The sequence below is a fragment of the Pteronotus mesoamericanus genome, unplaced genomic scaffold, assembly GCF_021234165.1.
Source record: "Pteronotus mesoamericanus isolate MK-2021 breed Mesoamerican mustached bat unplaced genomic scaffold, CSHL_Meso_final contig_98, whole genome shotgun sequence".
Lineage (NCBI taxonomy): Eukaryota > Metazoa > Chordata > Mammalia > Chiroptera > Mormoopidae > Pteronotus > Pteronotus mesoamericanus.
The window spans coordinates 6670700-6733135 of record NW_026555295.1 but is presented as its reverse complement, the minus strand read 5'-3'; the positions used below and the strand labels follow the sequence as shown (position 1 = coordinate 6733135).

Here is a 62436-nt window from a genome sequence, read left to right as displayed (position 1 = left end):
GCTATCCAGGTGCTGGAGCTCAGAGAGGGCGAGTCTGAGTGGGTGAGTCCACATGTGGGTTCTTTGAGGTTCTAGCAACTTCTTCCACTGACTCAGTCCTGGCTGGTTTTTGCAGCCAAAAGTTGTGGGGACTTATCTTCCTGGCACTGGAACTCTGGGCTGGAGGCCTGGTATGCGGTTGGAACTCCTTGCTTCCAAGATGTCCCTCCTGAATTTTTATTCACATGTGGGTGAGGGACCAGCCCGTTCCATGTTTGCACCCGTCAGGATGGATGTGGTTTCTTTAATTCTGTAGTTGTCAGACTTCCATTCAACTCGATTTCTCAAAGTTCTGAGTGATGGTTGTCCTATATTTTAGTTGTAATTTCGAGTTGGTCGTGTAAAGAGGCAAGCCACGTGTGCCTACGCTGCCATCTTGACTGGAAGCCATCCTCTTCATACCAGAGCCACACTGGCCTTTTTGCTATTATAGAAATATTACACACTTCTACTTTAGGATCCTTAGAATTATTGCTCCCTTTGGCTAAATGCTTTGCTCCTAAGTAGCCACACCCTTCAGCTCCTTCAGATCTTTATTCAAATATCATCTTTCTAGTGGGACTTTCCCTTGCCCTATTTAATATTGCAAACATCCTCTACACATGTGCACACACTTTGCATCTCTCTTTTCCTGCCTTCTTTGTCCTTTCAATAGTGCTATCATGCTTTGTCTATGTTTCTTATTTATTTCTATTTTCCCCTATAGAATACAAATCCCATGAAGAACGTTTTTTTTTTCTTTTGGCTACAACATTCAATGTTTAAAACAGGGCTTTGTGCACAGTGGATATTCAAATATTTGTCATAAGAATGTGTGGATAAAATTTGAGGGCATGGCCTTAAAGTATACTTATATAAGAGTAATTACAAAAGTGGGAGTGGGAATTAGAATAATACAGTTGCTTTGCAGTATTTTGGTGATTCAATTTGCCATAAGGGTAATTTTTAGAACATAAACACAAAAGAATGGATCACAGATTTTTTAGCCAGTGGTCTCTAAAGTAGGGTAGCACATATCAAGATGATCCATTGGGATCCATTGGGATGATCCAAGATGAGGGGCCAAAGTGTTGGAATTTTATTTTTCATATACATTTAAAGAAATAAAGGATGAATTTCCATGTGCCCTTCCTTACTCAGATTGTTTCAGAAGGCCATGCTTCACATATGGTTCTTATGGTATCCTGAGGGAGAGTGCAGTAGAAATATTCATGTTAGATGTAATTTTATAATATTTTGGGTTGGCCAAAAAGTTTTTTTTTCCCCTCTGTAAAATGGCTCTAGTAGTGCTTAGTTGTCTTTAACTTCATTCAAAATAATTTTGTTAGGTTGTATCGTTAACAGCTGTCATATCAGCATACATTTTTTAAAAACATCAAAGTTGGTGAATTTCTGTGTAGTCATTTTAGTATTGAAGATGGAATAAAATGCAACATTTTTGGCATATTATGCTTTATTATTTCAAGAAACATAAAAACAGAACTAGAATGCAAAAATGGATGTGTGCAGTGTATGGAGAAGATGCTGTGACTAATAGAATTGTCAAAAGTTGTTTGCAAAGTTCTGTGCTGGCGATTTGTTTAAGTTGACAGCAATCAAATTGAGACATTGACAACAGTCGATGTCATACCACACAGGAGAAAGCTGACATACTCAAAATATCCCAATTAATAAAGTTATTGGTGAAAATGAAAAACACGTCTTTTATTTTATGGCAAAAACTAAACGGACTTTTTGGCCAACCCAATATTTACGTTATTATTTACTTCTATCCGGTTTTACATGTAGTAGGTTTTCATATGATGGAAATAAGCAATTTTGGCTGTAAGAAGATAACCTGACATTTAGATGAAGGGAAATTTAATCCCCTGTAAAAATTAAGGAACATTTAGAAATTAAGATATTTAGATATTAGATATTTATAAAAGACTTAAGCCATGAAGAATGTCTTCCTTGAGATCTCGAGGAGAGTGCATTTAGGAGAACTGAATACAGCTTTTTCCTCTTTGGCCAGAATACTGACATTCCCCTATATAACTGAAAGTAAAAGTGTTCCATTTGGCATTGGCAAAATAATGGAACAAATATTCAAAATACTTGACAGAAAGATACTTGACTACTGATTAAAATTACCTGAGTTTTCAAAACATGAATCTGATAGAAAATAAACTAAATTTTCCCAGCTGGTAGGAGGAAATTCAGGCACTTTGGGAAGAACACGAACCTTTTATGGTCACGGAGGCATTACTTAAAGAATCTAGTAAGCAACTTGCAAAGAGCCAACTCTCTAGCAGGACTTAACTTGGCAAAGGACCTCAATTATTCAACCATTAATAAGTAAGACATGCTTTCCCAAGAGAATCAGAGATTTCAAATAGTACCGTAAATGAAAACTCATCTATTTCAAGTGAATACTTCTGAAGTGTGCACATTTGTCCACAAGTTATCACTTCCGATTTCCCACTCTCAGTTATGCAAAAATGAATGCACAGAGACAAAATCGAATATCTATTTTGAAAATATTTACTTAGTTTGAATAAATTAATTGCAAATAAAAATTAGCTACAATATATAGACTGAATAGAAATGACTAGAACAAATACAACACAGGACTTGATTTCCTTGCATTAGTCACAAAGCATGTGACAATCTAGAAAACTTCAATATCAATTATATTTCTTTGAAAAGGGGTAACAGCAGTTACTGATACATCACAACTAGTAAACTTATAATACAAATTTCCTGACATGCATTTCCTGAGTGAACCCAAATGATCATTTTTTAAAAACAAGAAGCTTTTGACAAGTTGAAAAATAAAATAGTTCATGGCTTCTAAGCAACAGGTTTTTTGTTTTTCTTTTTAACCAAAAGAAAATCCAGAACAGCGCTGTAATAGGATAAATTAAAGCTATGCTACCACATACATAATTTTGCTAGTCAATTAAGTATTATACAATTTTTCAAACTAAAGGAAAACAAATCAAAAGATTAAAATAATTCTGTCTAATCTGAAAGTGTATTGATTTCTACAAGTGCCACAGAGGATTTGATGTAGTGCAACTGTCTATACTTTCCTTGTGGTGCATTAAAAAAAGGAAAGGAGCAGGAAGAGAAGGGGAGAAGAAACTTTTTTTGCTTCTGAAAGCAAAAAGAATTTATTGGAATTAGAGAATAAACAGACCATGCAAGTACGTCCCTCCACTCCGCTGTCAATAGTGCGCATCTGCCAATCACACATTTCCTTGAGCCATATCGGCAACTCTCCTTAGTATCCAAGCCCAAAGTTAACGCTGGTCTGTTAGGTTAAAAAAAGGGGGCATACAATTGTCTTTCAACCCCTTGTATCTCTCTAGATTTCTTAATGTCTGGATAAGGCCAAAAACAGAATAATTAATTAATTAAGCATTTGTTTTCCTAAAAGCAAATCAAGTCACTCTCCTTTCTTGTTAATTTACGCTTTTTCTCATGAGAATGATTTTTTTCCCCTAGAAACAGTGAACAGATGAACCACAGTTCATATCTAAAAAATAAACGTGCCAAATGTTGCTGATACTAAAAACAGATTAGTTATCACGGGAGAAAAATAGATAATCTAGATTAAATTGCATATTCAAAGGAGCATATAAAACATTTCTTAGCATTAAATTTTTGTTATAGTACTACACTTGAGAGAAACATTAAGGAAAAAATGTTTCCTGATTACTTTCAATGTGGTTAAAAACAAACACCTCTTACATAATGGCAATTAAAATGAATTTGGTTTTACAAAGTATTCTAATTTACCAAATTCCATACGCAGATAGGGCTGGGGAAAGAGGCTCTTTTGCCCTTCTTCCTAACTTTGCAAATCCTTCAGCTATGCTCGCTAACCTACCATTCACACCAAGAGTGTGACACCATCGTTACCATGCTACTCTATCAAGAACACTCTAAGATACTTTCTATAATAAAGATAAATAGAAAAAAAGTTAATATACATGTTGCTGTATTTTACAATATTTGCAACAAACTGTAAACTAACATAGTTTGAACCAACAGTACCCTCAGTTATACAAAACAATTTCTCAACACTGAGGATGGGTGATTCAAAAACACTAAAATGAAGGCATAAAATTAGACTGTGTCTTTTTTTTTCTCCTCAAAATAGATTTTAAAAACTCAGAATTCAGAAGTCTGGTACTTTGAGAAGTTCCTTTGCTTGAGTTTCCCAGATTTTTGCTCAAAAATTATTCTTTATTATAAATGTTTAAAAAAATTCATCATCTTAATGCAAATGATCAGATCAGAGAAACCAGGACGTGGACAACAGGTTGAAAAAACCCAACTCGCTTAGCTTATAAATTTATAATTCAGTCCTAGAGGACAACTGTCTGTTAGTCTAGAGGTCCTTGGAAAATAAGTCTGATGTAGCCTTGTTCACCAGCCAACTGATGTGCACAAAAGGGACAGGCTGCATGAAAAGTATGAGTGCCATGAGGAAGCGGGATCTGGGACCAATAGGCAGTTGTCTTTTCTGAACATACATGCCCACATGGGCTAAATGCATGGGTTGGAGGGCCGGCGTCCACATAAAATCCAGCTTCACATCCAAGCCACAGAGGGACATAGGGACCAACAGACCTACACATAGGACATTCACGATCTTTTCCATCACGTTCTTCTTTGTTTCCCCAGTTATGATAGCCGTGGACATGGCCGCAGTTTAGATAAACCCATGGTTGTTTCTCATCAACAACATCTTTCCTCTTCATACTAGGAAATGCTAGTGTGTTGAACCCTACAGGGCATTGAGGTCGTGCTGCATTGATTTCCTGTCTTAAAGCTTCTAAATGCTTCACTGTAGGAGTGTGAGAAAGGCCTTCTGCAGTACGCCACAGCAGTGTTGCGCCACAGAGATCAATTAATGAGCCGTCTTGTAACTGATTGGTTTCAATTTCCACCTAGAAGAAACAAGAGTCAAAAAACACATTCACCACTGTCTTGGATTTTCTATATAGGGGTACTGGTCTCACATATTCCTTACAAGAACCAACATTTCCTGTAACTGTTACTAAACATTTAAGAAACCTGAATGAGAGTCATAAAAAAAATGTTTGAAAATCAAGGATAAAATATGAAGCAGTAATATTATTTTCAGCCTTAAAGATAATTAATGATTAAAACAAAAGGGACACACTGCATAAAAAGTATGAATATTACAAGGTAGCAATATCTGGGACCGACAGGGAATTTGTCTTTTCTGAACACATACATATGCTCACATAAGCTTATTTTTCCAAGGCTAATCAGTAGGTCTAATATTTCTAATATATATCATGGTCAAAGATAATACAGATAAAAGTAGAAAATACAGTGCTATTTAATTTAGGAAAGCTTAGGTTTCAAAATACTTTAATATAATATGAAAAAAATAAAATTTTAGAACGTCCAAATTGAAACATTAAAATTATTATCATATAGTACAATATTTAGTAGCCAGTGTTTGATAATTAGACTTAGTGCTATGTGTCAAGAAGAGATTTAAGAATTTTGGGGAATACATAATATGTTCAGTCCAACTCACCCAGTGTGTTTACTGTAGCTAAATAAGAAATCACATCTCAGTACTTACCATTTTTCCTCTCTGCTGAGCTGATCTGGTTTCGCGCAGACTGAATACATTTCCACACACTGATATTTCTCTCCATATTCCAGGCTTGGAGTCTTCCGTGAACCCATTACGTGGATGCATAACTAGAACACCATTAGTGGTTAAGCCATCCATCTGCCCATCTGATGTCTTCCATTTGGCAGCCTTCTCCTGGGTGGAGTAAGAAGAGTGAGCTTCCATTTATTTGAAATTTGGAAATAGAAGTAATTATTAAAGTAACTCATCATTTGGGAAAAAGCTTTTTACCCCAAGAAAGATGTTTTTTGATGAGTCAAATCCTGCAGCATATATCCGTGCTGTAAATGGGGGATTCCGTTCACAGATGATTCTACAGGCAAATCTTGATATAGTGCTTTGTACCGACTGCGTATCAGAATGACTTTGACTTCCAGGAACTGTGTCAGTTACTACAAAATCAATGGGGCTTTCAGTCGACCGACCAATCTAAGGGAAAAAGAAATGTCTATAAACCTATTCAAAGGAACACAGTGGAAAATCCATTCAAGAAAAGCACAATAAGGTGAAATCATTAAGCCCCTGAAATTTCTAAAGCTCAGACTTATCATACTTAACTCTGGGGGCATCTATACCCTTGAAAACTAATCTGTCAAACTTGCTCTGATATAATAATCACTTAGAGCGTAGAATTAAGTGGGAACTTACAATCCAGAATATATGAAACCCTCAGGGAATAGAGTTTAGGATGGGTGAGATTTCTAGATGGCTACAGATGAAAATATGTCTACCATGTATTACTCTACCTTCTTTAACAGAATATAGTTAACATATAAGTAAATCTTTCATGATGATTCCAGGATATTAAATGAATACCACTTATATTTAGCTGAAGTACAGTGATGTCTTCAGGCGTTATAAAGGCATATAAAAACACTGATCCTTATGTTAAGGGCTTACACAGTCTTGCTTTGAGGTCTTATATATACTTCACAGATTTTTTTTTTTTTGTCTCTGTCAAGTTGTCAGCTCTCATTTCTTGCAGTTGGGCACACCTGTCTCTAGCAGCATACCCCTCCTTCTAACCAGCTACTCTTATTCTGCTAGGGGTTGAGAAATCAAATACTGTAACCAAACTTCAAAGAATAGTATTTCAAAAGGTTACTGATAAGAGCTTAAGGGGTTCTCCAGCGAGCACAGAAAAGAAATTTCAGTGCTTGGCCTACCTGACATTTATTTTATATGCCTGGATGTTCTCTTAATTTTTTTCCTTGTTCTTGGCCATATTTCTGAGACAAGTTTCCCAGATAAGAGTTCTGGTGGGTGAAGTGTCAGGGAATTAAAACAACCTCAGAGTATTTGCTAGTAAATAAATTAATTTCATTTTGAAAGATGAAAAGGAAAAAAGGTTAAAAAGGAGAAAAGGAAATCAGTGGAATGGATGACAGAACTGTCAAGTGTCAAGGGGTTTTAAAGTAAACATTTAAAAAGATCAGTTCATTAATGCTTTCGTTATAAAGTAATATTGTAAAATTGAAGACTATGGGTACTGAAAAAAATATTGACTCTACAAAGATGATGATTTTTAAAAGTCATTCTTCACAGAGCTGAGCCTCAGGAATTCCTCGTATCAGCATACCTTTGGATAAAACTCTTTAGCATCCTTGTCCTACCATCAAGTATATAGTCTTTATTTAGTTTGGAGAGTTTTTAAGGGGAAATTGGTTGGTTAACAAATTTAAGATTGAACCTCCTTTTCCTTATTTCAAAGATAAATGATATCCAAAGGAAATGATCCCAGGCCTTTGAAATAGTTCCAAAAATAAAAAAGCTCTTTTAGAGCCAAAAGATGTAGACCATGGACTGGCCTGAGAAGTGATATTCAGAATCAAGATATTCAGAAGCAGCATTTATTTGGGAAGAGATACTGTTCCAAAAGACCTGACATTTGATCTGGGCCTTGGAGAAGATTTGAGATATCAAAGCACTATTGGTAATAACAGGTAAGAAGGATGAAATCTTAAGTATCTATGAAGAGAAAACCTACATGATTGTGCTTGGATGACAAAATATAAATGTGTTAAGATAAACTTTAGTAATTCTACCTCTTTCTAACCACTACTATTAGCTTTAAAAATACAAATCTTACCATGTCATTCTCTCCCACCCTCATTAAAAACTTCAGTGGTTCCTTACAACCTATCTAAACGTATCAGTTTCTTATTTCTGATAATTAGAAACTGATAGTCACAATTTGCCTCCAATCTACCAATCCAGCCTAATTTCCTGTTCTGTTCACACAAAAGTATATTCTAGCTGCAAGTAACGTATTCATCAATCTTCTACCACTTCTCTGTTATTTCTTTCGTCAGAATGCCTTCCTCCTGGTTGGTCTGGTAAAATGCTACCCAACTTGATAAAAAGAAAAAAATGCCCAGATAAAAAGGCACTGCCATAAAGTCCTTTCCTCACCCTTCTTCAACCCAATTAGAAGACTGTACTTCACACACTTAGACTGCCTACATATGTAATCAACTTGAAATGTCTCATTTATTTAGTTCATAGTGTCAAGCAAGGCACTGAATTGGAGTTTGAGTATCTGATGACTTGAATAATAAATGTTCTTGTTCAGTTTAAGCACTTTGCTTACAAAACAAGTCCCTCAAAGACTGCCTAATTTATTGGGGGTAGTTTCTGATATATTTCAGATTTCTGATGTAGAAATGTTTGTATCTTCCATAGGTATAATGTTTGTAGAAAGGATATGATCAGTTTTACTATTACTGGGGAAAACTATTCCTTTATGAAAAAGATAAAACCAAAAAGGTTGCAATTTATTTATTTAAAAATCTTTATAAGATGGTGAAGACACTGTTCCGTAAGTCAGGATGCCAGGTTTAATCACAATTTTGACCCCCAACTAATTCTGTAATCTTTGACTCCCAAGACTTCAATAACTTTATCAATAAAAGGGTGTAAATAAACACAAAGTAATTTCTGAAACTAAAATTCTAGTCTATGAGCAAATAACTAGGCAGTATTTTGATTTTTTTTGAAATCACTGATTTTTATTAATTTCATAGCTGGGAAATTCCATGTGAGAGTGAAAGGAGAGTGAGTCACGTAAAGTTGAGCACGGGCCTGGAGCTGCCTCAGGATCCCGGAGGCTGGACTTACTCAGGGCAAGGAGTGAGGATGGGCTGTAATTCGGAGGTAGGACATGGGAGAGATGGCAGGTTCCGCAGGACAGCACAGGGGTCAGTGGGCATGAGCAGAGGATGCCCTCTAGGTGCTGCCTCAGCCAGGGCTGCAGGCAGAAGAGATTGCTGTGGAAACTGGGTGGTGGTGGGACCTTGCCACTGGGGGCTCTCTTGTGAGAGTTTTTATTAGACTTGCCACAGCGGTTGTAGCATTTTGATTTTTAAAAAGCTAATTAAATACATTCATTTTAACTGGTTGTCAGTAATAATAAAACATGGAAAATCATCCTAAAGCTTGCATTAAGTTCTCATTAAGATCCAAACCTTCATCTTCATTAAGGTTGTTATTTATTTTTAGTGTTTTGGTAAAAGCAACATACATATTCTAATATGAGAGACACTATTCTAAAAGTTCAGTATTCCATTAAAAGGGCTAGAAGGAGTGAGTGACTTCAAAGAAATATTTTGCTAATGGTGATAATTAAAGATACCTCCAGGCCTTTTCACATTCATTTAATCTTGTAAAATAAAGGAAATGGTAAAAAGTCATTGGGACAATAATTGTAAAAACACCATTATTAGGTACTTCAGTTGTTTCCTACCACCCCTCAGAAAATCCCAGGTCTTTAGAAAACCCAATATTATTAAGGGAGAAGATAGGAATTTTGTTTATACATCTTTGAGCGTGGCTCTCCTGTCATCATCTATCAGTTTATATGAACATTCTCTTGGTATAAGAGAATGAGGAAAAAAATCCTTTTATTGACCAAATATGCGCTGAGAAACAAGTCTGACTTCACATATAGGTTAGAAACAGAACTGCCTGTACTTTTTGTTGCCTACAGAGGAAGGTGGGAAAGTGATGGCAAAAAAGAGGTCATACGTGTGGGCAGAATATTTCTTGGTTCCTTTTTTTGGATAACAATAGCTAACAGAGCTACTACTGTACCTATATTATTAATAGCTAAGTGTTTACCACCTGCCTGGCATACCTCTGAGCACTTTACATGTACTAAACCAGTATAAGCCTCCTAGTAGTCACATGAGGAAAGTTTTATTAACCATACTTTAGAGGAGGAAACTGAGGCATACAGTGGCTAAGTAACGTTTAAAGGAGTTCTGATTTCAGAGATCATCTCTTAATTATTCTATACTACCTTCTATATATGTGGTTTAGAAAACAATATATATTTAATAAAATACATGAATATATGATAATCTTCAATCTTAACAGAGCAAAAGTCACTAATGTTTCAACTTTTCTTGTTTTTTACCAAAAAAAAAATTCACATATTATAATACCTGAAACATATCAGTGTTGCTGTCATGAGTATATTCGACCACCACTGTCTGGGCCCGAGATAAGGTATATGATATGCTATGCTGGTCCTTGTTGCTTATTGCCTAAGAAAGAAAAGATTAATAGCAAAAACTAGTTGGCAGGTCAATAAAGTCAGATTTTTAAAAAAGGTAACCAATCTATCACATACACGACATATTTCCCCCCTAAAATTTAGGTTAGAGATTAAGAACTCTTGCATAATCTCAGCTGTGACAGCAGATTCTCAGGTTGAGTGGGGTGTAGAAAAATACTCTGAAGTAGTTACAGAGTAAAAACATATTTTCACCGTATAAAAACAAAATTTGGGGTTGCCTTGTATTTAATTATAAAGTAATGAAAACCAATCTCATTTAGAATCTGAAAACAGTACTTAGTACTGCTCTGGTAAGAAGAAAATACAAAATCTTGCAAGGTAAAAGGAATCTTACTTTTAAAGTAACTCAAAGAGTTATAAAGTTAACCAACAAGCAGAGTTAACTGGTTTTTCTATCCATTCTGTGACTACAGATGACAAATATTTACCATGTGCTGGGCTAGATACAGAAAAATTCATAGAATGATTAAACATTACCAAAGGAAACGGATATAATGCTTACGACTGTACTTCTGACTTATCCCAAACTAAAAACATTGCTAAAAAGAACTTTTCAGTTTTGTTTTCAGGCATTTTCTCTCTCTCTCTCTCTCTGAGTTGAAGATAATACCCGAGGGGGGGAAAACCCAAACAAAGGAAGTGGAAACAGGTTGCGTAAAAGGAAAACATACAAAGACACAAAACAATGATTATACACAGGAAGGCTAAATGAAAAAATAAAAAGTTTCTTAATTAGAGCTTTGGCATTTTAAAATTTTACTTAGTTTCAATTTGTAGCTGATCTGTAATAAAGCAAGCCTTAAAATAATGGCTTTAAGATTAAAAAAGATTGTGAAATTTTCACTATGCAACGAGAATAACAAACATGGGTATTAACTACACAGCTTTATTTAAAGTTCACTAATGTCATTTTTGCTTCTGATCTTTTAAGAGAAATCAGGCTCTACAGATACAATCAAGATTGTTAGCACGTCCCTCCCTACTCCCCTTTCTTCATAGAGGTCTCCATACTCAAGAATGCAGCATAGATCATTCCTATGCATGTTTTCTTTTTACTATGCACTTATGTATTCATAAAAGTATAATTGTTTTACAGGTTTTAAAACCTACAAATTAACTCTGCATTAAGGAACTGACTTTTCAATCAAATAATTGCTCAGTATTTTGGAAGTTAATTCTTCACGGCTAAAGAGATTTAAAAACAAATGTTTTTACATACTTTGAGACTGTAATTCCTCCCCCCTCCCGCCTCTTTTAAAGCTATTAGACCCACTTTTAGATGCAGAGCAAGAACTATGTCAAGTTAAGTTCTCACTGGACTGGAAGGCAGGGTTTAACCATTCATCCCAGATGACTGCCAGACTAAACAGTTTTCTTCATGACCTCATACTACATTCCTCCAAAATTGAAAAAGGAAAGAGTCAATCTTTGATCCCTAAAATTCTTGTTGTCCAAGATGAAAAGAAGCTAACAGTCAAAACATTAGGAGTGTGACAGTAAAAATGCAAAGAACAGAACAGAATATTACAGAGCGAGGGGTTAGAAATATTTTCCCAATGATAATGGCTCTCAACCAGAGGTTGTATCAGCTGTGAAAGGGGCATCTGAAAACATGCAGGTTCATTTTTTGGCTGTCACAATGACTTCAGGGCTTATAAGACATTGTCCTGAATATGTCAGACAATCCTGCACAAATAATAATTGGCACAGCCAAATTGCCAAAGCACTCCTGTGGAGAAATACTAGAAAGAAGCCCCTCTGATTGGATCAATAAGCCATTCATTTCCACCACCTACTTAGCACATCCATTCTCTTCAAAGGAGCAAAAAGAAACACAAAAGAAACTTGCTCTTTTCTGTATTCACTGGCTCTCAAATAATAATAGAGGAAGCCTAGTCAAGGCATGAGGACTCTGGACTCTATTTTAGACATTACATTGAATATAAAAACAAGCCAAAAATGCAACTATCTTTGGGGACTGAAATGATGACTTAAAACAATGCATCATATACCAATTTCTTTGTCTCTCGTTATTTAATTTAACAAAGATATACCTCGGATGGTATAAGATTAAAGTACATCCTGGGGCTGCTTAGTTAAAGATAACGTACTTCCATAAGCCAAGAACTCTTTGCAATTTTTATCGCTCATCACAGTATCAAATTCAGTCTACGTCATACAATTGGAAGTACAGGAATTCACAGGAAATGTGAAGATCTAAAATTCCCCCTAATTGTCTATCAATCTAAGAAAAGTCCAAGTGTCTTGAAATGGTAGCCCAGGTTCTGGAGATTTTTGGTAGGGATAGAAAAAGGGGCTAAAAGCATGAGGCAAGGAGATTGAGAAGTTATATTGTAGATACAGTTGAGTATTTACTTTTTCATAGCTTTGATTCAACTTCATTTTCGAGGTTTACTTTTTTTTAAGACATTATGCTAAAAGCTATGATGATCATAATATCAAAACAAAATATAAAGTTAAAGAGCATCCATAGAATCTTTGAGAAAGGCATTTAGTTAAAAAAATTGCCACGCCCCAACATGTTTCTAGTACCTGAATACAAATCTTGTACACTACATTCCTTGCCAAGCCTAGGCAAGGGCCCTCTAGTAATAGCAGGAACACCCTAATTCTCAGGGCAGACAGCTGCACAATCCTAAATACTAGATAAAGCCCCAGACCACCCCCACCCTTTTTAATAAGAAAACAGAATATTTCCTTCTAATTTCCATCCACTGATCCTGATTCGTCATTAAAAAAAGTCTGATGCCCTCCATATGGCGGCCCTTCAAATATCACATCTCCAAAGTGTCTTTACCCACCCAAACAAAAGGAAACTTCTGGTATTGAATGTGAAGGGATTGCTAGAGAGTATAAACAATATGTACAAGTCTTTCAATTTCTCCAAGGTAATTTACAGAGTTTTTTGTTTGTTTGTTTTTTTACCTTTGCAGCCTGAGGAGTACAAGCAATATGCACAGTGCTGGGCTTCACCCCATTTGCCTTAGGTCTTTTAAATAAAGCAAACCTACTTTTCCTTCTTCCTCTATCGCCGTTTGGGAGAGACCCATTATACCTGATGGGGGGAAAAAAGGTTTAGGTGATCTCTTGTAAGAACCACACAATTCTAACAGATGTGCTACTTTGCCTTATAGGATCAATCTCCAATTAATTATTTCAGCACATTGTAAGTATCTAAAATTCTTTTTTAGCAACTGCTGATCCCCAGCTGCCTGAGTATAAAACAAAATGAGATTCCTTTTGGCCACATTCTGAGTCACAGAGAAGTACCTTTTGGATTATACATACAAAGCTAGAATTTGGATCCTGGTGTTTATCATGCTTTTTTTCATTCTTTATTTTGAGTTATCTATATTTTTCTTCCCTCTTTTACTTAAGATAATCATGAGCTTGATTAGTGGCGTATCTGATGTCTTATGACTCATTCTATTTTTTTCTGAAGGTTAATGTTTGTATGTGCTAATCTAACCTTTAAAAGTACAATATAAATTTTTAAATATAGAATCTCCTTTAATTGTGAACCGCACACTTTAAATAGCTGAACTTTTGAAATGAGGAATTTTAGAGTTGTTTGTTAGGTCTCAATCATGTGAATGTAAACATACACATTCACATTATGTTGGCAAAACCTGTCCAACAGAAATGCCTGCTAAGCCGCAGTTAAACATAATTTTGCTGTTTAGATGTTATGACCATTTCTCCATGGTTTTATATATATATATATCTCCTGAACGTAAAGCAAGAACTGAACTACTAGGAGGAAAGTTCATAACAATACATCAGTAGGTTAGGCACTCTTGGGTTCTACCCCATACATCACCTTACTTAATCCATTCTCATAAATAACTCCGGGAGACTGGCATCACTCTCCACTTCTACAGATTAGGAATTAAGTCATTCCTCAGGGGAATTAAGTTCCTTACAGATTCAGAGGAATTCAGGTATTTTCTAAAGGTCGCACATGTGATACTTGGCAAAGCTAGAATCTGGATTCAGGTGTTGTCATGCCCTTTTTTTTTTTTCCTTTCCATTCTTTATTGTTTCATTATGGCATGAGCAGTAAAGCTTATTAATAACCTCTCCTCATTCACTGTTTCCCCCTCCCATCCTAAAATCCTGGTCAATCTGGAAGGAAATGAAGCAGGGAATAGGGACAGTTTTTAGGCTGGAGGAGAATGTGATTGTAAAATGGCCTACTTCAGTGGCTGACAAGGAAGAGAAGGGAGTTTACTCAAAGAATACCATATATAAAAATTATGCTGACACTTTTAAAAATATAGTCAGCTGAGGCAAATTTTCTAAAACAAAAAATAATAAAGACAAAATACTTATGTGACTCTAGACAATACATTTTCATTTGATCTTTAAGAAGCTTTGTCCTTTCTGGGGGTGAGGCAAAGTTTATCCAGTATTTGAGCACTTACAAGTGACGGCATAAAAATAAGAATTATAAGAGTTTCCTGATTTGGTAATATTACCCTGTAGCTTTAAATCCTTTCTGGAAATACGTAAGATATAAATTCTAAAAAAGAAATACTTTTAACCTAGATGTTAAAGTTACTATATAGTATTCAATATTATGTCATCAGGTGAAGAAACCTTACCCTAAGACAATGAGTTCACCATATTTTACTGGTGCTTTGGATGGATGATTTTCTTGATCAGGAGAAAACATGAGCTTGGCTTTTTTTCTCAAATCTTTGTTCACTGGTCAGGAGCCTTGGGACACCTTTTGCATTATTTCCTAGAGGGGAAAAGTTTTCATTAATAATGTGAACAATGAATTTCAGTTTAAATAAAGATGTTATTTTCTAGCCTATCTTATGCAAATATTATGCATATTATCTCATAATATAAAAAGTATGAAATATTCCCCCCTGTAATGCTTATGTACTTGATACAACTATTTAAATGAATTAAAATGTTAACTTGGGGACTTCCACTTCCAAGAAGATGGAGTAGACATATTTTTCCCTATTATTTCCACTAAGTACAACTAAAAACCTTGGACATTAAATATAAAACATAAGACAACTCTGAAAAGCAGAGAGAAGGCCAACCAGTTAGGAAACTCAGGGCCCAAGGAATGACACACAACGGTAAGTTTTCTTTTGGCTTAATATTACAGATTTGGAGTTGAAGAAAAGAGCAAAAGAAAAAAAGCCCAACAAAAGCCTAGTCTCTCTAGTCAATGGAACAAGAAAGAAGGAGACTTAGTAAGACTGAAAACTTTTGACAATAACTGCCTGACTACAGCCAAACACGACAGAAAACAGTGGCCCTACCTCTATCCACAACAGCAAGAGCTGAGCAGGAAGCCTAGACTTTGACCTCATGAGGCCATAATGAGAAAGCCCAACCTCCCAATCAGGGTAGTGTCAGGGCAAGCCAAGTAAGGAGCCAGGACTTCCACCCTGCTGGTTGATAACATGCTCCCACCTTTACCCAAGCAGTGCCAGGGAAGACTGCACAGGGAGCCTGGACTTCTACCCTTACCCACAGTAGTAACAAGAATCTCCTTCCCTGGGTGGGAGGCAGTCAGTGGAGGCTGAGTAGGGAATTTGAACTTTTATTTTCAGCTGGCAGTAAAAAGGAGGCACCTCCTATTCCCTTGCTAAAGTAGTGTCATGAAAAGTCAGTGGAAACAGAAGGTGTAGTTAGTATCTTCAGTCTCAGAACATAGTATGAACACGTCCAGGTTTCAATAGAAAATCTTTCATGATATAAACATTTAAAACCATGCAAAAAGATAATCAAGATGACAAATGAAAAATAAAGCCTCAACAAAGAAAAGCTCACTGGATGATCTCAACAGCAGAATGGAAGGGACATAGTAAAGAATCAGAACAACAATGACAGAATAAACAAAAAAAAAACCCCAAAACCAAAAACCAGTCTCATGGACCTGTGGGACCACAGCAAAAGAGCTAACATTCGTATCACTAGAACCCAGAAAGACGAGAAAGAGAGTGAAGCTGAAAAAGTACTAAAAGAAATAATGGCTGAAAACTTAACAAATTTGGAAAGAGAAACAAAATTACAGATTCCAGAAGTTGAACAAACCCCACACAGGATAAACCTGAAGAAATCCATACAAAGACACATCATAATTAAACGTCTTAAACCAAAGGCAAAGAAAATATCTTGAGAGAAGCCAGAGAGAAACTACACCTTCCTATGGAGGAAAAGCAATTAGAATGACAGTAGACTTCTCACCAAAAACTATATAAGCCAGAAGAAAGTGTCATTTTTTTTTTCCAGGTGCTGAAACAAAAGAACTGTCAACCCAGAATCCTTACAGCTGGCAAAAATGGTGGGGAAATCAAGACATTCTCAAATTAGGGAAAATTAGGAGAATTTGTCACCAGCAGATCCACTCTAATAAAATGATCAGAAGAAATTCTCTAAGAAAATAAATGATAAAAGAAAAGAACCTTGGAACAGCAGAATGGAAGAATATGGTAAGAAAAAAACATGGTAAATACGATAAGCTTTTCTTTTCTTGAATTTTCTACATTATGTCTGAACGACAAAGCAAAAATTACCTAACACTGTCTGAAGTGGTTTCAATGTATGTAAAGGAAATATTTAAGACAATCATACATTGCACTCCTGGCACTTATCTTAGAGAAATGAAGACTTTTGTCATACAACACCTGTACACAAATGTTTAGAGCAGCTTTATTCATACTATGTGGACTAGTACTCAAGCAATAAAAAGGAACAAACTACTCTTAGATGAAACATGGATGAAACCTCTAGAGAATTATGCTGAGTAAAAAAGCTAATAAACTCCAAAGGTAGCATTCTTGAAATGACAAAATTATAGAAATGAAAAACAGATTACTGATTGCCAGGAGTTAAGGAGGGGGCAGGAGTAGGAGCTAAGTGGGTGTGGCTACAAAGGGCAATAGGAAGGACTCCTGTGTTGAAGGAAATGTTTTGTATTTTTACAATATCAATATCGTGGTTGTGATATTTTACTATGGTTTTATAAGATACTACCATTGGAGTAAACGGGGTAAAGGGTACAGAGAATCTCTGTATTTCTTCCAACTGCATGTGAATCTACAATCATCTGAAAAATAAAAGCTTAGTTAAGCCCTGGCTGGGTGCGTCAGTTGGTTGGAGCAACATCCATACAACAAAAGGTTGCGGGATTCCCGATCCGGGCAATACCTAGGTTACGGGTTTGATTTGTGGTGGAGGTGAGAACTGGAGGCAGCTGATCCATGTCTCTCTTTCACATCAATGTGTCTCTCCCCTGCCCCGCTTCCCCTCTCTAAAATCAGTTAAAAAAACATATCCTCAATGAGGATTAAAAAAAAAAGTTTAATTAAAAAAATATAAACTTGATGCAAGTATAAAAAACAAAAGCCTGACACTTCTGATCAGTGGCTTTTCAGAAAAATCACTATAATAAACAATCCCCACAATACTCTCATATCTATTTCACGGGATAGCAGTTTAACAGGATTAGGTATTTCCTATATCTATTTCTCTCCACAGTCTTCCTATTAGGCTTGTTACAGAGGATCGCAACAAAACTCTTACACTAACCCATAAAAGTGTCCTGGTTTTATAATTCCACCAATAGGTTTCATAGGAAACTCACGAATGAAAAATGCCTACTTGTTTTTTTTTGTACTGTACAGTAAAATGTGGCCTGTATACAGCTGCACTTTCAGGGAGAAAGCAACACAGTATTTGTAGCCCAATGATTAAGAACAAGTAAAGAAGAAGACTTAGCCAGTTTGACCCTATTATCCCTTTTAACTGACACAAATATTTAGATTAGCAATTCAGACAACATACTAACTTTTGTTGTAAGTTAAAAAATGTTTATTATTTTATTAAATGCTTATTAATATATTTTAAAGTAAAACATACTTAAGAATTATTTTAAGAAAAACTCCATTCACTCAAATACACTATCTTCCTAAATACATCTTAATAAGAATTAATTAAACTTAAATTTTAACAACACTGCTTAGTCTAGATTTAGATTTCTATTTAGAGCTACTTTCTATTTTTAGGAAGTGATGGTTTTCCATTTTTAGTTGCAAATAATTTCCTTTAAAAAAGCTTATTTGTTTAAAGTCAATTTGAATAGTATTAAATAGTATTAGTATGTACAGATATGGCAAAATCTGAAAGTAATAAGCGAATGCTCATAGTTGGCTGATTATTAGTATACTGTATGGCTAGCAAGTATTAGCTCATGTTCTAGTTCTAGCTCTCTGTGAACAAAGCAATGTTTCCTCTAAAAATTAAGGAACTAAAGTAGGCTGAAGAGAATTTTGGAGCTGGAAAATATATGAGACTATATAGTCCTAAAATAAGAATTTATAAGTAATGTGCACATAGCACTATAGATTTAGTCCTTACCTCTATAGCAAAAGAAACAATTTTCACCTTACACAAGGAATTAGAGTAGAGATGGCATATTCCCACTATTCTATACTTTCGAGAGCCCTTGCCCAAATTAGCCAAGAAAAAACAATATATTTCTAATTATACTTATTCTGCTTAGGTCTTGATCTTGGGATATTTTTATCTGTGATGCCAAAGTTTCAATCACAGGAACACACTCAAACTTGGACTCTATTTCTCTATCTAATAATTGAAAACCTATAGTAAAACACTTGAGTAGTATTGGTTATAATAACCAATTGGTTAAAACAACCCAATTTAAAGTTTTCTTAAATTTAAAATGACATTTAACCAATTTACATATAACTGGCATTCTTAAACTATGAATAAAATGTGACATAACAGCCTTTTTTCCTTGAACCTTTTGTTGCAGTTCTAATACTTGTTGATAGGTGGCTGTTTTAAAGAAGTTTTTGGAATCTCTGTATTCTGAAGATTGATTAATACTCTGCACAATAGTGTAGAATCTTTAACAAAGCCGAGAAGCTAGACAGTGCTCTAGCACTCACTCTCTTTATATATTGTTTATGTTATAAAATCTGGACAAGATATAGAATTCTTCAAGATCAATTCCTAAAGATATGCACGTGATGACTATGTACATCAATCAAGTTCATTTTAATGCCTCAATTACTGGGCCCAGCTGTTGGCATGCAATTAAGTTAGTTGGTCACTCACCCTCCCCGCCCCCGCCATACTCAGTTCTATCCCAAAGTAATCTAGCACGAGGAACACGAAATAACATTAATTCCACCCGAAACTGGGGAAAACAATGTTAGAGAAAATTTTCCTAATATTTATTATATTAGGATAAGGCTGTTTTCTACATAATATCAGTAACTTTGAACCTGTACTTGATCCTTGAAAATTAAGCATGCTGCTCTATCAGCAGGAATCTCCCCAAGTTAAAAGTATTTTTTAAACAACTATACTCTGGAATAGTGTTACTTTCTGTGTGTGGTGGGAAAACAAGAAAAATTAGCCATAAAATATATATTAGTTTGAAATAGTCTCATCAATCTGACTGATACAATAGCCTGATAATTTGTTCTTCAAAGGCCAGTGAACTACAATTATTTTCATATCAAGTCTTCCTCCAAAGAAGACTTTCTACAATATAAAATATAATAATCTGTTTCACTGAAAGAAGGAAAACTGGGAAGTCAATCTTTGTTCAAACTGTTCCCTCAACATAAACATTTTTTCTTTCTTCTTTTATTTACATTGCACACAGTCTTTTGCTTACTACCTACTGAACATAAAATTCCTGCCCTGGAAAAATAAAAAGCAGCAAAACAAATACTAAACAAGGGACAAAACAGAGCTTATGTAGATGTTTACATTTATCTTCTGAACACTTCTGTTTTGGTGGGTAAGTGAGTAGGCTCAAAGGAATGTTGAGGAAAAAAATATTTTAAAATATGAAAATGTTATGATGCTTATGATAAAACTATAATGTGGATTGCATATATTATCTCTGATGAAACAGATTTCCATCTATACTAGAGTTCCTTTGTGGTTGATTTCAAAAGGATGACTCAAACAGAAAGAACTGTTTTGGTATACTTGTGGTAGAGCCATTTTATGAAATCAAGTTAGCTGATGATTGAACAAAGTTATAGCAGTTTCTTGATAAGAGTGAAAAATTAATTATCTTTTTCCTTCTTTCACAATTAGCAGGATTAATAAGTACCATCTTTCCAAAAAAGGAGAGAAGGGAGAGGAGAAATAACAGTGTCAGAAGTAGGAGTTTGAGGTTATTACTTTTGTCAGTGTCTTTTAGCTTTCTCAATACAGCAGTGAAAGAAGAAAAGTCCATGTTCCTCTTTCCATGATGCAGGGCACTCACTCCCTGGGCAAACTCTCAGCCTCCTCCCTAGGGTAGTCAGATGACCTGCTAGTTAATATGACTTTCCTACCTAACTCACAGGGCTTTCGTGATATCCTACCACCTACAAGGATAACATTTTCATCCTGATAGGAAAGCAATTACCATCCTTCCCAGGGACAGCATTTGTTCCTGTACACTAGGGTTTCTCGACGTTGGCACTACTAACATTTCAACATTGCAAGGAGCTGGCCTGCGATTATAGGAGGGTCAGCAGCAGCGCTGGCCTTTACACCCCCTAGATGCCAGTAACAAATATCTCTAGTTGTGCTAGTCAAAAATGTCTCACCTTCCCACCCTTCACTTTATGAGAACCACTGCTCTAAATCTCATATTGGGGATGACAATTTGTTTTAACAAGGCGAATTTGCCCTATTTTTGGCATAGTACTTGGCACACAGTAAGGTATTTAAAAAAAGTTTTCTTACTAACATCATCATACTGATATCTTAAAGGGATTTCACTAACCCTTGTGTTATTAAAGGCAATGGCTTTAAAAGTAGCTGCAGTTTCAGTATTTTATTAGAACTGAAAGAGTGGCTGGGAGTGAGAATGGGAGAACTAGCAACAGACCTTGATGGTGATTAATTATTAATATTTCTATGTATTTGAATATTGAAACAACCTTTCTCAAGTGGTAGAAGGAAAGTACCTATAAGGACAGTGCTGGGTAGACTGACGTTTAGAGAAATGTTAATCTGTAGAGGTCAGATGAGGAAATGTCTTCTTGACCCAGGAGATCCGTGCTTGGAAAACTGAAAGCAGGCTTTGGAACGCATGGAGGAATTCTTTTAAATCCAAAGGAGTGTCAATCTGAATCAACCCTGGATTAAGGTCTGTAGTGCACTTGAACAGACTGGTAATTAGCAAAGTTCTTTCACATAAGATTATTTTATTTGACCCTCACACAACAGTCCTGTGAATTAGGTAGGAAAGTCTTATTAACTCTATTTTCTAGATAAGGGAACTCAGTGTGTCAATCAGAAAGATCAGTGAATAGTTCAAGGCCATGCAGGTAATATTTGACAGGGTTAGAACTAAACCCCATATATTGATTCAACATATATTAACTCATTTGTCTCTATCACAACTATAGCAAGTAAAATTATTACCCCCATTTTATAAATGGGGAAATGAAGCTCCTAGAAGTTAAGGAGTCTGGGTTTTTTGATATCAATAATCACACCCCAGAAAAGGTTTGGTGGGGCTGATTCCTAAATAAAAATGAGGCCCTATGATGGGACCATTTAGGAGAGACTATAAATAGAACGTATACCTGTGTAAAATAAACCCTAAACAACTTATACTCCAGCATAGACTTGTAACAACTATTCAACTATGACTACTGCTTTTTGAGATTATTTGAAGCTCTGTCACTTCCCCAGTGCTCACTGTATTTGTCAACCCTGTTTCCTGGTAGTGACCAACAAGAAAAAGTCCAGTAAATGAAGGGAACTTTGCATGTTTGTTTAAAAAATGGGGTTGGGAGCCCTGGCTGGTGTGGCTCAGTGGATTGAGCACTGGCCTGTGAACCCAAAGGTTGCCAGTTTGATTCCTGTCAGGGCACCTACCTGGGTTGTGGGGCCAGGTCCGTAGTTGGGGGTGTGTGAGAGGCAAGTGATCCATGTTTCTCTCACATATCTTTGTTTCTCTCACATATCTTTGTTTCTCTTCCTCTTTCTCCCTCCCTTCCCCTCACTCTAAATATAAATAAATTAAATTAAAAATAAATAAATAAATAAATAAATAAATAAATAAATAAAGTTGTGGAGAGAAAGGAACCCAAGGGGGAAAGCAGGATATTACACTAAGTCAAATTCCTGGTACCATCAAGAAGAAAACTGTATCAAGAGTGAGTCTTAACAGCCCAGAAGAGAAGGCTTCATGTATTCCCTGAAAAATGACAGCCAAGAGGAAACTGCAGGGCAGTATTCCTGGTTGGGGAAGGGTTTTAAATATAACCACACCACCCTACCCCAAAATGATCACTAATTCCTGACATTTAGAAAATGTTACTTAAAATGACACAACAAAGGACTAAAACATTTTTATTGTATCTACCCATGCTTGCTTGGCCTGTATTCAATTCTTTTAGATCGCCAAAGTTTCTAGAATATGCATCTCAGAAAACAAGACCAGAAATTCCCCTAGATTTAACCATTAAGGTCCTGAACAAAATGCTGCAGAAAGTACAAAATTTGGTGGGATCAGACAGTTATTTGGAACAAAAAAAAAGTGTTCCAAATAACACTTTTTCCATGAAAAGTGTTCACTGGAAATTCTATCATTTTCTAAAGTCAGCATCCAACACTGGCAGTCAGCTCATGATTTGCTACCCTGTTTTGCTACCCTTCATTCAAAGTGGCTAACACTGGGTTCTGTCTCTGTGGCAAACACTGTTAGGAGCACTTTATAGGTATTATCTGATTTACTCCCCAGAACAAACTTGTGAGATAGAAACTATTATAACCCTCATTTTATAGATAAGAAAACTATATTTTACAATTTAAATTCTAGCCAACATTGTAGAACTGCTGAAAATAAAGGGGTAGGGGACTGACTAGAGAACTACTCTGGGAAATTAAATCAAACAACAAACAAGAAAATCCCCCAACTCTTTTCCTACCATGGATATAGCATTAAAGAGCAAGACTACATAAATGCTATTGCTCTAACATGGGAATAAAGTTCTATAATATTGACTATTTTAATTTTCTCAGTAACTCAATCATTTAAAGCTGAGATTAAAAGCTCCTTAGGTAAAATTTAGACTTGGAAAAAATGAATAAAATAATTTCAAACTACACCAATTTATGAAATAATAATAATAATAATAATAATAATAATAATAAAACACAAACAGAACACTGAATCCAAGGTCGTATTTTTCTATTCCAGGATAATCCATATCAATCTTATGTAGGTTATGGGCCCTTCCAAAAAAAGTACTGTGCAATGATTTTTCTGGACAGTTAAATTACCCCCAGAAATAGAGTAATATGGGTTTTCTTTAGTCCTTATAAAACATTGACCAAATTACATGGATTTTTTTTCTTTAAAGACAACAATAACCTCAAAGTATCTTCCCAAAGATATTTATTAATTATACAAGGGACAACAATAACTTTATGGTTGGAGTAACTTGTCAGATACCATCTTAACCAACTGACCAAGTGTCACAATCTGTAATGAAGGCATTTTTGGTATCATGCATCCTGATTATAATACACTGAGAACACATCAGTTCTGTGGTATGCTGCCAAAAAATGCGTAACCTTGATCTCATAATGAGAAAACATCAGACAGTATTCATTAAAGGTGCCAAAGTCATGAAACACAAGAAAAAACAAAGAAATTCCCAGATTGGAGTAGATTAAGGAGATGCAACAACTACATGGAATATGGCATCATGAATTGGATCCTGGAACAGAAAAAGGACATTAGAGGAAAACTGGTTAAATCTGAATATGGTCTACAGTTTAGTTAATAGTATTGTATCAATGCTAATTTCCTGGTTTTGACAAATATATTCTGGTTATAAAGACTGTTAAACTTTAGAGGAAGCTGAGTATAGAATATATATAAACTTAATTCCTTTTATTTCCCATATTTTCTGTAAGGCTAAATTATTGCAAAATAAAAAATAAAAATAAAAAATAAAAAACACAAAAAATAGCCCTTTGAATTTAATAAAAGGCATTAAAATATGAATTCGAGATTCACAGTTTGCCTCCTTTCAGCCTTCTCACCACCTAAAGGTGGAAGATTTCCAAGCTGTGCTGATCCTGTCAAATCACAGAAAGAGGGCCAGGTCTCATGCCCTCTTTCTGATGTGTAACTGTACCATCCACAGCCCCTTTGGTTAGGAGAGTATTACTACACAAGCGTGTCCACCCACTGGACTGAACAATATCTGAACTAAAGTGAATCATTAACATATTGACCAGAATTTGACAAAACCATGCTTCATGGGTTTTTCTTTCAAAAATAAAAAAGGAAAAGGAAAAATGATGATAAGGGCATTTTTCCTACCAAATGAAATATAGGTAGTTTTATTAGAAAACACTTTGTATATGCAATTATATCATAGCTTCTGAATTAGTGCTATACACTGAAATCTTTAACTACTATATTTGAATTTGAGTTCCGTCTACCTAACTACATGAATTCTGCTCTTAAAAAACTTTATGAGAGGAAATAGATAGGGGAGCTGGGAGGAAGAAAAGTGAGGAAGTAGCAGCCCTGGGTAATTCTGATACTTTCATTTTAAAAATCCAGAAAGTCAAACACTTTCCTGAATTATTCACTAATTATTTCACTGTGATAAGGTTTTCTTCTAGCTAGAAAAGACACTTATGAAGAACTAAGTAAAGCTATGACTGTACCTAGGGTCAACTCTGAGAACGCTGTCCCTTGAGGGCTATATAAAGGGTCCTTCATGAATTATCAAGCCTACAAAACCAGCCTGGTAGGCACATGATTTTATCATCCTCTAAAATGGTGACAGTATTTCCCACACCTCACAAAATTTGTCATGAGGACTGAATGAGAACAACAAAGCTGCACTGAAATTTGGATGCTGGGCCATCTGCTTGGTTCACTCACTAAATACACAAGTCATAGACTTCTGGGGTCTCTTGCAATCATTCAAACTGTGCAAGTTAAGCCAATGATTTTCAAGAAACAAATGTAATGTGAAAAAAAAATCAAGTGTTTGTTAAATACCTAGTATATATTTAGTTAGGTATACAAAGTAGGCCCTAGTAATACTTCATTAATTTATGGTGACGCTGACCCATCACTTAAGATTTAATTATTTTCTCAGAGATTCATCTTTATTTCTCAGTATCTAAACGAATGTTTATAATCTTTGTAGATAACTTAGATGCCACGTAGAAAATTCTAGTTTTTCTACTGCTCTTAATATATAACAGGCCCTAAAATATAATCAAAGACCTCAAAAATCATTACAATTAGTTTCAAGGATGAATGCTGTATAAATGATTCTCAATAGGGGGAAAAAAATGGTGCAGTTAAGTAAGATTTAGTGTATGTAGTTCCTGCTCTTACAGGGATATTAACTCTTTTATAGGTTCATAATTCCATTATAAGCTGTCTTTAAAAGGTATGGGAAAAAAGTATTTGAAAATTCATATTACAATTGAATCTCCAATATTGCTTCTAAGAGTAAAGTTAGCTACCAATAGAGAATCATTATTAAAAGATAACTATTACTAATCTCACCAGTGAACAAAAGTTTCATTTTATGAGAATTCTAGTTTTCTCTCTGGTTCATGAAAAGTTCTGAAAAGTAGCAGCTGATCTTTCTTTGACCAAATAACAATGTTTTCTCCATTACTTTTTACAACAGTAATTTATAGCCCTTGTGTGTGAGAGGCTAAGAACATCTATTTTTTAATAGTGAATATTTCAAATCAGTATGGTATTTCTATTTAACTCTTTCATTAGGAAAACAGTACATACATATAGCTGGGATATTTCTAGAAATTTTCTCTCCACTCTAATTACTGTTGTATTTTCACATTACAAATATCCCAAAAGATAAGTTATGATCACTTTAAATTATGATAGTAATTTGCAACTTCTCTCTTGTCACTGACTTAACTGCCATTTTATACATATAAAAGACAGTGAATATTTCCTCCTCATGAATAGATTAGAAAATGATAAAAGAAAAACATTACTGGGCAAATGTCAGTATTCTAATAAGCAGATTCAATTTTTCATGAATTTCCTATAAAAAGAAAACATTCTCAATTATATCTTTTCTTTTAATAAAAAGAAAATGACTCAGACAATAAAAACACTGCTGGGAACTATCATTGTTCATTTTTTAACAGAAAGAACACCCCCTCCTGTCCCCATAAATTACCAAATCTAAAATTATTAAGTCTCTTCCCACCGTATCAGAGGAAGAACAAAATATTCAGGTAGAAACATTAGGTAAAATCCTTATAAAGCAAGACTCTCAATATTTAAAAATTTCTTTACATTTTTTTCCCTACTTTGTGAAGAAAATGTTTAAATAGTAGAGTGAAGTTATCCCAAATGTCTAGATCTCTTTGAGAGTAACTCAAGAGAAGATTTATGGTAAAAAAACAAAATAACCCAACCCCCCCTCCAAGAAACTAGATTCTGAATACACTGTGAGCAGCTTACCAAAATACAATGGCAGCACCATCACTCTTAAATTTAATAATTCAAAAGAAAACAACAGCCAACATTAAGTTCCAAAGCATGTAAAAAACACACACAAATACTGCAGCTTGGATTGGAAAAATATTACAAATGAAGAGTTTTCAGTTCTGTTGACAGGCGATAAACATCCAGTAATTTTTCTTATGCTTTCCTAAAGACTGACAGGAGGTGAGAGTAACAGTATAAAGCCTCCCTAATAATATGAAACCCTTCAAGCCTGAGATTTATTCAATCTTTTCCCTAAAATGGAAGGAAATGCAATTCATACATAACATACTTCTACAGCTGAATGTGAAAAAATGTGAAACAAATATAAATGATCTGATTAAGATGTAAATCATTCCTCTTACAAACTTATCTTTAACCTGAAGCACTGACAACGTTACACTTAAAATTAAGCCAGAGAACACCTACCTCTTTATTCCATCGCTTATCACAAGCTAGACAAACGACCTTCTCACCAGAGCATAAAATCCAGATAGTATTTAAAGCATCTCCCAATTACACTTGGAATCACACACTGAATAGCTGTCTGCTCAGTGTTCTTTCACTTAAGCATCTCATAATGTGTGTGGGTGAGCCTGTTATGCAAAATAGGTAAACACTATATAATTCTAGATTCTATTGGCTGAAGTGAGAATTCACTTCTCTCTCACTTCCTCCTTAAGGAAGTCTGTGGCCCAAAAGGGAAGAAACGGAAGTAAGCGGGAAGCAGAGAACAATTTTTAACACAGGCTTATTTTCAAGTTATGGAATTAGGTACTTTAAAAGGGATTATTCTATTTCTTAAAAGACTGACTTAATTAACAACATAAATGCTCTATAAATGTCAGAAGTATAGCCACGACACTAACCTACCTTTTCATGATAGTGTAATAGTCTAGCCTATTTTAACAGATTTAGTATAATAATCTGTTAAGAGCCCTGGCTGGGGTGGCCCAGGGGATTGAGCGCCAGCCTGCAAACCAAAGGGTCGTCAGTTCGATTCCCACTCAGGGTATATGTCTGGGTTGTAAGCCAGGTCCCCGAGTAAGGGGCATGTGAGAGACAACTACACACTGATATTTCTCTCCCTCTCTTTTTCCTTCCTTCCCTTCTGTCTAAAAATAAATAAATAAAATCTTTCAAAAAATCTGTTAAGAAATACTCCATTAAAAAACAAACAACAAGAATCAATACAATTCATACATGAAGAAAGAGTGCCCTTTTAGCACTATCAAATGAATCAAACTTTTAGGTTTTGTTATAAAATGCTATGTATTCCAGGCATAAGACTAGGTGAAAATTCAACCATATTTTCAATTGATCATACTTGTTTATTCCCAGCTTTATACTTTAAAATAAATCAGATTCAAATACTTTAGCTCCTCACAAACACAGGGAAATGATAACCGTATCCAGAGGTGAGCTGGGAGTATATCTACAAGCTTCATCAAATAGCTACTTTAGGTTATCCTACTTGTAAACTTCATTTGAGTTCCTGCTTATTACTCCAGATTATCCCATACCTTCTCTCAAGAAATGTATCTTCTTATGGTGAAGGGTTGTATAAGAAACTAGTCAATTCTTCTACAGAGCCAAAGGTTAACTTGCTTAGTGCTTAATTACATTTAAGACTTTTTAAAAAATGTGCTAAATTAAGTCATAAGAGTAAACAAATGCTAGTTCATGCTTGTTCAATAAGCTGCATATGCAAATCATCTATACAAGTGATTTTCAACCTTTTTAGTGTTATGGCACACAAACTAATTACTAAAATTCTGTGGCACACCAAAATACATATTTTTTTCCTGATCTTTAAAAATACCCCACAAAACATGTATAAAAATTTGACTGATTTACCAAAAAAAAAAAAAAATTACCTATCCTTTTTTGCTCCAAAGTGACTTTTTAAAATATCAGATGTCTATACTTACATGAGGATTTCTGGTAACAAGAATTAACCAACAAAAACAATATTATGCGATGTGACCAATATGATGCAACTCTATTAAATGACCTATATATATTTATAGTTCAAGACAGGGCATTCACACTGGATGGCTATTGCTGTGCTGGCTATTGCCATCTTTTTATTTGACAATCTAAGGGAAAAGTGGTCAGTGCCCCTGACTCAATAGTTAGGTATTGCATGTTTTAAAAATTCTTGCGGCACACTGGGTGACAATCACTGACCTATACTATCCACCCATTAAACATACTCAACTTGAATTTAGGGGCTGCTATTCTCTTACATAAAAATACTTTTGGTGGTCCTAAGTCTAATAACACTTTGTCACCTAATGCCTTGGCACAAGATGAACCAGTCTCTACTTCACAGCAGCAAGTTTAATTCTGTTGCTTCCCAGCATTCCCCAACTGTGTTACATTCCCTGAAGCTGTTTTTCGGTAAATCTGCATAATGTTTCTTTTGCTTTTTCTGCTGGCAGCAGGCCCACACAGGCTACTGTGACATAAATCTGCTCGGGTATCCTGCTTTTTGTCCAACACAGATAACACATCCAGTCCAGGAAACATATCCATACACATGATCAGAGCATATTCTAAGATTCTGCTATTTGGTGAGCCTGCCTTGATCATGTAATTCTAGTCTGCTGAAACAGCTCAAGAAGCCGGACATGACAGGGCCAATACTCATACTAAATAGAATGTAGTTGAGACTATGCCACATCAAAACTTGAGGACCTGCCATTCTTTACACCAACATACTGACTCTCTTATTAATTGTGGGAGTGTATTTCTTATTCAATTCCTAGGGCAACCAACGTATCAATAGCTCATATGAACTACCTTAATGATTAAGAGCATTAAGGTTATAAAAATTCCTTATGTATATCAACTTCTGTTTTACAGGAATGTATTTTTCTTAAAGATCTCTAACATATTAAAAATGAAACCTCTTATTTTTTGAGGATGTGAACTATTTTTACAATAGGACAAAGACCCATATTCCAAAGAGAGAGAAGAGTTGGAATTAAATTTTTAAGCTTTTCTTTCCCAATCTGAATTCTGATTTTTTTTTGTAAAGTACTTACTTTCTTTTTGCTGCTCACATATGTTGTAGTTACAACGATGTCTGATAAGTAATACCATGGAGGCCAAATACAAAAACAAAACCTTAATGAGCTTTCTTGCCTAGTGGAAATCAGTTACCAAACTTGAACAAATGAACCTGAATCGAAATAACCTTTCACATATTTTTCTCCCTTATCTGGCTTGGCTCACAGGTGTCTTAAAATTTCCTTGTCTTCATTTACAATGCCTGAACTTCTGGGAATTACCTCAGTTGAGGCCTGGGACCAATGATAAAACTTCCAATATCCTGAAAATGTTTTAAAATCATTCCAGAAAAAAAAAAACTAAAAAAACCACCCCCCACTCAAAAAAAAGTGCACTTACTTCACAATTTCTAGGGCTTTTCAGTTGTTTGTCTTTTTTCTTATGGTCCTATTTTTCTTCTTATTTAGTTGGAGCCTAGGTTTTGATTTCACCCTTGGACACAAGTGACCTCCTAGGGCTTGCTTCTTCTCTAACGATCTGCTGAGTACTGCTAAGGAAGCAATGAAGCACTCATTCCTCACAGGCTCTTTGCTTCTAGCCACACCCACAGCAGGTGTGCAAATTATTCCATCGTTTAGTTGTACCTCACTGGTGACACTCAGGTCATGTTCCTCTAACCCAAAAGGTAAACTCACATAGAAGGCATTTGTTATTCTATAGTAATTCCTTCCTGAATATCTACATGTGTCCAGGTTTTTACTTGCCCAATCCATCTAATTCCAATCCTTTTGAGAAAAAGGTACTGTACACTGCAACCTCAGATTTTTCAATAAGGTATAACTCTTGCTTGTTGGGGCAGGAAGAAGAAAATAATCACTGGTTTTACTGTATCATATCACATTTTTAAAGATGGAAAGAACCTTAAAAAAAACCACCTGTTCAACTTGCTCAATTTTCCTTTCAATTCCCTCATTTTTATGGATGAGGAAAAAAATCTATATACAGAGATGGTAAGTTATTTGATGAAGGGCATAGGGCTAAGTAGGAGAGCTAGTAAATAGACCTTCCTGACTTCTAAATTAGTTTCATTAGTTTTGGAGGCAATACCACAAACACTAAAGAACAGAGCAGTCAGCCAACAGGTAACTCATACCTTGCATTCTGTATTATCACATGAGGTGGCCATATCTTCACCTCTAGCTTCATTCTTTGTTGTATTATAATTTTATACCAGAAAGAGAAAGCTGAAAATTAGATAAATGAAAGAAATAATTGGCATACCATGGATATTTTTTGTTTCTTTTTGCTCACCAGATAGCCATGCCTCCCAGAATTAGCTGTTCACACTCCCAACTGTATGGACTTTGCTAAAGTGGAAGTCTCCTTAAACAAAACAAAGAAATCTAAACACCAAAAGTACTGCCACACTGGGGACCTGAATAAATACTTCCCCAGAGAGGACATATTTAGAGACACTTAACATCATTAATCATCAGAGAAATGCAAATTAAAGCCACAATGACATATCACCTCACAGCTGTCAGAATGGCTAGCATCAATAAATCAACAAACGAGTGTTGGTGAGGATGTGGAACCCTTGTGCACTGTTGGTGGAAATGCAGATTGGTATAGCCAGTATGGAAAACAGTACTGAGGGTCCTCAGAAAATTAAAAATGGAACTGCCTTATGACCCAGTGATTCCACTGCTGTGTATGTATCTGATTGTATCTGAATAAACCCAAAACACTAATTCAAAAGAATATAGAAACCTCTATATTCACTGCCATGTTATCTATAATAGCCAAGATATGGAAGCAACCCAAGTGCCCATCAATAGACGAGTGGATAAAATATTGTGGTAAACACACACACACACACAGACAGACAGACAGACACACTGGAATATCAGTCAGCCATAAAGAAGGAAATCTCACCATTTGTAACAGCATGGATGGACTTAGAAGGTTTTATGCTAAGTCAAGTCAATCAGTCAGAGAAAGCCAAATACCATATGATTTCATTTATATATGGAATCTAAAGAACAAAACAAAAACAAAATTGAAACAAGACTTTATAATAGATACAGAGAACAGACTGATGGTTACCAGAAGGGAAAGGGGATTGGGGAACTGGGTGAAAACGGTGAAGGGATTAAGTACGAACTGGTAGTTACAGAGTGGTCATGGGGATGTAAAGTACAGCACAGGGGAATATAGTCAGTAACATTCTATAATGACTGTGTATGATGCCAGGTAGATTATTGAAAATATTGGGGGGACCATTTTGTAAAGTTTATTAACTGTCTAATCACTATGTTGTACACCTGAAACTAATACAGAATAATACTGAATGTAAGCTATAATGGGAAAACAAAATTTTAAAAAAGAAAAAAAGTACTGCCATAGATAACCCACAGAATGGGAAAAATACTTGCAAATCACCTACCTGATATAGATAAATTTGTATCTAGATACAAATATATAGACTCTCACAATTAAATAATAAAAAAAATCCAATTAAAAATTGGTAAAGGACCTGAACAGACATTTCTCCAAAGAAGAAATACAAATAGCCAATAAGTACATGAAAAAATACTCAACATCATTAGTCATTAGGGAAATGCAAATCAAAAGTACAATGAAATACACTTCACACCCTGTAGGATGGCTATAATCAAAAAGACAGATAATGTCTGTGGACAGACAAAGTATTAGCACAGATGTATAAAAGTTGCAACCTTGAGGTAGGAGGGGTAAAATGGTGCAGTCACTTTGCAAAAACAGTCTGGCAGTTCCTCAAAATATTACACATAAAGTTATCATATGACCCAGGAACTCTATTCCCAGGTAAAATGAAAACATATGTCTACACAAAGACCTGTGCACAAATGTTCATAGTGCACATAATTCATAAAAGCCAAAAAGGGAAAACAATCCAAATGTCCATCAACTGACAAAATGTGGTGTATCCATACAATGGAATATTATTTGGCAATAAAAAAGAATAAAATATTGACGCATGCTACAACATGAATGAACTTTGAAAACATTATGCTAAGTGAAAGAAGTCAGCTCCAAAGGACTATACATTGTACAATTCCATTTATTTAAAATGCCCAAAATAAGCAAATACAGAAAGTAAGATTAGTGGTTGCCTAGGGCTGGGCTGGGGGATAGGGACTGGGGAGATTGGGGAGTGCCAACTAAAGGCTACATGGTTGCTTTCTCAGGTGACAAAAATGTTCTCAAATTGACTGTAATGATGATTGTACAACTCTGTGACTACACTAAAAACCACTGACGTGTACACTTTAAGTGGATGAACTGTGTGGTATATAAATTATATCTCAATAAAACTGTTATAACAAATAAAGCATTAACCACATTAAAAAAATACCTGCCATAAACTCAAGATCACTGCATGTGGGCATGCACCTGGAATTCTAATACTGATTTTTTTAAATAACAAAATATCTGAAAAACCTATGTGGCTTTAGAACTTGCCTAAGTGTAAAAAAATCTAGATATTGTATACTTCTTCTAAAACCAGAGAAACTGGGGAAAAATCATTTGAACATTCTACAAGATATATAACTTTTCACAGAGCTGAAGACTTTCCCAAATCAAGTGTTTTTTGTACCAGAAATCACAAAATTCACAATTAGGGTTGGAATTTTTAATCTCATATTCTGTTTCAATCTAGCTTTAATTGTAGACATAGGTTTCTGCTTTAGCTGGTATCTTATATCATTTACAATAAATGCAACTGAGGGGTATTTTCTCTAACACCAACCAATTACTCAATTCTCTGGCACCAACTGGGTGTCCAACAACTCAATTCAATTCTGAATTCTGACACTGCCTGGCCTAGTTCAGATCCCACAAGTTAAAGGGCTCAGTCCTACAAGACTGCCCTACTTTAGGTTCCAGTCATGTGTCCAGGCCACCCTTACTTCTAGCTGACTGGCTATAAATCAGGAATTCCCTTGTCCTGCTTATGTTCCGTAATTACTAGTACAACTCACACAACTCAGAAAAACACCTTATGTTTTTCTTTCATTATAAAGGGAAATGTTATCTTACCATCCTATTTGGCTACATAGCTAAAACTAGATTAAAAAAACAACTAATACTTTCTAGTTTACGAGATGGCACCTCTCCACAACAGGATTATGCAGAGCCACCTTTCTTCCAATATTCTAGATGAGTACTTTCCATTAAATATCTATTAATGATTTCTTCTACTAACAATAGCAATTGTGGGCTTTCCTTGTAGTAGAATTAATTTAGGTATCGGAGCAATTTTCAAACTGTGGGCTGTAGTCTCCCTACTTTTAATTTTGTGCATCTAGGGCCACTAATAATGCAATTACTAATCCAACAAATATTACTGAGCATTTACTACAATGTCAGAGGCTATGGGAGTATTCAAACTAATGCAAAAGGTATTTTTTTAACATCACCTACACCACCAGTCCGCTTACTTACAGTTATGAGAAAAAGGTGTAAATTACAACCCAACCCAAATCAGCATAGAACAGATACCATATTAAAGCAAAAGACCATAAGTGCCGTAAGACTCCAAAAAAAACCTAAAAGTGTTACTACTTTAGTGGAAGAAGATCTAGGAAAAGCTTCACAGGAGGAGGGGTATCTGAGTTAGGCCCTGAGTGACAAATTAGATTTGGTAAGTGGAGAAAAGGCATTGCAGATGTTAGAAACAACATACGCCAAAAGGAAAAGAAATAAAAAAAAAAAGGCAAGGGGGAAAAAACCATATTGTGTGCTTAGGAAAGGGGGAAGTTAGCAGGTTCCCTGGAGTGAAGAGTTTGTTTAGATCAAGAAACAAAAAATCTGTGGAAATCAAGGACCATGTCTCTAACCTCAGTGTCTATCAGCAAGCACCAAATAAATGTTAAATAACTGAATGAGATACTGCTGAAAGCAAAAGAAGCACCTGATATATAGTATGCCTTAAGAGCCAGGGTAAAGACATTGAACCTCACTCTGGGGTCAAAAGTCTATACCCAAGGTTTCAGAAAGGGGAAGAAAACAAACATGCATTATCTACTATGCATCAGGTACTAAGAACTTTAGATTTGTTCAACTTAATCTTTACAACTGTTTTATGACAGATGAGGAAATCAGGATAAAGAAATTTGTTAAGGGCATTTAAACATTAAGTGGCAAGAGCTGAGATTTAAGCATGTGACTTTTCTACCGTTAATAGCAAAGGACAACCAAACCTGGGCCAGACTGTGTCTAGCAACAATGTCCAGGTTAAATATAATGTATCAAATTAACATTTTTAGTTTCTTTATTACTGCATTATGATAAAATTGGTTTTTGCCAAATTTGAGTGGAAAGTTGGGATAGTCTGATTGAAAATATAGGTTGTGGTAGACACATAAAATTCACTTTAGGGATTTTTAGGAAGTCATCTCAAAGAGTTATCATTCCCAAAGATTAAAAATGACATAAGAGAAGTTAATGTGAAGATGGAGAGGGAAATTTTGGGTGGGCCAAAAAGTTTGTTTCCCGTAAGATGGCTCTAGTAGTGTTTAGTTTAACTTTATTCAAAACAATTTTGTTAGATTGTATTGTGACAGCTGTCAAATCAGTGTGCATTAAAAAGAAAATCAAAATTGGTGAATTTTTGTGCATTTTAATGTTGAAGATGGAAGAAAACAAACATTTTTGGCATATTATTCTTTATTATTTCAAGAAAGGTATAAACTCTGCTGAGATGCAAAAAAAGACCTGTGCAGTGTATGGAAGAAGTGCTGTGACTGATCGAAAGTGTCAAAAGTGGTTTGCAAAGTTTCATGGTGGAGATTTCTCAGTGAATGATGCTCCATGGTTGGGCAGACCAGTTGAGGTTGACAGCAATCAAATCAAGACATTGAGAACAATCAATGAGAGATATACCATGTGGGAGATGGCCAACATACTCAAAATATACAAACCAATTCAGTTACTGGTGAAAATGAAAAATGTCTTTTATTTTACAGAAAAAAACCATAAGGACTTTTTTTGGCCAGCCCAATACATGCCAAATGCATTAGATCAATGGATGATGTAAGCCACAGAAATCCACAAAAGATACAAGAAGCACAGCATGGCTCCTTTTTCTAGTTACTTATTCTTCTCACATGACTTCGTAATTCTTGTACTGTTTATATATGAAAATCTATATTGATGAATACAAATGGCTAGTGTGGGCTTCCTCAGCCTTTGTGTATGTTGTTCAGATTTCTCTCAGAGGGAAGGCGCTTTCCCTAAGGAAGGTAGGAAGACCTGTCAGGTGATCAGTCAGAGATGGGTTTGTTTCTTTCCTTTTCCTCAGGTTGAATGGATCAAGAGCATACCAGTAATGTGGCTCTCTCCTGAGTGAGCTGAGTGGCATACAGGTTCCTAGAAGGCAAGTATGTAAAAGAAATAATAAACTGTATATAAAGCTGGAGCATGCCTATTACACTACTTAACACTAGCCAGGCGAAAACTGACCAAAAGGAATCTCCATTTGATGTTGAATATGGTTTGCATATTTTTAGGTATTTAGAACCAGGACAAATTTGACTAAAGATGAATTTACCCTTAGGGATGAGGAGCTAGGTGGGGAGGACGGGAAGAAAACTAAAGAAACTATTATGGTTTTTAATATTTGCATACCAAAACATAAAACCTTGCTTAAAATTCAGTAAGTATGACAATTATCTTTCCCCTTTATATCTTGACAATAGAGAAAATTAAAAATTTGTAGGGCGACTGTGCTTTAGTAAATTATGACATCACAGAAATGCTTCCTAAACAATGTTCAATCAGTCAGGTTTTTAACATGGATGAATCTGACTTGACTTGGAAGTAGATGCCTTCTAGAACTTTGCTGAGTTAAAAATCTTCATTTAATGCTGTTTTAACTATTTTTCTCAAACTGTCTTTTCAGGGAGCCCTTGATGGCAACAACTGCCATTTGCTAACCTTGTTGTCAGGATTACTGTACCTGCTAGGAGGAACTAACCTGGAAAATCTAGATGGGTGCCTCAGTTAATACTTGAAAATCAGAATTTAGCTTCCTCTAACTACGTTTGTTAGGACTGACTACTAGACGGGAATAGATCTTTTCTTCAAACTGGTTTTCCACATTAATTTATCTTTTTTTCCCAATCAATCACCTTAGATAAAAACAAGTTCTTCCCATTCATATAATTTGGAATCTATATTCTATCATGTAAAGACCTGAAAAGAAGGAATGCTGTTAAATTGAGTTGCCTTTTAAGTAATTTTAGCACAGACTAAGATTGGGTAGATAAAAAATAACCAGTTTTCTTCACACTCAAAACTGAGAACCTATTTATATCAAAATTGAGATACAAAGGTGTGGGAGTGTAGACACAAAGGTAAGGGGCAGGGGGTGTAGTTTTAAAGCCCAGAAAAATAATACCACCTTATCTTGAAATTCCTAAAATTGATGTGAGTTCAATAAACATTTGTGGAGTGCCTAGTATAGATCAGGTACTTACGCTAGGAGTTATAGATATAAACATTAAATGAGAAATATTAACAGAGGTGTTACAATTTAAAAAAACCCATTTTTCTGAGATTTCCTCTTGTAATGAATGATAAAATAGTCTTTTAAACAAGTAAAGTTATACATGATATACTTCTATGCTTTTAAAACTAAGCGATTAGATTTGCAAATGTTTGTTTCCAAAGTATTAAGTTCATTTTTATTGCCACAAACTCTTTTTTTCTCCTGTCCCACTTAAGAAAAAAAAAAAATGAACAGGATCTCAAATTTTTTTTAAATTTTACATTTTAACAAAAGTTCCAGACTGAGTTGAACTAATGTGACATTCCTAGTGAGATCTTTTTTAGTTCTTCATTTGCTTTTATGTTACCTTTAATTATTTGTCTTACTGTCTCCTGCCTTTACTGGAGTTTTATTGTAGAGTGTACAAGAGTATGTTTAAACTTTTATAGATATTGTTGAATTTCATATAGCTTAAAATTGTCAGCAAGGATCATTAATATTAACAATTGTCAAAGCACTGGGCTTCATTTAAGCTAACATGATTATTTTTCATAATAGAAATAAATGAGATTCTAATTAACATATTGCTCTTTCTCTTTGAGGCCCTGACTTAGATATAAAATTGCTGATATTTGAATCTACATGTTTGGTGGGGTTTTTGTTATTGTTTTTGTTGTTTGTGTACCTCTGACCATAGAGTCTATCACTGTTTACTGAGCCAAGTATCTACAAGGACAAATAGCAAAGCTTCCTATTCATTCATATTCACGATTGAATTAACTAAATCAATCAGGTTATTCACACATTTATTGAATGTTTGCCAAAAGCTCTTTTTTTGGGTATCAATAAAAAGCAATCTTATAATAAAGGTTTATTTTGTTTTCTAGATATATAAAAATTTTTTAAAAAGCCAGGGTTCTCAAATTCACTGTTACTTTGCAACTCTTGCTTCACTTTCCTTCAACATTGTGTAGGTGGAGGAAAGAAACCAAGACATTCAGAACAAAATGTGAAGTCAAGGGAAATTTTTAGACAGCAATAAATTGTGAAAATGACTTAAACTTACTGTCAGAACAATCTTTTATAGAGAAAGATAAATGTAAGCACTTTAATATGCCCTTGACATTCAATTAAAAAAATACTAGGCTCAGAATACCATATATTCAGATCTTATTTGTTCAAACTAATTTGAATTTTTTTCATATAAACAATACTTCAATAAACTGCAATTAAAATAGGTTCTGTCTAGTTGCTATTCTTAATACCTTTATGGTAATTATGCAAATATTCTTCAGTAAATATTTAGACTATAAATTTTTCAAGACCACTCATTTAAAGTCACACTGTATTTTGGAAGGTCCACTTCAAGTGAACCATCTTATATTTGTAAAATGCACTAATTTCTATATCAAAACCAAGCAAATAAATACATTGTTGATTCTAAAAGATGTAGAATTCGGTCAACAACTGCTAATATTGCTGACCCATACAAAGTCACAGGAATTTCTTTAATGACTCTAATGTTAATCTAGCGCCTTCTAAGGTAATGTATATACTATTCAGTTTTTATTCAAATCACTGATTATCTCCCTGGAGGTTAGAAACATTGTAGTTTTTATTAGAAACAATTCTCGACTCTTAATTATACTACTAAGGATTATTGTGGTGGCTGAAATAGAAAGCTCTCCATCTGACATACCCTAATAAGCTCTATTACTTTTAAGTTTTCTAAACTATATGTCTTCTGGATCTACCATAATTCATATCCTTTCCAACTTCCCCCCCAATTTAAAATTACATGGTTATCCCTGTCTATGTCACATATATCACACATTTTTTTTTGACAAAAATGAGCCTGAATATGTAATAAATGCTCAGTAAACAGTAATTGTTTTAATATTGTTACTATTTACCTGTAAAATAGTTTTCCAATGTTTCAAAATCCATTTTATGCCTTTTCAAACCACAGTCTTTCTTATCCCTTAACTTCTTAGCCTTATAGTTATGCAAGACCTTGTGCTATCTCCTATTAAAGCTGAAAACTCAAGGGAAAACTTTATCTTGTTCATTTTGCAGCACTTAATAATAAAGGAAACGATGATGTTAACTATATGTTTAATATAGATCTTACAAAGTCTTCACTTTAATTTGGTGGCTAAAGCATAAATATTTCTATGGTATCAAGAAATTAAAGAGGGCCCTGGCTGGTGTGACTCAGTGGATTGAGCGCTGGCCTGCAAACCAAAATGTCACCAGTTCGATTCCCAGTCTGGGCACATGCCTGGGTTGTGGGCCAGGTCCCCAGTGAGGGGCTTGTGAGAGGCAACCCATCGATGTTTCTCTATCTCTTTCTCCCTCCCTTCTCCTCTCTCTAAAAGTAAATAAATAAAATCTTTAAAATAAAGAAATTTAAGAGAAAAATATCAAAATATCCTAAAGACTACATAATATTAAAGTCTTTTAGGGACAGACACACTCATTCATATATAAAAATATAACATAGAAACAGAAGGAACTATCTAAATGATTATATTAATTTAAAATGTTAAGTATCATTTTCTACTTCATTTCCTATTTTTGGTGTTAGGAAGAGTAACCCCACAAAATGTATCTTATTTTTCTTTTCAGTAAAAATTAAGCTTTTTTTTTCAGAAATCAATATATAAAGCTTTTGTTAATGTCCCTTATCACCCCTTACTCCCACTCCATCTCTCCCAAGACCCTGGGTATCTAGAATAGAAGCTTAGATTTCATGGTTCTTTATATATAAATCCCTTGGTCCCAAAGCCCAGTTTACTTAAAGCATTAAACAAAGTGTTAACCTAGGAAAACATATTAACCCACAAAAACACTGCCTTGTATCACAGAACTATCAACAAATTTAATTACTACAGCTAACAAGAAAAGTAATATTATGGTATTTGTTAAAGTAGCACCAAATTTTATATTGATATATTCTCAAAGCTTTAAAACAGTTATTTGGAAGTGAATTCATAAAAATTCCAAATTAGCACTAAACACTAAAAACAGCAACAACAACCAACTGGTCCTTTCTAGGTAAGTGCTAACCCCTTAAAATGGAAAAGGAAAACACTATCAAGTGTTAAGGACATCTACTTTCTGCTGCCCAGGAAACATTCACCCTTCCTGTGGTAAAATGGTATCTTCATTCCCTTTTTGGAAATAGTTTATATGTATCTGGTGGAGTTGATTATGCCCTCAAACCTGTTGGCTCAGTCACCTATGAGGGGAGTGGGCCAATCTAAGCTAATGAGATGCAGTGAGACTTTTGCTGGGGCTTCTAGGTAAATTAGGGCCACTCTTTCCAGATGCACATGACACTATAAAGATTGAGGGACTGAAAAGACTGAAGTTATCTTTTGCTCCTACAGGGCTGGAGACTAAAGCCAACACAGAGGAAGCAGTGCTATTGAAATGTATAGAAATCGAGCCTTGGTGACATTGTTTGAGCCTTTGGTGGGAGCCATTCTTGAAGCCACACCCAACCCGGACCTGTTTACATAAACCAACAGATCTTTTCCCCATTTAAGCCAGTTTGAGTGGAGTTTTATTGTCACGTACAGTCTGAACCGATACACTACTTTAAGTGTATTTGTTTTCACATGAGTAAATACACTAGGGTCACAGAATTTAGTTCCAAAAACAAGGTAAAAACAGACTCATCCTGTATAGATGATTCTGGTTTTTCAAAGTCTACTCTTTAAGAACTCCTTCCTGCTAAATTCAAAGGGTACAAGGCTTTATATCTTCTGCCTTTATGTTGTCAGTAGGATTTTTTTTTTTTTTTTGGCCACAAATGAATAAGAATAAAAAAATCAACAATGAAAAAAAGAAGTAACACTGTGGGTGGGGTAGGGTAAATCATCTATTGAAGCTGTAAATAGTAACCAGATACGCTTTTTTTTTTTTAAAGGCCTAAATGAGAGTCAGAGACTAAAGCTTATGAAATTAAGCAGATTCAACTACACATAGACTCAAAGACACCAAAATACTAAAATCAAAGTTCCTATTCAAAAAAACAGCTAACAAAATTAAAATTCAAAGGAAAACTCCTTGGGAAATTGAAACAACTTAGACTTTTAAAAATGGACAAATCACTATATAATCTCTAAAGAGGTAATTGTTAAACATATCAAAAATTATTTATTTTAGGCACTCTATGTGAATATGACATGCTACTGAGCCCCCAAGCCATTTTTAGAAAAAGACTTAACAGAGTACATAAATACAACTAAAGATATTTAAGAGTAATATAAAGGTAGGCAGTGCTTCCATTTTCTTGGGATTTTGGTGACTTAACTGTTAACAAGAAAGAGAGAAAAACAAACAATGCACATAGAATAAAATGGAATTAAGATGTATATCCTTGTGCTTCTCAGATCAAACTGAAGTGAGCTTTCACGTACATATTTTAGATCTTCTACATTTTAAACACCAGGTATAAGCGCTGGAATAAATTACAATACTCTTACGATCACAATGAGACCATTAATATGGAGTCTGTGTGCAAGAGGATGAGATCATTTATTAGTTGAAATAAAGCAAAATAGAGTGGTTAGGGGAGTTCTGGAGTCAGACTGTCTATGTCTGCCTCCTAGCACTGTCACTTGATAGCTGTGAGACTTGAACCAACTTCACTAAGGTTCCTTACTTGTAAACCTAAGATAGTAAGTAATAATATTAACATGTACGCAGTGCTTATCATTGATGGTGCCAGGCATTTTACAAAGATATTTACAATTAATTCTTCAACTCTTAATAATGTTCTTATGAAATATATATTATCATTTGTTTTATAGATGAAGAAACTGAGGCCCAGATCATTAAATTACCTGAGGTCACACATCTAATAAATTATAGGGCTGACATCTGGGATAGGAATCTGAAAAGTCTTCATTAAGACTCTATACTTATAATCATTACAGGCTATTACTTTTCACTAATATAATATTACCTCCCTCACGGGTTGTTATGAAAATTAAACAAAGTACCTAGCACATTAACAGTAGCTCAATAAAGTTTTATTGTTATAGTACTTCTCATAGTCAATTTCTACTTACTTGAATATTTACATTATCAATTATTTGGAAATGATTTCTTTAGTATGAAAACGATTTCCTCCTAAACAGAATTCTGGGGGAAGGGGGACAATGCTTGAAATAATTTTTATGAAGGGTAGAAATCACTCTTCAAAAACTTCTGTAGTCTGTAGTCTGGTACTTTTGAGGCTCCCATGAGTCTGACCTTGAACATGAGAATTTGAGGTACCTTTGAAATATCCATGGGAAGAGTTAGAAATATTTATACAGGATGAGGCAAAAGTAGTTTTACAGTTGTGAGTACATGAAACACAGAGTTCATCCTTATATTATCACTTACTAATTATCGTATTATTTTCCATACAAACAACTGTAAACCTACTTTTGCCCCACTCTGTATATATAGGAAATATAAACCTGAACATCTTCAACTTACAGATGAAATTACCTTAGGAAAAGCATACAGAGAAGAGAAGAGAGCCTTAAGACTAAGCCTCAAGGAATTAAAAAAATTAGTTATCTGAAAAGCAAAGCAGCAACTCCTAAAATAAAAAAGTAACAGCATTAAGGTGTTGGCATATGATGTATGATATTCTGGAAGTGAAGAAGAATTTTTCAGAAAGTAGAAAACAATGTGGTCCACAATGTCAAATGCTGCTGAGAGGTCAGATGAGAAGAATACTGAAAAAGTGCCATTGTATTTTGCAATACGGAGATAATCAGTGATCTCCACAGCTATTTCAAAGAAATAATTGGATTTTATTATTTTATTTTAAGCATACTTACGTATCTTTTTATCAAGAAAACCAAGCAAGCATTTGCTATATGGAGATAATTATATTGGCTCTCCCTACTACCTCCAGCTCCCATAATGCCTATCCACCAAGGGTATTATTGGTGAGGTATTCCATAATGAAATTATGGTCTAATGGCATTTTCCTGATTGCAAGTTGAGCACTGTATTGGCATGGAAGACAATGGAAAACAATATTCGGTTCCTGTCCTCAGGAGACTTATGTAAGAAATTTAATGCCAATGTAATATGATAAAAGTAGTGTCTGGACCATATGAAAGCAAAGAACACTCATCCCAGTTCAGGGGGTAGAGCCAGGTAAGATTTTTTATGGACAAACAATATCCACTCATTCATTTTCTGAGCAGCTCCTATGTACTCTATATGCTATATCCAGCACACACAAAACCAATTGGGAACACAAAACCAATAAGCTTTGATATATGTACCCACGTGGCTCATGGTTTAGTGAAATGTATCCAGATACATTAAAAGACAAATTTTATTATTGTACAATATGATACGTACTGTGACAAAGGTATTAACCAAATGACAGTAAAAAGGCCTGAGACCCTAACCTAAGCCTGGAGAAGTTGGTCAAGACTCTATAGAAGAAAAATATTCATGATAGGCTTTGAAGGATGAAGAGACATTTATTCTGGAGTAACATATGCAAATGCTCAAAACTGTTGAGAACAGTAAAAATTTCATTATGGTTTAAGCACAGTAATGAAGGGAAGCTGAGGAAGAAACTAGAAAGAATCAAGAAAGGAAGAAAGGCTCAAGAAAGGAAGATAGGATCAAAAATACAATTATTCAAGGATCTTATTAGCCAAGAGAGAATGTGGAACAGATCTTACATGAAATGGGAAACCAAAGAGGGGATCGTCATAACTACCTTTATTTTTTTCATATTCTCAAACTTGACAGACTAAACTTATGATTCTACCCCCTGCTCCAACCTTCCTACCCCTCATCTTTCTGCTTTAGTAAATGGCACCACTATTAACCCATTAATTGCTATACTATAAACCTGGAAGTTCTTAATACCACCTTCTCATCCCCCATATCCTGTCCATCACTATGTCCTAGCATTTCACGTCTAAAACATACTCAACTCCCCCACCTCAGGGTCTTTGCTCATGCTGTACCCTCAGCCTGGAACAACATTAACTTGCTCTTTGCTTAGCTGTCTCCTTCTCATCCTTGAGACTGTAGCTTAAGTAAGAAGTGCTTTCTCTGACCACCCCATATAATCCTGTTACTCTCTCTCATAGCACCTTGTTCTGATGTACTTGTTTTTAGTATCTATCTCCATCCACAGTTAGTGATTTTCATTAGGAAGGAACTGTCTCCTTTTGTTCTCTCATTGTATACTCAATGCCTACACAGTGTCTTCTACATAGCAGGCATTCAAGAAATACTGATTTAAAAAAAAAAAGATTTTTAGGAAAATAACTTTGAAAGCCGTATGGAGGATGTGTAAGGAGGAGGGGAACAAGGAAGAGAACAACGTGAGAAACGTGAGAAGGCTAATATGAGAGCAAGATCAGATAAAAACAGCCCAGGTGAAAGATTGTGAAGAGCTTATCTTACCTAAGATGGTAAAAGTAAGGACAGAGAAAAGCAGTACAGTCATACCTTGGTACTCCTCGGCTTCAGAACTCGTCAAACCCCATACTCATGGCATTTTGACGAGAAAAAAAATGTTTCAGCACTCGGCGCTTGCTCAGAACTTGTCCCACTTGCTAGAACTTGTATGAGTCACAACACAGCCCCGCAATAGAAAATGCTTCATCGTTTGGCACTTGTCACAAGTTCCAGAATGAATTAACAATGAGTACCAAGGTACCACTGAACTTGAAAAACCAAGGAAAAACCAATAGGTTCCTGACTTGGGCATGCAGAGTGAAACATTAACTTCCTTCTGGATTGAAGGAGGCAGAACAGACAAGGAAAGAAAAATAAAGTTTTTTTGAACATGGTAAGTTTGAAGAATTTTAGTTACTATGTCTAGCATGCAGTTGGAATTTTAAAGGTGAAACATAGGAGGGAGATCCTGGGCTGTGGACAGATGTTTCCCTCTCTTCTTTCTCCTCTACCAAATCAAATCAGGGTGCCATTAAGAATAATAAAAATAACTTCCAATTTTTGTGCTCCTACTTTATGCTTGACACGGTGCTAAGGGCTTTCTATATTATGTCTTTTTCCTTTCAAGAACCCTACTAGGAAGCTATTCAAAGCTTTGAGAGATTAAGTAAACTGAGTCAACTGCCCCAGGGAACTGAGCTGCCAATCAGTGGGAAAGGGATCCGAATCCAGTTTCTTCAAACCAAAGACTCTTTCTGTTATGCTACCCTACTTCTAACCTGAATGACCACCCATGAAGTTGGTTCAGGAAAGGGAAAAACCACAAAACTACAGGAGCTATCAGACTGAGAGAATACAGAATGAGTCTAGGAAAAGACGCTACAAGAAGAACAAGTTCAATGAAACTTGGAAAGGAGTTGGAGAAAAAGACGTGGAGTTATGATTTAAATACTTTCTAAGCCAGAAGAAGACTAATACTGTAATGTATTTTTATAAAGTAAAGTGCAGTTCATGGCACATAGCAGTAGCACATCTGGAAGCTTGTTAAAAATGTAGAATCTCAAGGCCCACCCAGACTTACTGAATCAGAATATGCATCTTAATATGACCCCCAGGTTCACACAATACATTAATGTTGAGAAGCACTGGTCTGATACCATTTCATAGATGAAGACACTAACCAGGTTAAAAATAGAACTCAAATCTCTTGTCTGTCAGTCTAGTATTTGTTCTGCTTCATTATGTGCCCTCCAAACAGGTACATCATCACTTTCAACTTCACTAACCTGAGATTTTTCCCTAGAAACATTCAGGAATTGAAATAAATTTAAATCAAGTTTTCCCTGACCATTTTGACTTGTTTTCACTTCATCTGAAATTTTAAGGGTCCCTATGAATTTTCTCCAATCATTTGGTTTTAGCATCACAACATTTCTTAGACCATTCAGGCTAATATAACAGAATACCATATATTGGATGGCTAATAAACAACAGAAATTTATTTCTCACAGTTCTGGAGACTGGGAATTCCAAGATCAAGGCACTTGTAGACTCCTGTCAGGTGAGGGGCTGCTTCCTGGCTCATTGATAGCTATCTTCTTGCTGTGTCCCCACAAGACAAAAGGATCAAAGGATCTCTCTGGGGTCTTTTATAAACTCACTAAGCTGTGCCCTCATGACCTCACCACCTCCCAAAAGCTCTATACCTCCAAATACCATCATATTGGGGATCAGGACTCAACATATGAATTTGAGGAGGACACAAACATTTAGTCTATAATAATACATGAAATATAAATATGCTATCTCTGACTACAAAGCATTCTTCAATTCAGAGTATGTTTCAACCCTTAATGACCAATTGGAAGAGACAGTAAAGACTCAGAAACGAGAGACACTTGCTATTAGGCAAATCATTTAAAGTCATGAAATCACAGAGCTGCAAGAGACTTTATAAGGCTGAAATGACAGATAAATTTCATCTAAAATGCTGACCATATACCATGCTCCTGACCATGCTGTACCAAAAAAGAGTCTGAAGCTGGTTTGGGATTAGCTATAAGCTATATCTCCCATGAGTTGGTCCCAAAGCGGGCTATCAAGAAGTTGCTGATCTTGTAAAGATAAAAACTAAGGGGCAGAGAGGTTAAGTGAAATATATGAGGCACATATTAAATAAACAGATCAGAACTCTAGGTCTCTTGACTTCCGGAATAGTGGGTTTTATCCTTAATCACACACACTGCTTGTCTCAGGTATATGAGGGCTATCCAGAAAAAGTCCAGCCATTGTTAATATAACAAGAATTGTTTGTGCAACATCTATGTAACCTGGCAGCCAAGGAGAGTGGACTGGAATATACAGGTGTGAAAAATGACGTCACTGTACTAGTAAGTGGGGGCAGTAGACGCCACTGAATGAGCATGTGTACTGTGTGGCCGCTGCATTCAAAATGAGCAAGTAGAGCAACTAATCTGCACCAGGTTTTGCATTAAGCTTGAACATTCCTCCGCAGAAACTATTGGGATGATTTAGAAGGCCACAGCTATGGGCAACTGGTGATAAGCAACTTCATCACAACAACATGTCCACTCATGCATCGTCTCATGCAGAGTTTTTTGGTGAAACAGCAAATCACCCAGGTGACTGAGCCCCTCTACAGCCCAGATTTGGTGTCCTGTGGCTTCTGGCTTTTCCCAAAGCTAAAATCGCCTTGAAAAGGGAAGAGATTTCAGACTATCGCTGAGATTCAGGAAAATACAACAGGGCAGCTGCTGACGACTGGGAGAACTGTGTGAGGTCCCAAGCCGCCTACTTTGAAGGGGACTGAGGCATGGTTGCCCTTTGTACAATGTTTCTTGTTATCCTGTATCTTCTTCAATAAATGTCTGTATTTTTAATAGTACATGGCTGGCTAGCTTCTGGACAGACTTCATATTTGTTCAATAAAAAAACAGAATTGTTTTCATGTAATAGGTAATAAAAAAACCAAACCAATTAAAATTTTACTGGGAATAAAAAAGTCCTCAGAATTTACAAGTCTTGTAATAAAGACTTATATATACTTGTAAATACATTTAAAAAATGTAAATAATGCCCACAACCTATAGGTTGTATCTTTGTGATCAATGATCTCTGACTCAAATTGCTTTCTGACAATTTTACTTCATGTGAGTGTTTCCATGTGACAATTCTTCTTTAGGGTTTAGCCATGATGACTCAGGGCACCTAGATGCTATGAGGGAGCTTTCAATTTAAGAAGTGGGAGAAGAATGAGGGAGCATATGAATCATTAACAGCCTACTCTGTTCTAAAACCCAGCAAATCCTTTTTGGAAGCCATTTTAAAGAACTTTAGGAGGCAAATTCTGGCTAAAACCTTAAAAGACTAGTCTGTAAGAGCTGAACTAGATGCATATAAATTGGCATGCCATTTCTAAAAGAGACACAACAAAGAAGCTTTAGCAAATTGTGATTTCTTTTGTTGTTGTTGAATAACTGTCAAGGATGAATTGAAAAAAAGTCTGGTATGGCTCAAGTCCCAAACCTCTTCTATGTTAAACAGTTTTAAGAACATCTCACAATTCATTGATTATTTGGTGAACTGATATAACTAGTTCAAAGAATGAATCATCCCATTTTAAATGAAAATTACAGTTAAGCAGTAAGTAAATTTTAAAAGCTTTCAATTACATGAAGTCTGTGTATAGGACTGTGGTTTCTAATTAGAAGCAGCCAGTACTTTAAAAAAGACACATATTTAACACATTTCCTCACAAATGATAAAGTTAGCTGGTTTTGTAATTTGGATTTTTGTAATGTGGTAATTTAACTAATTTTAGTCCTTTGAAAAATTTAAAGTACGGTAGTGAGAATCATTTCGAAGAAAAAAATCGATTGTGTTAACTATAGTTTAAAATGAAAGCAAATCAGCTTTTAGTGCTTCCAATACATGCAGTCCATTAAATCCGACATAAACCCCAAGGAATATGGAGTACTGTGGATAGCATCTGCCGAGAACCAGGAATACAACACTAAGGTTTTGAAAAACCAACAAAGCACTTCCAACTGTTTTCACTTATTGTTAAAAAATAAAATTAAACCTAATTGTGCTTTCTAAAAACTAAGCCATCTATGTTGAACACTACAATGAGCACCTACCAACTAGCACAAAATCAGGAACTTGTAATTCATTCCATGGAAGGAAGGTGAAGTTATAAACTTCACCACATTACTATTCTTTTTGTCCTTTCCTCTGGACTGTTGGAAAGAAGGTCAACAGAAGTCCAGGCACAGTTTTTCCCCAAGGCCATTTATAATTAAGCTAACATTGCAGTGATGATGAAGACCCTATTTATTTGACACTTTTGGAAAAGACAACATACATCAAGAGCTGAAAATAGCTTTTGAAATTCCACTATGCTGTAAATTCCACTATCAAATTTTGCCATTTTAGGTAAAGGTTCTGGATAGATGCAGGATTAACTCGTGAGGATTTCAAATCAATAAATTTATTGCTGTTCCCGACACTATTCTGTTCAAAAAGTACTGCATCCTATAGTTCACACAGTTCTGTCTTAGTGTCTGGCTGGAAACTTATCTGCACGACTATTTTGAGTACTTAAGGTTCACACCATCTCTCTACCAGAGCTCACACCAATAACAAGGGCAAGGAAAGATAAAAAGAAGCTACATAGGCTCTGGCTTGGGTAGCTAAGTTGGTTAGAGCGTTGCTCCCATTTGTCAATGTTGGGTAACATACGAGAATCAACCAATGAATGCATAAATACGTAAAAAACCAAATCGATGTCTGTCTCTCATTCCCCCCCCCCCAAAAATATTTTTTTTTAAAGAAGAAGCTACGTAGGTAAGGAACAAATAGGGAAAGTCCCCTTTACATGTGACTTCTTTAGGGCCCTTAATTCATTCCAACTAATTTATAAGTATACAAAATGGCAGACAAATGTAGAAAACAATGTGGATGAGCAGTGGGCACTACTAAGCTGGCAAAGGAAAATAAACAAAGCTAGCGGCAGAGTGATGAAGGGATGAACATGAGAGAGGTGAAGTGAGAGAGGCAGGGATGTTCAATACAAGTATCTTGAAATGCATAAGCTGAAAACAATAACATGAAACCTGATGCTGCAAAAAATCTATGGAGCTTAAGTAATAAAGTGAATTTTTAAATAATTTTTAATTATGTTAATCATCATCATCAATTCCAAAATTAAGTACAGGAATTATAGTGGTCATAATGTTTAAGTCAACATGAAATACAAGATGCCCTTTTTGCAAAGCAACTTTTTTTCTTAATGGAAGCTGTATTATTATTACAATTTACAGATTTGCATCATAGCTCATGAGATCATGGACACTTTTAGATCCAAGTTACACGAATTATCCGTAGTCTTGTTTACTATTTTGTGAGAGGCAATTTTTTTCCTTCCTTCTGTTGCTCCTCTTTTCCTTCTCTCCCCTCCTCCCCTACCCTAAATTATTTATTCCACAAAAATGGAAATGAAACCAGATTCATAATCCTACCACCAAATCAACAGACTGAAAGCTGTTTCTAAAATGACCCACACTTCACTCTGGTCACCATCATAGAATTTCAAAGTCCTTCAGGAAAAACTGTTACCATTTTTATTTTACAGATGAATACTTTCCAGAGTTTAATGGAAGGCCCAGGAATTAAACATGGGCTCTGTGTTCCATGCTAATAGTTTAGTGTTTAAAGCACTTTAAATGATCCAGCCTAATAGTGCAATTCAATATGTGGAGTGTATGAAACAAGGGTCTGGATATCTATCTATCTATCTATCTATCTATCTATCTATCAATCATCTATCTATAAAAGTTTGGGCAAAAGTAGGTTTACAGTTGTGAGTACAAGAAACAGAATTTATTCTTATATTATTATTTTTCATATGAATAACTATAAATCCACTAATGCCTACTGCCATATATGTACACAAAAGGGACAACAACTCTGAGTGAATTAAAGAACTTGATTCCTAACAATTTCCTGAAAAATGTTTAAAGTAGGAAGCTTTGTTAAAGCACTCCTTACAAAGTTTACACACCTAATATTCTTAGTGGTCACTTCATGAAATTTATTATATAATAAAAGTTCACAAATTCAGCTTCATTCCATTAAATTCTACAAAATCATTGGTTAAAAATACAAAAGAAAACATTGTGTCCTCCCATTATGCATAATTAAGTAGAAAAAGAATGGCTTTCTTCTTTCAATATTATCAGTACAGTAAAACTCAAGTTTAGTTTCTCAGGTTAGAAAATTTATTTTTATAAGAAATAATTCCTATAAAAACATTCAAAACTAGTAATGTCTATATGTATATGGTTGCATGAGAAGATTTTAAAAATCCATATTTATGATGGTTTCGGGGGTGGGGTGGGGTGGTACTTTCAAACATTTGGAGCGTGAGGCTCAATCTTTCCATAATTTTAATAATAATGACTTTAAAAAAGTTCTTTATGGAGAATCAGCATGTTCTTAAAACAATTACTAACTTGAGAATCGAAGCACAAATACAAGGTATGAGAGCCTGGTTCATTTAGCTAAAGGTATGCAAGTCCTTCAGTTCCCCAGTGTATTGTCAGCAACAAGAAAGTTACACAGTTTCACTACACTATAAATGCCATCTTTTCAGTTTTGAATGCATGACACAAATGAAACTTATCTGCATGACTATTTTGAGTACTTCAGTATTAGGAAATATGCACGGTCTTCTTGTACGTAAGTGTACGTGTTTTAATATACCAGAATTTACTTAAATATCCAAACAAGTATAATCTCTTCCATATTAGTCAGTCAATCTAATAGTCCCTTCCATATCAGTCAATAAGGTTATATCCTTATTCCAAATTATGCTACAACTGTCACAAACATTATGCAAACTCCTTTTTAGTCTATACGAGGATATGATTTTTAGAAACAGTAATTGCCTTCTCTGAGTGGATCTGATTTTTAGCTATAGTCTGAAGTTGGTTCCTATTTTGTCAAATTTCTTCTGAGTCATATCTGATAAATAAAATGAGGTATCATGTGGCTAATCCCCCCCGTTTTCCTTAAACACAAGGAACAAATACAAAGTATATACAGTAATGAGCTATGTTTCATGTGTGGCCCTTAAACTGGTTTGGAAGGCAATTAAAAAAGAAGTTCCAAGAGTATTTTGAGTAATCTAGTATTGCTACAGTAAGTGTATAGCTCCCAAGGAGACTAAAGTAGACTTTAGATAAATATATAAAATAAATATCCTTACTTTAAATAAGCAGGCCCTACACAATGTTCTCCTCTACCTTCTCTCTAACTTTCTGACTTAATTTACTGCTACACTCTCTCACTCTAACCCAGCCACACTGTTCTTGTTGCTTCTTGCATTCTAGTTAAGCTCCTATCTCAGGGCCATTGTACTTGCTGTTCCTCCTGCCTGGAATATCTTGCCCAAGATTACCCGCAAGGCTTACTCCCTCACCTCCTTCAGGTCTTTATTCAAATACTTTATTCAAATACTTCAGGTCTTTATTCATCATCTTCTCAATGAAGTCTTTTCTGCATCCTCCTCCCATCCCACATCTTCTCTCTCTCCCTTCTCTATTTTATTTTTTGTGTGTGCGTAAAACTACATTATGGAAATTTTCAAACATACACAAAAGTTGAGAGAATAGAAGAAATCTCATGTATCCATCACCTATGTTCAACAATTTTCAGTATAGCAAATATTGTTTCATCTATGCTCCTTTCCCTTTCAATTATTTTAAAGTAAAAAATCCTAATATCATAGTTTAATTCATGAATATATTATATCTCTAGAAGATAAGGACTCTTGTTTAAAAAACATACCATTCCTTTAAAAATTAACAATTTCAACATAATACCATACCTTTAAAAATTAACAATTTCTTTTCATCAGCTACCCAGTCAACATCTTAATTTCCCCAATTTTTCATAAATACCTTTTCACAGTTAGCTTGCTCAAAGCAGGATCTAACCTAAGGCCCATACCACATTTGGTGGATATGCCTCCTATGTCTCTTAAACTTTTAGTTCCTTATCCTTCTGGGTTTTTTTTTTTTCCTTGCTATTTATTTCTTGAAGAATCCTGGTCATTTGTCCTTAAAAAATGAAATATTTTACTTGTTTATTGTCTGAGTCTTGTTATTAGACTGTAAACACCCTAAAGCAGGGATTTTAGTCTGTGTGATATCAACATCTAGACCAGTGCCTGACATGCAAAAGGTATCCAATACTTTCTAAGTGAATATATAGCATTAATGCCAAAAGAACCACTGCCCACCCAACAGCAAAAACTGCTAATCACAGCACTTTTTCCTGATGAGTCTGACCTAGGCAGATACCACAAAGCAATCAGATTTGGTGCCCATGGTGAAATCTATTTGCTATCCCTGCTTTAGCACCCTTCAAAATAAGTGTGCTTCTATCTCCGAAACAGATTCAATATACCTTGAATGTTGAAATTGAGCTGCAATTTAGCATAATAAATTACTGTCATATTTGTCAAGTATGTTTAAACATTTCTTAGCTTATTGTACAATTTAGAGGAAAAAGCAAATTGTAGCCCAAAAAATAATAGAGGAAGATGGTGGGGAACCGGGGGTACTACATATATTTAGAATTAGCAACATCCAAAGAGACTCATTATAAAATAAAAATCAGCAATATATTTTTTGAAAAGGAAGTAAATTACATTCGTGTACTGAATTAAAAACTTTAAAAAGAAAACCAACATGAATGGTCAACATTAACTAGGAGATGATGAGTGTCCGCGCTGTCCCTCCCATGTACAGGCACCACAACATACTCTATTTTTCTGTAAATGGTATTTTGAAGTTTATATAAAACGTATTACAGAGGTGATACAAGGACTACTACGTAGAATACTATTTTTCTGAAATAGACTTTTTGTGGCAAAAAACAAAACAAAACAAAACCTAAAATAACTTGTACAATATTCTGAAAAAATAATCAGGTCTTAGACTAGTTTACAATTCATTTCTCTTAAATTACCTGATGAAGCTCTTTTCCTTTCCGTTTATTTCTGAAGGAAGCTACGATAATTTAAATGCTCCAATCAGATGTTCATGTTGCCATTACCTATTACTATTTAAAAAAGAAAAAAGAAATCACTCAAGAAATCTTGTGCTTTCTCTTTATTACTTGCAAATTAATTCAGCAGAAACAAATATGTTAGGCAATTATTTTTAACACTTTGAAGGAAAAATCATTAGGAGTGGTCTTTCAAGGTAACATTTAAAAAAAGTGATAGTATAAATCAAAATTAATTATACCTAGTTCTTTCAGTGACCAAAATTTCTTGTTTTGAGTTTCCAACAGTTTGCATAAATTTCTGTGGCAGAGGTCAAACTTAAACACAACAAAAAATGGCTAATATCAGGTGTAAAAAAAAGGGTCTCGCCCTGGCTTAGTGAATTGAACACTGGCCTGTGAACTGAAAGGTCTCGGTCCAGTCCGACTCTCAGTCAGGGCACATGCCTGGGTTGTAGGCCAGGTCCCCAGTTGTGGGGGCCTGTGAGAGGCAGCGGATCAATGCATCTCTCACACACTGATATTTCTCTCCCTCTCTTTCTCTCTCTCTAAAAGAAAATAAATAAAATCTCTTTTAAAAAACAACCCTCAAACCACCCAAAATCCCTGGAAAGAATAATTTCTATTTACTTTTCCTTTGTGATCTATTTAGAGGAAATCTGAAAAAGATCGCTAGAAGTCTATAAACAGAAAGTGCTGAGTGTAATTCACTGTTTACAGACTTTAGCTAGAGTTTTGTGTCTTATATGTTGTCAGGACTCTTCAATATATTACGTAAGAACATCTTCATCAGGTTTACTTCATTCTTTTGATTTTCTTCCTTCTTTCCCCAGGCTCTTAAATTGTTTTATTCTCTCCAATTAAAAGACATTAATGTAACTTCTTGAATAATCTGATTTTTCCAAAGAAACGCAGAAAGAAATCAAAGAAACCATCTTGGTGCCACCATATACTTGTCATTATTAAGTTTTAATATATAGGGTTAAAATGTATATAATAAAATAATCCATATAAGCCTTTTTAATTTAATACTAGGATAGGTTCCTGTTGATGTGCCATCATAAGATGTATGCATGTGAGAATGTTAGAAAGATAGTTTTCAGTTCTAAGTCTTTTAGCTTAAAATCTTTATCAGCTACAGAAGCTCTGGTCTGAAAACAGTTGTTTACAGGTATGACTACTTTGGTCCTTATCACATGACCTACTGGACAACCACAAGGTATATTCTGAAATGACAGAACTCTTAATGTACAAGTGACATTATGACGACCTGAAAGGAAGATGAAACAAAGTTAAATGGAAACACATTCAGGCTTCTCCTTGAAACTTGCCTCTGTACCATTCAGCAGTACTGAACACTCAGTTCCCTACCCTATACTTTTCAGTCATTTTCTTTAAATGAAATGTAAAAAGTAATCAGGAAACCTTCCATGCTAGCCTCCACTGGTCAATACTAACCTCTGCATTTGGACTCTAGTAAGTGAGAATAGGAATTGTGTTAGTAGCTTCCTTAAAGTACAGCTAGATGCCTCTGGTAAGTTTGGTTTGTAAATACTACAGAAAAAGTGCAACGTAAGCAGCTATAAGATCACTTAAATGGTAATTTTAAGGAGAGCACAGATTTCAAAGCCACCCCCCCACTCCGCCCAAATCTGCCACTTAGACACAATTTCCAGCTCACTTTTTTTCATGTCAATAAATACTACTATTATTACATTGCAGCACTTCTATAACAGTAATAAAAAACTCTAGGTGGGGTTTCACCATAAAAGTCTTAAATTTATTAAATGAGGCATTATAACCACTTCACTACATGCAACTTCCATACATTTAACTTCTATTTTCCAATCGTTTTAAACTCAAGATTTCTTTTACCATACTACATACAGAAAGGAAACCAGGTAGAGGATTGGGGGGAAAATATCAAAATAACGAACACTGCAATTTCCTTTTTTGATGGAACCATCAGAATCTAAAATCTGGGGGCAACTAGGTAATGCAAAATTAAATTCAAGAAAATTCAGGATAAGTCAAAGCACACATTGTTACTACAGTTCTGATATTATTCACCTCAGGAAAAAAAAACTAGTAGAAAAGAAGCTTGATTTAAATTTTTGGTACCTTCCAGTTTGGTTCAACTACCAAAATAAATAAACTTGTCCTCACAGTCAAATATTTTCCTTCAGAAGAGGCTGTTGGTAGGAATAAAAAAATAAAATAAAAACACAAGGAATTCATATACTGTATTTGTACAATAAGGACAATGTTTTGAGAGATGTAAATCTGCTCACTCTGAGAAAACATTTTCTGTTATAAAGAAAATATAAACTGAAACTGTAGAAACTGAATCTTTTTCACAATTCATGAATTTAAATTCACACTACTATGTAAACTAAGTAATTTTAAAAAAACTCTTATGTTTCTCCTCAATCATAAAAGTAGCACATATTCAGTGTAGAAAAAGACAAAAAGCCAGTTCTGAAACAAAAGGTCAGCTGTGATGAAAACAAAATTAACATTTTGTACAGTAAATACGCAGCCTTGGAATCAAAACATATAGATGACCTTTTCACGCACTTAAAGCTTCAGTCCTTAGCACAACCAGTACCTATGGATAAAGTGCTCATTTGATTATTTCTAGATTTATTGTTTGATGACTTATGGATGGGAAGGTGGTTGGTGCTGTTAAAACCTAAACACATTTCTCTGTATGTAGTGATTTACATTTGTTAAACCTACATTTAAAAATCTCTGTCCTTCCATTCTCCCATTACTGCTCTTTTGCCTTTAAGAGACCTGCGTGGACAAAAATTAAAGTAGATAGGGAGAGGAGTTTATGACTTACTGTATTTTCCCCACTCAGTGCCTTTTTAAAGAGTCCTTTGAGGTTCTAAGGTTCAAACACTATGTAAGAAGAGTTATTGTTTGAACTACCTAACAATTACCCAGACTTCTTTTAGACTTCAGTTAACCTATAAGTAAAATGAGCATGTTTAACTTTTCCACGGGGCATCGGAGGACGAGTTCCAACTCATAAATGCTTTCAGGTCCTCTGACACCAGGCGCGGTGGAAGATCAAGCGTATCCATCAATTAGAGCGTTCTTCCGGGCCTCAATTTACCCACTTACGGAAAAGAGAGTATTAGCTTGTTTCGTAGGGGCCCCAGAGGTGTAATTAATTAGTGTTTTAAAATGCTCTGAGATCTAGAGATGAAAGGAAATGCGAGAGACACGCAGAGATGATGACAATAATCATAACAATAAAAAGAATGACTAACTTGGAAGTCTGCGTTACGTAAGGAAGGAGAAAGAAGTTATCAGATTCGCACAAACAAAAGAAAAGCCCACCGCCTCCTTTGTTTCTCTTTCATTTCTCTTTTTCTTCCAGCCGCTGAGCTCATCTCCCGCAGCACGCGGCCAGCGTGGAGCGTGAGGCGCGGGGCGCGGATTTGGCCACCGCGCGCCTAGCTCCCGGGCGGAGGGGGAGGGCGCGCCGGGCCAGCTCCTGACAAAGGCGCTTCCCCTAGCGAGAGAGCGGGAGGCAGGCTCCGCAAACTCCGCTCCCCACCGCCTCCGGCGCGGGGGCGCGCAGACGGGCAGGGAGAGCCGGCCCGCCACCCAAGAAAGCCACTAAGGAAGTTGCGCGCTCGCCTTGCCCGCAACCCTCGCTGGCCCTGCCGCGACTCCTCCCGCGGGCCGCCGAGGCCACTCACCGGACAATTGCTGGTGGTCGGAATCCCAACACAGCCCCGAGATCCGGAGCGAGGGGATGAAGGGTGCGTGCGCGGGGAGACGAGCAGACAGCGCGGCGTTTCGCCGTCGCCTTCCTCGCCAGCCAGCCAAGCTGGGCGAGGGAAGTTGGCCGCAGAGCCGAGCACTGAGGAGCCGCGGGCGGTGGGAGAGGCGCGGGGTGGCTTTGTGGTGCGATCCCGGCAGGCTCGACGCAAATCCGAACGCGCGGAACCGCCGATGCTGCTGGTGGAGGCGGCGGCGGCGCCCCCCGACGGTCCCTCCGCCTCACACCGCCTCTGGGTCACTGACACATTCTCGGAGGGAGGGGAGGGGACTAGTAGAGGGGCGGGGCCTGAGGGAGGGGATTGTGATGGAGAGGCGGTGCTGCGGCGCGTAGAGGTCTCTTGGGAATTGTAGTTCTTTCACTGAAGAAAAAAGGGATACATTGTTGAGGACGCTTCCGCTCACACTGCACTGCGCATGCTGGGGGGCGGGAGGGAGAGGTTCGGCCCCACTGTTGCTATGGTCACCGACACACGAAGGGGGAGAACGTGTTCGGTGCGGTTGCCGACTGAACAAGGCCCTTCTTGTGTTACGGTGCTGCTAGGAATCCCGCCCCCACCTAGTCGTTCCTACTTCGCTCCACCCCAGTGCCTAGCCTCACCATTCATAACTGCCCAGTGAAATCTGATTTCCTCCCTAAATTTCAGTCTTCCCTGCTGTTTAATTTTATTCCACAAGTCCTGAAATGCAAAACACCCATTCATTGCCCTTCTTCAAGTGAAAACTTGACGCCTCAAATTCATGTGGTTCACCCCCCCGACCCCCCACCCTGCCTAAGAACCTAAGACTTGTAGAAATTTAGTTCCTTCTAGTAACTTAACAATTTGGTTATAAAAACTGTTAGGAACACTGTTACTCTCAGAATTCCACAGTTAATTATTTTCATTTAATCAGTCACATCTAACTTTAAGGCCAGCAAAGGTAAAAGTTCAGGATTAAGATCACTATATTTTACTTGATCAGTGTAAAATAATCTAGAGTATTTGAAGGCCTTCAATTTCTAAGAAACACAAATTTCATAAAGTGTAAATTCAAAAGATAAGTGGAAAATTGAAAATTGTTTATTTTATATATACTGACAAACTTTCATATGGCAATAGAAGTCTGAACCAAGGTTTGAGTATGCTGTTGGGCTGGTCAGCTAAGTCTACACCCACAGGTGGTGGAAGAGGGTGGTGAAAGACAGGACATGTTATTGAATTTCTGGAAGACTGACTAAAGGCAGCCTATCCCAAGCCCGTTTATTTTCCTTCTCTACCTCCCTAGAACCCCATACCCTTGAAGAAAAAAATAATGCTTAGAAATCAGAAACACAGTTAGAATGGGAAAAGTCAAGGTTTTCAAATAGAGCCTCAAGATCAGAAATCTTTGTTTGCAGGCCACATAATTATTCATTCAAAAAATATTTATTGAGTACAGTATATTCCAGGCACTTTATTAGGTCCCAGAAACAGAGATACAAGAATGTGAAAGAACAGTCTTTGTTTTCAAAGTGCTTACTGTGCAGAGGAGGAGACAGGTAAATAAACAATCAGTGTGATAAGTACTGTAATAGGAAACACACCAGGTGCTTTAATACGCAGCTATCTAAACTCAGGCAAGGTTAGGGAATGCTTCAAAGAACATTTGAACTTGAGGATGACTAGGAGTTAGTATGTTTATGTATTTTGGTGGAGGGTGGGAAAGAGGTTAGTGGGTGAGAGCATTGAGAGAAATGTGGAGGGCAGCGAGAGAGCAAAGTGATAGAGGCATGAGATGAAAGAGTGTTTTGGTTCAGCAAAGAGCTCAGCACTACTGGTGGTAGAATTAAGCTGGGAGAGTGGCAAAAGGAAGCAGCTTGATTGTGAAGAATCTAATACAGCATACTAAGGAATGTGTACTCTTTTCTGGAAGCAATGGAAAACCTTGCCAGGATTGTAAGCAAATGAAATTTCAATAAGATATGCATCTTAGAAATGTATTTTATGCATTTAAAGAAAAAAAGAGAGCCTGAACAAAGACACTGATTAACTGAGGGTAATCAGGCACTATTTGAGGGATAGAATTAATAGAACCTAGTGAGTAATTAACAGTATTTGGGGATGAAGGATGAAGGAAAGTTATCCATTCTGCTTTTGATTGCCAGTTACAAGAACACCAACTCTAACTGGCTTAACCCATAAACCAGTATTGACCTAAGTAAAAAGTCCAGTGAAAAGATGGACTTATAGGGCTGAATGATTCATCAGCTCAATGATGCCATTTGGGACATGCTTCTTTCCTGTTTTATTGCTTTTCCTTCCTTAAGTATCAGCTTTATGGTTAAATGACAGTTGCCAACAATTCTTGTGGCTGGAAGTCTTGCCATTAGGTGAAAGAAGAAACACGAACAGAGTCATTTTTGGAAACTCGTTTAGAAGGAAGAGAAAACTGCTTTCCCAGAAGCCTCAAGAATTGATTCATATGTTTACATAAACTAAAAATGGTGACCAGGGGATGGCATGAGATTAGTTATCTTAGAATAAAAACATATGCCTGCCCCTAGACCAAAATGAGTCAGCTTCCCACAAAGCTCTGTTGAGGAGGTGTGGCTATCCCAATAAAAGTTGAAGTGATTACCCAAAAGAAGAACAATTAAGGCTAAGAACGGGGTGGGGGTGGAGACCACAATATCTACTACAAGAAGGATGACTCCCAGATTTCTGTTTTGTGTGATTATGAGCTAGTGATGCCATTCATTGAGTTAGGGAATATAGGAGATTGAACAGCTATTGAAGGGGAATTCAATGAGTTTACTTTGGTTATATTGAGTTTACATATCTAGGTGTAGAAGTGGAATGGGCAGTTATATGTATGTGACTCTAGTGCTCTGAAGAGAGATCTGTACTGCAAACGATATAATTGGAATATGCTATCATATAGGTGGCAGTTGAAATTATAGGAATGGATGAGATCATCTAGGTTATGCACAGAAGAAAAGGGGGAGTCAATAATAGCACCCTAGAGAACACCAGCAGTTAAGAAGTAGGCAGGGAAATGATGAAACTGCCTGGGAACTAGCAAGAGAATTAGGATGTACAAAGAAGTAGGAAAATGTAATCTATAACCAAGAGAAAAGTTAGTCAACATAAACAAACACAAATGATTGAGATGGTAGAATTAACATTCAACAACATTAAAACAATTATTATAAACATGCTCCATATGCTGAAAGAGAGAAATTAGACATAAAAATGGAATTTCTAGAGATTAAAATTATAACTTCTGAAATAAAAACTTCACTGGAGGGGATTAACACTAAGAAGCAGATTAGGCATTCAGAAGAAAATACTAGTAAATGAAGGCATAGCAGTAGAAATCTAGTCAAGATAAAGTACATGAAGAAAACAAAAACCTAAACACACACACACACACACACACACACACACACACACACACAAAAGGAAAGGAAAGGAAAGGAAAGGAAAACAGAGCCTCCGTGGTTTGTGGAATAATATCAAGTATTCTGAAATATGTGTAACTGGAGTTCCAGGTGAGACAAGGGTGAGAGGGGTTGACAAAAAATTATTTTAAGTACTATTGCTGAAAACATTGTTGTATTTGATGTAAATTATAACTCAGAGACTCAAGAAACTCAATGAGCCCTAAGCTCAGTAAATACACATATTCACGCATACTCATAATCCACTGCAAAAGATGTCATCATTAAATTGTTGAAAACTAGTAATAAGAAATTATTAAAAGTAGTCATTGGTGGGGAAAGGATATATTCTGTAGATACAGAAACAAAGACAAATTTTCAAATTTCTAATCAGAAACTGTAAGTCAGAAGACAATGAAAAGGCATTTTAAGGTGCTGAGGGAAGAAAAAATCTGAAACATAGAATTCCACATTTAGAGACAATGTCTTTCAAAAATGAATGCTAAAGAAAACAAAAGCCATTAGAACTGAACTATAAGAAATATTAAAGCACACTTCCAGTCAAGATAGAGGCATAGGTAAACGTGGCTCACCTCCTTGCACAACCACAGCAAAAATTACAACTAGACTACACAACGAATATCATCCAGAATTGTCAGAAAATTGAGCTGTATGAGAGTCTGACAACCAAGGAATTACAGAAGCCACATTCATCCAGATGGGTAGGAGGGGTAAAGACATGAAGATGCACAGAGAGGTGCAGAGGCACAGAGATGCAGAACAGGTAGTCCCACACCCATGTGTATTGGATGAAAGTTGGGAGGGATACCTCAGGAGCAAGGGATCCCAGCTCCACACCAGACTGCCCGACCCAGGGCTTGGGCATCAGGAAGGTAAGTCCCCATAACTTCTGGCTGTAAAAACCAGTGGAGGTAGGGGCAGCAGAAAAAACTGTAGGATTCTTAGGAGTCTTCTCTTAAAGGTCCCGCAACAAACTTAGTCTCATTTCCTCTGGGCTTCAGCAACGGGGCGACAGTTGGAAGGGCACCAGTGGCATACAAAGAGAAATTGAAGTGTCTGGCATCAGTGTGAGCGCCAGGGGACAGCTTCCTCCTGGATGAAACTCCAGAAGACAGGCAGTGGCACGTCCCCTTTCTGAGCCTTCCCTCACACAGAGAGCCACAGAGCTGCGACACCATATCAGAGACTCCATCAACCTGGTTCACATGGGTTGCCCCACCCTTAAGGTTACCTAAGGCTCTGCCCCATCTGTTTGCCTGTGCACTTTTCTACAATAGCCTATGCTACTAAGACAGGATTTAAAGCAGCT

At 35.9% G+C, this 62436-nt stretch overlaps 1 protein-coding gene across 1 annotated transcript; it reads right to left on the bottom strand.

Moving 5' to 3' along the window:
* Window positions 1–2503: 2503 nt before the first annotated feature.
* On the bottom strand, window positions 2504–57943 carry PELI1 (pellino E3 ubiquitin protein ligase 1). The gene is made up of 7 exons (XM_054586892.1): window positions 57625–57943; window positions 14906–15045; window positions 13227–13356; window positions 10147–10248; window positions 5936–6133; window positions 5651–5839; window positions 2504–4979 (listed from the first exon to the last, which is right to left on the bottom strand). The coding sequence occupies exons 2-7, from the start codon at window positions 14974–14976 to the stop codon at window positions 4413–4415; spliced, it is 1257 nt and encodes a 418-aa protein (XP_054442867.1). The 5' UTR covers window positions 14977–15045; window positions 57625–57943; the 3' UTR covers window positions 2504–4412.
* Window positions 57944–62436: the final 4493 nt, after the last annotated feature.

Bases quoted from the DNA above. Each gene is read 5' to 3' on its own strand.
- PELI1 (XM_054586892.1), bottom strand. From the start codon at position 14,976: ATGTTTTCTCCTGATCAAGAAAATCATCCATCCAAAGCACCAGTAAAA. The intron at 10,249-13,226 runs GTAAAAAAACAA...TTTCTTTCTTAG, and splicing joins GTACTCCTCAGGCTGCAAAG to GCAATAAGCAACAAGGACCA. The intron at 5,840-5,935 runs GTAAAAAGCTTT...TACTCCACCCAG, and splicing joins CAAAAAACATCTTTCTTGGG to GAGAAGGCTGCCAAATGGAA.